Source organism: Erythrolamprus reginae, chromosome 3 (assembly GCF_031021105.1).
Source record: "Erythrolamprus reginae isolate rEryReg1 chromosome 3, rEryReg1.hap1, whole genome shotgun sequence".
Lineage (NCBI taxonomy): Eukaryota > Metazoa > Chordata > Lepidosauria > Squamata > Dipsadidae > Erythrolamprus > Erythrolamprus reginae.
This window is the reverse complement of record NC_091952.1, coordinates 48178769-48250857: the sequence shown is the minus strand read 5'-3', so window position 1 is coordinate 48250857 and position 72089 is coordinate 48178769. Positions and strand designations below refer to the sequence as shown.

At 38.8% G+C, this 72089-nt stretch overlaps 2 protein-coding genes and 1 long non-coding RNA gene across 4 annotated transcripts; 1 reads left to right on the top strand and 2 right to left on the bottom strand.

The window, feature by feature from the left end:
* Positions 1–12414: 12414 nt before the first annotated feature.
* PSMA5 (proteasome 20S subunit alpha 5) lies at positions 12415–30360 on the bottom strand. Its single transcript, XM_070745129.1, has 9 exons — positions 30151–30360; positions 27667–27733; positions 21628–21754; positions 20829–20896; positions 19294–19401; positions 19138–19196; positions 16984–17086; positions 16185–16271; positions 12415–12691 (listed from the first exon to the last, which is right to left on the bottom strand). Exons 1-9 carry the CDS (start codon positions 30177–30179, stop codon positions 12614–12616), a joined length of 726 nt encoding a protein of 241 aa, XP_070601230.1. The 5' UTR covers positions 30180–30360; the 3' UTR covers positions 12415–12613.
* Positions 30361–37698: 7338 nt separating this feature from the next.
* On the bottom strand, positions 37699–42663 carry LOC139165649 (uncharacterized). Its single transcript, XR_011558784.1, has 3 exons — positions 42561–42663; positions 40970–41172; positions 37699–38397 (listed from the first exon to the last, which is right to left on the bottom strand). It is a non-coding gene; the product is annotated as an uncharacterized lncRNA (long non-coding RNA).
* A 134-nt stretch (positions 42664–42797) lies between these two features.
* SYPL2 (synaptophysin like 2) lies at positions 42798–59695 on the top strand. Of its 2 annotated transcripts, XM_070748860.1 has the most exons (6): positions 42798–43009; positions 43234–43305; positions 48320–48444; positions 53600–53804; positions 57802–57993; positions 59049–59695. In XM_070748860.1, the coding sequence occupies exons 1-6, from the start codon at positions 42953–42955 to the stop codon at positions 59175–59177; spliced, it is 780 nt and encodes a 259-aa protein (XP_070604961.1). In that variant the 5' UTR covers positions 42798–42952; the 3' UTR covers positions 59178–59695. The 2 variants fall into 2 exon arrangements, with proteins under 2 accessions (XP_070604961.1, XP_070604962.1); XM_070748861.1 differs by lacking the exon at positions 43234–43305.
* Positions 59696–72089: the final 12394 nt, after the last annotated feature.

Genomic DNA, 72089 nt, shown 5'->3' with positions numbered 1-72089 from the left:
TTAGTATGCTATACCAATGACCGATTAATTAATTGGCTATCTGCATTCCCCGTTGCCTTGAAGGCACACCCAGTAGATCAGAAATAATAACACTAGCAACAAGTCAAGTTGGTATTTATATTTTTCAAAAAAAAGTGATATTTTTTTCATCCAGAGAAGGAGATATGATTCATTATGGTCTGCTGTTAGAATTTGCATACAGTACAACATTTAGTACTACACCATCAGTGATGGGCTACCAACATTTTTTACTACCACACTGTGGGCATGGCTTATGCATTTTGTTTCAACATCTTTCAGTGCAAATTGGGTGCTCTGGGGAGGAGCTCCAAATTTTGCTACCGGAACTCCATTGCTGACCGTTCCTGTAGGAGCCCACCATTGTACACCATATAAAAGCGTATCAAAATATAAGTAGCCTTTCAAAAAGGAGATAGGATTCATTATGGTCTGCTGTTAGAATTTGTATACAGTACAACCCTTAGTACTACACCATATAAAAATGTACTGTGTCAAAAATATAAGTAACCTTTGGAAAAGATCCAAGTCAGGCAGGACAGATTAAAAAAAGAGTTTGATAATGTCACCCTCCTAATGATTAATGCGAAATTGCATATTACGTAATGAGCTACAAAAGCCAGTATCTGCCCTGTAGCACAATAGGATTGCTAAATTCTGACATACACATGCTTATTATCGAAACCTAGTTAAGCAATTCTTCTCCAGTGGGGAAATCTAAAAATTTTCCCTACCGGTTCTGTGGGTGTGGCTTGGTGGGCATGTGATCAGATGGGCGTGGCTAGCTTGTAAAATGTGGTGAAACTCACTTAACAATGCTCTTGCTTAGCAACCAAAAATTTGGACTCAATTTTTGGTCGTAAGTTTTCTTTCTTTCTTTTTGTATCTGCCTCCCTTTTTTCTTTTTCTTTTTTTTAAATAGTTTATTGAGTATACAGTAAATAATTAAAAAAAGAGGGAGGGGAAGGAAGATGGGGGAAGGGGGAAAGGGAAGGGATACACAATAAGGGGAAATCTTGTATCATACATAATATGATATACGGTATATCCACAGATTATAACAGTAATTATATATATTTGTACACAGTGATGGGCTCCTATGGGAACGGTCCAAATATCTTCAAGTTGTCAAGGTTGGGAAACACTGGTCTAAAGGAGTGGTGGGTGTATATGGTAAGAAATAGTAAATCAAATGTAGCATTGTGATGGTAAGCTTTAGTATTTCTATAACATTGCAGATGATTAGATATTTCAAAATAAATAAATTATGTTGCAAGAGTCCATATTTAGATTCCGGTTATTTGAATTGGTATTTGGTCATATTCAGTTGTTATTGTTTGTTTTCAGTTGAATTCAATTCTTTTTCTTGTCTCTGTCTCTCTTTCTTTCCATTCTCTCTCTCTATCTTCCTTTCCTTCCTCTTTCTTTTTCTTTGTTTCTCTCTTTCTCTCAGTGGCAGGAAAAGGAAGAAAGTGTTCTGGGAGGGAGGGCCAGCAGCAGCAAGTCCCCTATCATGGGCTGATGCGGGGAACAGGATTTGAGGTGGAGGCCGCAGCCCTGCCATTCTTTATGGAGCTGCAGCTACTGCTCTGGGGCCAAGAGTGGCAGCAGTGGTCTGGGATGGCAAGCAGATGCCCCATGGCTGTTGCATATGCTGCATCTCCACCGAAGGCCACCTGTCCACCCAGTGGCCAGACCAGGCTGGATGCCGGCCTTGGAAGGCAAGCGGGCATGGGGAACCATTGGGAAGGCTTCTAGGTCCCTTCTGCAGCCGGTCCCAACATGCTTGCCTGCCTTCCATGCAGCCTCGTCTGCCTTCACATGCTGGCTATGGGGACATTGGGAAGGCCGCATGGAAGGCAGGCAAACCACTACTGGCCAGTTGCCTATTAAGAAGCGGAGCATGCAAGCAAGTAAAGTTTCATCTGTGCCTGAGCAGGATCTAGATTGCATGCAAAACCTTTTCCCACACCCTCCAAGTCTGAAAAAAATTGACTTCCGCTAAACTTGTCCCTGGTGCCAGAAAAGTTAGGGACCACTGATCTGGGTTGTTGGGTATTCCTGCTAGCTTGATGTGATCTGAAAATTTTATGAGTTTCCCTAAACTATAATCTAAATAGTTTATGAAGATATTGAAGAGTACTGGGCCTATCGTTTTTTATTAACATTCTGAAGAAAAAGAGAAAATTGCATTCTGTATCAATGCAATTTTGTGCAAAAATTATGTGTGCAAATGATATGTGCAAAACTTCGAGGCAGCCCCAATGTTAGTGTATTTTTGCAGACCAATCTTGAGGATCCTGGTGAATTAGCAAGATAGACAAAAATGGAAATAAGGACAGCCCACAAAACATAAGTGGCCAAGTTGTTTAATTATAACAGAGGACCATGATTATATAGCCAGTTTAGTGTATTATAAATGAATTTATGAGTATGATTATTTGTATGATGAACAATGCTTTGACATGCACATGCATGAAAAGGGGAACAGGAAACTAAACTGGCATATAGAGAAATTGCAACATGAAACTTGGCAGGGAAGCATGGGGGAAAAAAGACAATGTCATGCAACTAGAACCACAAGTTGTAGCAATCAGATATACCGTAGGAATCAGGCAGAGGGAAAAGCAACGTATTCAAAGAGGGTTAAGAGTGAGAAAGTTTTTTTCTAATAAATAATAATAAAGAAAAACACAACTTATAGAAGAGAATATTGTAGCTCAGGTTTGACCTGTGAGGTCCTTGCTGCTCTTTGAGCTTGGTTGTTTTGTTGCAAATGTCTGCAACTTAGTGTCCTCTAAATAGTTTGGGCTTCAACTTCCATAACTCCTATCCACTGTAGAGTTTCACTTGGGCCATTAACTGCTGTTCTGTTCGGGTCGTATGTGACCCGAAGCCAAGTTTGAGTCCCTGTAAAAAATTTTCCCTGCATATCTGAAACTTGAAATTTCATGACTATTCATCATTTCAGGGGTTCTCTCTATGAGAATTTTTTTGGGGGGGTGGGGGGCTTAGTTTTTGCTGGGCAAAAAAAGTTACAAATCTTATGTTCCTGGGTCACCCTGACCCGGACCGAAAACTCTTCATTTGCAGTGCTTATGTTTGGTCTTTTTGAAAGCTTTTTTCACTTGGAAAGTAGTCTGAACATTTCTGCACACAATGATATGAAAATTGAAATGAAAAAAGTAAATCTTATTGGTTTATTTTGCGGATATAATGCACGCCCCCCCCGTTTTTGTGAAATTTTTTTCAATTTATGGATAGTTTTGCTTGCAAAATGCATTCTATTTTACTAAAGTTGGTGTGGGATTGGTAGCTTGAACATTTCTGAATATAAGAAAAATATAAAGGAACTGAAAAAAATGATTCTTATTGGTTTTTTAACATCAGAAATAAGGCCTCCCCCCCCCCATGGCTGCTTGCAACCATTTTCACTTTTTATTTTTTTATGCTCTAAATCCGAAATATTCTTTAAAATCTTAGGCATTCATTTACTCAATTTAACAATGCTGATCATCAAAAAATATTTTTGAGGTGGTGGCTAATTGTTTTCTGGGCAAAAAAAAATCATAACTTTGAATCTGTTTCTGTTCGTATGTGACCGGACCAAAAATATTTTTTTTAGGTACTTGAATTTGATCTTTTTGAAAACTTTTTCAACTGGAAAACTAGTTTGAACATTTATGAACATAATGATATGAAAATTGAACTGGAAAAATTGAGACTTATATTTTTATTTTGATCGAAAAGCCCCTCCCCCCATCCTTTTTTAATTTCGTGTCAATTTCTATTTTTTAAGGCTACAAATCCCTAAGGAATTTTCCCCCAAAAGGTTTGATATACTAAATTGAACATTTCTGAATATAAGAAAAATATAAATGAACTGAAAAAAATGGTTCTTATTGGTTTATTTTTGCCACAAAAGGGCCACCCCCCCTCGGCCTTGCTGTGTGCCATTATTGTCACTGTTTATACATATTTGTCTAGAAATATTTGGAATATCCTTTTGAAAATCAACCACATTGTAGCCAGAGAACTAATTTTATGAAACAAATCCATTTTACTAAAAAAAAGTATGTAAGTTTGAAATTAACAGCATAATTTTTATATAAATTGAAATAATTGAGGCATACTTTATGTGCAAAATAAACCAATATGCATCAATTTTTCCAGTTCAATTTTCATATCATTATGTTCAGAAATGTTCAAGCTACCAATCCCACACCAACTTTAGTAAAATAGAATGTATTTTGCTAGCAAAACTATCCATAAAGTGAAGACTATTTAAAAAAAACGGGGGGGGGGGCGTGCATTTCATCAACAAAATAAACCAATATGCATCAATTTTTCCAGTTCAATTTTCATATCATTATGTTCAGAAATGTTCAAGCTACCAATCCCATACCAACTTTAGTAAAATAGAATGCATTTTGCAAGCAAAACTATCCATAAATTGAAAAAAATTTCACAAAAACAGGGGGGGCGTGCATTATATCCGCAAAATAAACCAATAAGATTTACTTTTTTCATTTCAATTTTCATATCATTGTGTGCAGAAATGTTCAGACTACTTTCCAAGTGAAAAAAGCTTTCAAAAAGACCAAACATAAGCACTGCAAATGAAGAGTTTTCGGTCCGGGTCAGGGTGACCCGGGAACATAAGATTTGTTAATTTTCTTAAACAGAACAGCAGGGTTAAGCCAAATGAACTGCAAGCCGTCAGATACCTACAAAACCAGCTTTGCAAATGGTGAACCTACAAATATTCAGATTTGTAGAAGTCGATGAACCTTAAGCATTTTTCCCAGTTGGCATTCTGTAGAGGTGTTGGGATTATTATTTGATTATGTTGGGTGGGCATTTTGAAAGATGCAGTATGAAATTCCAACATACCTAGTGGTCACTGAATCACAGAATGGTGCACTAGGCACATTAACTCATATTCTTGTATCACAAATTGTATATTTGTTTTAACACAAAACTAATTAACCAGGATAATTTGATATAACAAACCTTGCTCATGCATTTCATATATGCAGCAATATTGGCTACTAATTTGTAATTAATTGTAAACAAAAATTTTAATTCTTCCATGCCATGTTCTAGCTGAACATTGGCTAAAGCAGTAATCATCTACTAGGTTGAATTTGAAATTATTTGTATAAAACAGAAATCAGCAGAAAAAGCACCCCACCTTTGAATTATGAAATGTGCATGTCCAAATAGAAATAAGAGGCATTAATTTGTTTTTAAATAAACAGTTTTTAAATTTCTACAGGTGATAAAATATTGAAAAGATTGACAGATAATTATATATTTGAACTACATTCATTTATTTTGGCCTTAGCATATTATGTTATGCTAACTTTATAAACCTTCTTTATTGATTAAATCGTGATCTGTTTATATTTATGTGCAAAGCCAGAAAATTGTTCAAAGAACAAAGTTAAATGGCTACATGCAATGTAAAACCCTAACTATTAATTCAGCATCTACTTTGACGACCAATGTTCAGCTCATTAAATAAATTATGAAAAAGAAGCCCCATATCCTTTTTTTTTTAAAAAATCTCTATTTTATTAGAACATATTAGCAAAATATGAATACAGCAGATAGAAGAAGTAATATACTATTACTGAAGAATAAATGAAATAGCTAAGTAATCAGTAATTGGGTTAGAAAAACAATAATTTCATTGAATCACGAAGCATTTTGATAGGATACATCATTTGATCCACATGAAGTATCTTCTTGAAATGGTGAACAGGTGTAAGAAGACAAGAAGTACCGTAGCATCGCACAAAATGTATTTGAAACAAAGAAGATTGAGTCCTAAAGCTAAGATAATAGAGATATTTAATTTCTCATGTCTCGTGGACTAAGACTGAAGATCTTACTTTTTGGGTGGCATCCAAACAAAGTTATGTGCTACTTCTTCATAGATTAAACTATAGAAGAACCTTTAGAGAAATCATGAGACAGTCACACTGTAGCTGGTACTAACAACTGTGCTTCAAGCAAAGTATAAAAAAGCCTTTGTCTTAAGTGACAGGATGATTCTTTTTGTGCAAACCAAAAAGGATGGGGTTACTAAAAAAAAAAGGAAACATTTTGTGTTCTAGAAGAACCAATCTCTTCCTTTAATGCATTTTCCAAACACACAGTCCCATTGTAGAATGGAGAGAGTAGGTCCCTTTTTATCCAGTAATACAGTAATACACAGCAAACGAGATTGCTATGCTGGATTTTGTATCACAATATCACAAGTCAAACACTTTCCAAGCGTCTAGGACTGTGTGATGGATTTTCGTATGATGCGCGCAGATCCAAGTACGGTGGACTTTTGGAACTGACAGATCGTGATTTTGTCAATATTTATAGTTTTCAAATGCTGGCTTAGGTCTTTTGGCACTATTATTACTATTATTGTTGTTGTCCTAGTAGTTGCAATAAGGTCTCCTTCCATGTGGTCTGTGCTTCAGGTATATCTATTTTCAGTTTGTGAATAGCTGCCCTTAAATTCCGTATTTTTCGGGGTATAAGACACATCTTTTTCCTCCCTAAAAGAGGCTGAACATTTGGGTGCATCTTATATTCTGAATGTAGCTTTTTCAAAGCTTTTCCCCAGCCCTAACTAGGTGCTAATGATATTCCCAGAGCTGAACAGTTTGCAAGCTTTTTCACTGTTACTCTTTCCGAATAATGTTTTTCCATTCCAAGTCTTTGCAGGCTTTTTTTCATTGTTACTTGCTCTGACTAAGGTTTTTTAAAGCCCTAATCAGGGGATAAAATAATGTGCTGAAGCTGACCAGACTAAGGACACTAACCAGATGAATACCTAGAAGGTAGATCCCCCACCCTATTTTCCATCCCCAGAAATAAGGTGTGTCTTATGCTCCAATTTGTCTTTTACTCTGAAAAAATACAGTAATTCCCAGGCCTCTTGAATGGACACCAAACACAGTACCTAGAAGATTTCAGTATTTCTAGATGAGGGCATACAGCATAACCACAATACAGTACTTGTTTACCAACAGGCCACCAGGTGGTAGCAAGCAGCAATTGATTTACCCCTTAGGCTTTCAAATGGCTGGGAGGGGAAAAAATAAACAAATCAGATTTGGGGTCTTTTGGGAATACTTATCCTGCCTAAAGATTTGTGTTTCATGCTGCAACTTCCAGTTTTCTTGGTCTGTTTGGTTTTTAAGAAGTCAAAGCATTAAATTAGAATTAAATTGAAAGGCAGGCCAGTGAAAATTAACCCAACTTTTGATATTGACCATCTGCTGATAACTATCCACTTCAGAAAAAAGTACAGCATCTTCCTCTCCTTTCCCATTGCCTTTTTTATTTAAGGAGAAAGTGGGACAATAATCTAGGTGGCATGCAACCACTAATAGAAAGAATATCATTGGAACATTATAAATATTAATACAAAGCAATATTAATCTGCTTAATATATAATTATATATCTCTTCTTAAAAATCCTTATTCAATACCAAAGTAGCAGCCACTCAAATTCAGTGGACAAATAAAGATTGCTGTCATTTATTAGCATGCTTACTGGACACCTCAGTCTTGAAGCTCTCTAGTAATTGATTCGGCCAGTGAGTTCTGTTTTCAATAAAAGTATCTTTTATGTCCAACCAGAATCTTATATAACCTTGACACATTCCACACTGGATAATTTCCACATCAGAGAACACAATATTAATTGCTCCTTCTGTTTAGTATATAAGGTAGCTAGATTTATACAGTTATAAGCTTTTAGTAGCTGTTGCCACTTTGTGAGTTCACACCTTTTTAAGAAAGGCAAATGTTCAGTTTGTATTGGCAAAATATGGCAAGAAGGTCATTTTCTGGTTTATTATTTCATTCCTGTGTTTCACTGCAAAATAAAAGGTTTGTCCTGTACAGTGTAGGCATGCACACCAGGTCAAAACTTCCCTTAAGTTAAACTTGAATTTTACTGGGCATTTGTTTAAGGAGTTGCCAATATATGCTATGTCTCCTTGTATGCTCTGAATCCCTTTTTCATCTTCTGAATCTAGATCATTATCCTAAAAACTAAACTGGACTTCTAGCAATGGATATGATAAATGAAACCCCATGATTCCTTACTGTCTCCTTGACTTACACAGTTCATAGTATGCTCCTATGCTGAGTTCTTACCTTTCTTGGTCTTATACCCTGCATTTAAAGTGAAGAAATGAGTTCAGAGATTTTGTTCCCAAAAAATATGAAACACAAAGTCTCCTTGAAGAAGTTTAAGCAATCTATAGACATAATCATGTTTCTTCTCTAAATAATCTAGGAACATAAAAAATGACCATTAAGGGAGACTCAATTTTAAAAAAAAGTCAGGTATAATATGTGTCAAAATAAGAGCCATATGATCTTTGTGTGCCTACCAGGTAAATACAACAACAGAGTCAGTCTTCTACAGGTCCCATCAACTAGACAATGTCATTTGGCAGGACCTAGGGGAAGAGCCTGCTCTGTGGGGGCCCCAGCCCTCTGAAATCAGCTCCCCCCAGAGATTCGTACTGCCCTCGCCCTCCTCACCTTTTGACTCATTTATGTCATCAGGCTTGGGCCGAATAGATCTTAGCCCCTGGCCAACTATGATTTTTGTATGATTTTTGGACAAAGTGGTTGATTTTTAATACAATCAGAGATTTTAGACAGCTATGTAATTTTAATTTAATTGGATTAATTTTGTTGTAAATTACTGCTTTTTATATGTTGTGAGCCACTCCGAGTGTTCAAAATCCAATAAACAAACAAACTGAAATAATAAAGACATTTCTGTGCATATTTGATTCTGTGCCATCAGAGGTCAGCTCTTTAAGTCAGCACATAAATATTCTCCAGAATGATCTTCTCCATGCCTGTATTTTAAATCTTCCAACAGTGTACCCTTTGCCACTGTAATTTAATTCATCTATTTAGCCCATCAACCTCTTCTTATCTTTCCTTCCACCCTTTCCAGAGTTAGAGCCTTCTCAAAAGAACTAAATATTTGCACAATGTGTATGAAGTAGGATACTTTAAATCTGGTTATTTGTACCTCAAGTAAAAATTTGAGGATTTTTGTTCAATGGTCCATTGTTTTTCCTTAGCTGACTATTATATTCTCAAGTGTCTTTCTCCAACACAAAGATGAAAAATGTCAATACCCGTTCTATTCCCCTCTACCCAGACCCCGGGGTTTGACCTCCCATTCAGAGCCAAAGGGACTCATCCATCAATACATACACCAAATAAACCCTGCCCAGATACTGACACTTTTATTTAACATCTAGTGATTAAACCCGGGGAAACACATCTGATGCTCACCATTCTCTCCATCACTCCTCCTATCCGCTCTTTAATCTCACACACTTCCCCCTCCCCAATTTTCAACCAGGAGGAAGAAAGCAAGTCAATATTCTCTTTCCTGTGAGAATGGTGGTGAGGGTGGTGAACCAACGCAGCCTCACTGTGTCTATGGTGTCCAAATCAGACTCTTCCCACAACCTCCAACCAGTCCAGATCTCTCCTCTCATAGTGACAACATCCACAATGTAATCTCCACCCAACCCCGCTCCCAGGTAAATCATTTGAAATCTGCTCTGGTCTACCAATTTACAGGGCTAGTTTCAATCCAGTTTGAAAGGAAAATGCAGGGGGCTTCAAATAGCATTTAGATTTATATACCATTTCACAGTGCTTTACAGCTCTAAGCAGTTTAGAGTCGGCATATTGCCCCCAACAATCTGGGTCCTCATTTTACCGACCTTGAAAGAAGGGATGGCTGAGTCAACCTTGAGCCTACTGAGATTCGATCTGCCAAACTGCTAGCAGCAACTACATGTCGCTGGCCAATGCAACATGTAGTTAGCCAGGATGCAGCTATAGGACTCTTCAAAGACCTTCTTGTAAGACTACCAACTTATTCTCGCTCTCATTGTTGTAACTCATTGGGTATCCAGGTTCTTCATTACACCGACTCCCGCTGCCTGGAAAACAAAGCCACTGCTATCTCATTATGCAGACCTGACTGGTTTCTACTCCATCCCAGAAAGATGAGAACGGAGCTGTTCCTGTGTCTCCACTACTTCTGTAATGGGTGTGATCTGTTGCACCTTGATTCCATCTTGCCCTGCCAAGCAGCTGAGTCGAGCACAACTGATTGGCAATGCTGCCAGATTCTGTTGCTTGTGACCTGCGGTGTCTTTGCAGTTTTAAGTACAGCCCTGGTTGGAAACATAGTGCAAATCCACTACTACACTGTATCTTCTGTCCGTTTGCCTGAAGAGATGCAAATGGAGCTTTCTGCTGCTGCTGTTCATGCCACTGCCTCCTCCCCCATTTTTTCTGCTGGCCTGCACTTTGCCCCAAGTCACTTCTGGAAGCCAACCATTTCAAAACTCCATCTAATCTCTATACATTATCTGTAATATACCAAAGCCCTCCAAAACATCATGCCCCATACCACACATCCCCCTTGGCATCATAACAAACACACACACACATATAGAAATTATTAAGAAATTCAATCTTTTTTTCCTTATTTTTACATATTCTTTTCCTTTAGATTTTATTTTGGAGTTTCACCTTTGTTGTAAATAAGGATTTACAAATCATTACATATCAAGGAAGTAATCAGAACCTATTCATTTGCTTAAATGCACTGCCTGAGTTATCTCATGTTCCACATGAGGGAGCTAGGTAATTTAAAAGGCTAAAAATGGGAGCTCCAGGAATGACTTTTGAAGGCCACATGTCTGGGAGTTTGGTTACTCTCATGCCATCCAGAAAAGGAAGAAAGTTTAGCCTACTGGTAATATTAGAAAGACACCAGATACCAGCAGTAAGGGAAGTAATATACAGTAATTATAACTGTATGTACAGTGGTTTAAGCTGCACTGAATTTTGGGAGGGAACCTTTCAGTTTGAAAAGTCTATAAACTCATGAAATATCATTAAGATCCCTTTTCTCTTGTACTGTATAATGATTTACTGATCTACTCAACTGCTGCTTTAATCCCAATAACTGTATTTCTGTTCAGCCTTCATCAGCAACCAGCAATGTGCACTCTGTGACTAGGATCAAAGTGCATTTTGTACTTAAAAAGAGAGTACTTTTTACTCTTTTACTACCTAGGTAGGCTTTACAAGGTACCAAAGCCTACCAGTTGGAGCTTTAAGATGTTCATTTTATCCATATTACTATATGAAATATTGAAGGAAAACAGATGGGAGATAAAAGTACAAAAAGTGCAAATGTAGGATTGTTTGTTTATCGCATTTTGGATAGAAATGTATAATTATGTGTGTTTTGATATTATGGTATATGTATGGCTGTTTATCTAAAGATGGTGAAAAATTTTTAAAAAAAATCTTTTTAAAAAAAGATGTTCATTAAAACACCCAATTAAAACATCAGATAGTTCTAAACTTACCACAATTGAGTCCAAAATTTTTTATTGCTGAGACATTTTGTTAAGTGACTTTTGCTACATTTTACCTTTCTTGCCACAGTTGTTCAGTGAGTCACTGTAAGTTAGTAACGGAGTTATTAAAAGAATCTGTCTCTTTCCCATTGATTCTGCTTGTCAGGTTACAAAAGATGAGACAATGCAACCATCATCAATATGAGGCAATGGCCAAGCGCCTGATTTTTGATCATGTGACCACGGGGCGCTGCCTTGGTCTTAAGTGTGAAAAAATGATCATGGCATCACTTTCCCCCCCTGCTGTTGTGACATTGTTAACTTCAAATGGTTACTAAATAAACTGTTGTAAGTTGAGGACTAGCTGAACCAAATAATAAAGGGCTGACAATATGTGTGTGTGGAAGAGAGATGCAATTACAGGTGGTCATCGACGTATGACCAACATTTCTTTTACTAAGTGAAAAATTGAGTTTTGTCTCATTTTATGACATTTCTTGCCACAGTTAAGGTGATTAACTTAACAACTGTTAAGAGAATAATGTGAGTAACCGTTAACGTGAGTAACCCAGTTGTTAAATGAATCTGGCTTTCCCACTGACATTATCAGAAGGTCGCAAAAGAAGATCATGTGAGCTTGGGACACAGCTATGTTCATAAGTATGAACCAATTGCCAAGCTTCTGAATTTTGATCACATGATCTTGGGGATGCTACAAAGGCTGTAACTGTGAAAAACAGTCATAGTCACTTTTTTCAGTGCTGTTGAAATTTTGAACGGTCACTAAATGAACTGTTGTAAGCTGAGGACTACCTGCATTCCCATTCTCTTGTATGCATCCCTGAGAAAGCCAAATTTGATGTAAGAGGAAGAAAACATTGGAAAATGCATCTAACCTAACACTACTGATTTTAAGCATACCTCCCACTGCAGAACTTTTATTAAAGAATTAGTGACGTAAGAATAACAAAATGATTTATTCTAGTTTCCTCTTGTTGAAGATCTTTATGTACAGAAACTGTAAAAAAATCTTTGCGCCTTTAAGAGCAGGCATACGTGCTGCTGAAATAAAGTTACGGGCACTGGAAAACAACTGAAGATTCATTCAGTTTGCTGTGGTCAGGGAATGAGGCAGTTGGGAGAGGTTCCTCCTCTCATCAAATATCTTTGATGACATCTTCAAGTTCTTCTTTTGTGTACATGTGGAACTTCTTGCCAGGCTGCACTGTTGCAAGCTGCAAGGACAGCAAAGGCAAGTTATAAATACTTATTCACATTAGAAAGTAGCAGTCCTTGACATACGGATGATTGATTACTGCACATGAAACAGATACTAATATTCAAAGGTCTGAACAATTTTGGCTTGTAGATCTTTCCACCCTAATTCATTTCTAAAAAAAAGTCATTTCTAGCATGCTCTACTTCTTCAAAGAAAGAAGAAATTACAAAAACTCTTTGCTTAAATTTAGTTTCATTAGGGCGAACAAATATTTTTTACCCTACAGTTTATCCTACAGTTCTACAGAGGAATTATTGAATCTGTCACCTCAACCCTTATAACTGTCTGGTTTGGTTCTGCAACTCAAAAAGACAGACACAGACTTCAGAGGATAATCAGAACTGCACAAAAAGCAATTGCTACCATCCTGCCTTCAATTGAGGACCTACAGGTAAAACTCAAAAAAATCGAGTATCATGCAAAAGTTCATTTATTTCAATGATGCAACTTAAAAGGTGAAACATAATATATGAGACTCATTACATGCAAGGCAAAATAGTTAAGTTGTGATTTGTCATAATTGTGATGATTATGGCCTACACCTCATGGAAATCCCAAATCCTCCATCTCAGAAAATTAGAATATTACATGAGATCAATAAAACAAGAATTATACATAGACCAATATCGGACCTCTGAAAAGTATAAGCATGCATATGTACTCGGTACTTGATTTGGGCCCCTTTTGCAGCAACTACTGCCTCAATGCAGCGTGTCATGGAACCTATCAGACTGTGGCACTGCTGAGATGTTATGGAAGACCAGGATGCTTCAATAGCAGCCTTTAGCTCTTCTCATTGTTCTGTATCTCATCTTTCTCTTGGCAATGCCCCAAATATTATCTATGGTGTTCAGATCAGGCGAGTTTGCTGGCCAATCAAGCACAATAATCTCTCGGTCATTGAACCAGGTTTTGGTGCTCTTGGCAGGTACCAAGTCCTGCTAGGAAATTGAAGTCAGCATCCCCATAAAGCTCATCTGAGGAAGGAAGCATGAAGTTCTCCAAAATCTCCTGGTAGACAGCTGTGTTGAACCTGGACTTAATGAAGCACAGTGGACCAACATCAGCAGATGACATGGTTCCCCAAATCAACTCAGACTGTGGAAACTTCACACTGGACTTCAAGCATCTTGAAGTGTGTGCCTCTCCATTCTTCCTCCATACTCTGGCTCCTTGATTTCTAAATGAAATGCATTTCCATATTCTGTGTGTAATGGGTCTCTCTCATATATTACGTTTCACCTTTTATTTGCATTACTGAAATAAATAAACTTTTGTACGCTATTCTAATTTTCTGAGTTTCATCTATATATACTACGTGAATCAAAGAGAGCTGTGGAAATATTTATTGAACCCTCACGTCCTGGACATAAATTCTTTCAACTCCTACCCTCAAAACAACACTAGAACACTGTACACCAAGACAACTAGATACAACAAGTTTCCCCCCGAATGTCATAACTGCTAAACAAATAATTCCTTCAACCCTATCAAACTATTTCCTAAGTCTGCACTACTATTAATCTTCTCATCGTTCCTATCACCAATCTCCTCCCACAAATGACTGTATGACTGTAACTTTGTTGCTTGTATCCTTATTGACTGATTCATAATATGATTTGTTGCTTGTATCATTTATATTGACTGGTTCGTAATATGATTTGATTGCTTATTCCTTGTGTGTCCAATCACATTTGGCCAATAAAATCCTATTCTATTCTCTCCTACCCTATCCACACTGCCCCATCAAAACTTGAGTCTGGTACATACAACTTCCCCTTTGCTCCATAAAACACAAAGGACAAGTAGAGCTGTACAGTATATTCGTTGCAAAAGCTCTTGCTGCCCCAAGCAAGCTGATTTGTGGTAAGTCTATGCCTAAAGCCAAATATGCATGTTTTATATATGGTCCATATATAGAATAAGCTTGTTTTGGAAAGTAAGCAAAATATAATTTATCTGGGCAGAATTGAGTGGTTGTGTAAGAGTGGGAACTAAAGGGTCTCCTTCATTAGCAGATGAGATAAGTCAAGGGAGGGAATATTGGGAAGCACCAAGCTAGTGAAATAAATTGCACTGTGAGATGATTCTTTATGGCTGAGACCATCTTGGTATGGAACAGGCCCTGACACTATAAAAGTGCACTGACTAAGAAAAGGTAAAAGAGGGAGGGAAGAAAATATGCTGGGAAAATTGGGGAGTGTGTGTGTTGTTTTCATTTATCTTTTGTAAAAATACCATGCAGCAATGTCAGCATTACTGACTGAGGGAAGGTAAAGAATGGAAGACAGGGAAAGTGCTAGACCAGGCACTGGGTGTCAGGTTGATGAGAATGTTGATGCATTGGTAATCTAAAGTTTAAAGATCATTATGGCAAGAAACAATCCAATATACAAATTGCGGGTGGAGGGCAGGAAGCGGAAGTGGTAAAAGGTATAGTATTGAGAAGATTTGGGTGCCTATCAAGAATCCACCAGTAAGAACCCCTATAGCCCCAATATTTCATCTGCTGTGTTATGCCACACATTTCTGTTTTGCAGAGGGGCCACTATGTTAAGCTTGTGTTAAACAGGGTAATCACAGCATTTTAGTTCTAACTTTAGTGATTTCCTGACACCCTTATGCAGTTCACTTAACAATTTTTGCTGGTCTTAAGGCTACCCTCAGTGGCTGCATTCAATGTTGCTTGCATTCAATTTCCTAAAAAACCATTGCAATAAAACTACTTGGCAGCTTTATTGAAGTGGTTTTCCAATATATCCTTTGGGAAGGTTCTTGCCAATTTAAACGTCAACCCTTTCGTACTGATCTACTATCCAGGTTTGAATAAGATCTGATATGCTTTTTAAAAAGATCACGTAAAGTCACTAGATTCTTCCACAGCCTTGTTCCAAATCTTCCATATATTCTAGTTCCTGAGTTTTTCACCTTGGCCATGTTTGGATAACCTCAACCTTAATTCATCAAAAACAATTATGTGGCATTTCTGATACTAAAGCAATACACCTGTCAATTCCAGCTGTTGGAGAACAGAAAGTTTTCTGTTTTTAAGTTAGGCAGCTGTCCACATTCCTATCTAATTGTCTGGTTAGTAGAACATTGAATTAGATGGAAATTGAGTCACCAGTGTTAGTTTTTAAGATTTTAAGTGCTTGATTTATTCACTTCACATTATTTTTCCTACTATGGCAGTAAAGAATCTTTCCCATTGTCATGCAGATGTTAAGATGTGTTACTATTTCAGTACAAAGATCTCAACACTCTAATCTCAGGAATATCAACAAGGAAGCAGGAGAGCCAAATGTGAAACTTAACTCCTACAATTCTACCCCAAAATAATTGGGACATAAGATACAATCCATAGCAAATCTAAGCTACTTCGATATCTATGCTGAAATTCAGGTAAGATGGACATTTATGGAAAACCTTTAATAAATGGATTAACATACCTCAATGTTAGTTGCATTCAGCTTTTCTTCCATAACTTGTTTTAGAATTATAAGGGACGACTTAATTGCCTCTTTCAGTGTCATTGACTGTAAAGAAAAATAATTAAACTTAAGGCTGATGCGATAGGCACCAAGTGACTAGTTATCACATTAATTGAATCATTCTCTTAAATTAAACAAATGCTTAAATATATATAATGACATGTCTAAAACTGACTGGATAGTGTTCTTACTACACATGCTATCTAAACTGAATTTACATACAGTAAATCTCAATTGTTTGATGGAAAATTATTCAGCCAGATGCAGTTCACCATTGTGAAAATATTTTTAGGGTTGAGAACTGCAGGTTTCAGTCATTGACATATCATTAACATGTTATATTTATTTAAAGACAATACAAGCTCTTGTTTACGCATGGGGTTAAATTACTAATTTGACTTGTTAGTCAAGAAAGCAGATTTATTTTAAAATATCTCAAAATCTCTTTTTATATTTCTATAAAAGGTTCTACTCCTGTGAACTTCTCAGATCCCAAACCACCTAGAGCACTATAAATATATTGAAAAAATATTCAAAACACCACGTGTAATGACACTTTTTAAATTGCTTGAAATACATTGATGAGAAACAAAGATAACCCAGGTGATTCTATGGTATTAAAGTTACAGCTAGTTTAAAAGAGAACCAACCAACAGGATTTTGTGGCTACAATAAAGCTCACAGTTAATTCCTTCATCTCACTGCTTTCATCAAAGAGCTGCAAAAAAGAGTAAGGCCAAATAAAATGGGCTTTCACCTTATGATAAACCTCCTGCAGTGAGCTTTGTGCACCTTCTGAAGCTGATCCAATTGCTCTTGCATCACACTGTACAAAAGTCCCAGAAGGATCCATATGAAATCTACATGCATAATTAAAAGATAGAAAAATGAACAAACTAAGTGCCATGCAAATCACTTATAAAATCTGCAGTTTTATTCTGTGAGTTATATTTGACTAGGAACAGATTGTGTAGGTACACATGTGCACATCATAATCAAATGCTTACATCCATCAAATTTGGGAGACTAGTAGGGATAGCCACAGTTTTACTACATAGCTTAGAACTAGAAAGTATTGCATGGTGAATAGGATTTGCCTGGCTTGGCTTTATTTTAAAGGAGAACCTGTCAAGAAGGCATCATATACACATCCTGATGAGAAGAAACGCCTTCAATATCACCCCACCCCCCCAAAAGGACACTTCTGATTCAAATAAACTTTAGGATGGCTTTTTTGTTCTTTTAATAACCACAAAAGAATCACCTGCATTAAATTCTCCTCTCTCTTTCTAGCTCTCTCTCCCTCTACCCCTCTCACTCATAATCAAATCAAATCAATTTCTACTTATTTGTTTCCTAAAAAATGTAACATTGAAGTCAGTTTTGTCCTTTCATTTATTAAAATGGCTAAGATTGTGCTGCAGAAATTAGTTTTACACTTGATTAAGCACATAATATGACTAAGCAAGTAACATTGCCCTTTCCTTCTTCTTCTAGAAGGGTCCTGTGAATTGAATCTCTTTGCTATATTTGTGGTTTTCAGATTTTTGAACCTTTCTTTAGGATTTAAGTTCCTATAGCTCATGCAATTGCTTGTACACCCATAATTCTACAAACTATGATTTTATCAGAGCTATCTATTGAAAAACAGGTTGATTGGTCCACAAGTACATTAAACTACAGTAAATAAATAAATATTAAGGCACAGAAGGCAGTAATATAATTGTGTGAACCAAAATCTCTATAGGCATAACTGAGTTCTCATTATAAGAATACAATGGTAAAAAAAAATGGAGATGGTTCAGAATTGAAATAAATTACCTTATTGTCTTGCAGCAATTTAATAAATCTCAGCAACTGATAAAATATTTTACAAACTATAACAGTTCATGTTCTTTAAAATACATCTTTACAGTACCATTTCTCATATGGTTGTTTCAATAAAGAACATTTTGTTGTTAAATAGTTAGTGTCAAATATCATTTCCTCTTATCATGAAACTGTATTCAATTACTGAAGAACAAATTGAAAATAAGAGAGAAAAAAAGACAGCCTAAAGATGAAAGAAATCTGAGTTTATTAAAATGCAAAGTACACGATTTAAAGTGTGCTGTCCGTCAAATGTATTTGTTTCTATAAGTAAACTTTGCTGGTTAATGACTACAAATATTTAAAAAATCTGCAGACATAAAAGTTTAATGTTATTTTGCAATGCAGGATTATTATTTTCTCTACCTGCTTAAGGGAATGGCAATAGTGGAAGCTTTCCCTTCCTCATTCTCAAGCCTTTCTTGCATTCTTAACTGAGTGCTTCCACTATGAATTTTAGGGATAACTTTCTCCTTTAAAATGTGCTTGGAACTTTGAAGGGCTTCTGGTTACAAGGACTAGATCAGTGGTTTGTAATGTGGGGCCCATGCACCACAGGGGGACAATTTGATTTTTAATGGGGGCAATTGGAACCTTGTTTAAACCAAGTTAATGGCCTTTTAGGCTTCCTGTGCATGTGGAAGATCAGACTAAAAAGCGGAAGTTGCAGGATGAGGAGGCATGTAATCATTTAGCAGACTCAGTCCTGATTGGATAATAGACAGAGTTAACCCATAAATGGATGCTGTCTCCACTAGCCAGAGATTAACAGAATTGGAAGGGACCTTGTAGGTCACCTAGTGTAACCCCCCCTGTTCAAACAGAAGATTCTATGCTATTTCTGACAGATGGCTCTCCAGTTTCTTCTTGAAAGCTTCCAGTGATGAAACACTTAAAACTTCTGGCGGCAAACTGTTCCACTGGTTGAATGTTATCACTGTCAGGTTGATTATGTAGAACTCTATCTTCTAACTCAGCAATGATAAGTAGCCTGGATTTAAATACATAAATAATGAGAATGAAGAAACAAAACCCAACTTACAGTTGAGGTCCTTTTTCGTCGACGCCTCCAAAGAGTAATGCCACACCAAATGGCCTTGACTAGAATGAAACCATAAAAGGATTATGCATCAATGATCTAGTAACTGAAGAGTACAATTGTCAACAATGGACATTTAACAATAATTGACATACATACCATTGCGCCTGGATCAGCATCTTCTTCTCCAAACTGTAACGCTAAGTTGGACACAGCTTGTGTCACACTTTCCACAGTCATGGTTTCATTGTATGTAAACCAGTGATTCTGAGATGATAGAAAGAGACATCTAAATCTCTTTTCATAAAAGATACATTTCTTCAATATATATACAATCTGCATCCAAATAAACTTCAGCCAAAATTAGAACCGTAAGAAGAAACGCTCAAAAGATTATTTAACATGCAAATTGCAACATAGTATAAAGAACGTTCAATATGAGGTAAGATTTAATAATAATAATAATAATAATAATAATAATAATAATAATAATAATAATAATAATAATAATTTATTAGATTTGTATACCACCCTTCTCTGAAGACTCGTTTGTGTTTAATTTGTTATTCCTTTTAGAATAGATATGTGCTATGAATAACACTGTCCATATTTCCTATTCAAGCTTAGTTAAAATTCTTTTAAATGCTTCCAACCACATGGGAAGCATTCTACCATGAGCAGTTCCTATGCAGACTATAATTTATTACACGAAAGGAACTAATCTCACAGAATCAATATTCCATAGTTGAGTAGCTTATATATTTTGCCATCTGTGTAGCTTATTGAGTAGCTTATATATTTTGCCACTCAGAGAAAAATGATTTATATGCTGTTAATTGTGATCTGAAGGAGCTCATTGATCCAAGAATGTTAACTTGCAAAGATTATGGAAATCATTCATTGAAACACATTTCCAATTTAATAACATACCCATAGAAAGCACAATCCTGACAATTATAAAGTTAAAGACTGATTTACCTGTTCACTAAAAATATTTATTTTATTTATTTTGTTAGATTTATAAGCCACCCATCTCCTGACGGAATCAGGGCGGTGTACATGAATAAAACAATATATTGCAATTAAAATCCCAGTACAAACATTCATCCTATTCTGGCCGGAACAGAATACTATGGCTCAACGGCCCCACACCTGCCGGCAAAGCCATGTTTTTAAGGCCTTCCGGAAGGCTAAGAGGATGAGGGTGGTGTGAATCTCTGAAGATAGTTGGTCGAGGGGACTTGGAGAAGGCCAACTCTGTGAGCTCTAATTGGCCACTGAGAAGCATGAGGCAGAACACAAATGTATCTATTTCCTAAGTTATACATTTTCTTTCTCTTTATTGGATAGAGAATTTAAAAAGAGCAATAAGACTATTAAAATGTCAAACTCAGTTCAAAGAGAGCAATCCTAAAGCCATGATAGTAGAGCAATATTCTGATATCAGTTTCTTCTAATATTCATGTAATTGTAAATAATTAGTGACCCTAAAAATCCAGTATAGAATCTTATTTTCCACCCTTTCATATCCATCTTGAATTTTGCATATTCTTTTCATGTAAAATTTAATTTGTAATTCTTTTCTGCAGTTCTGCTGCCACGTTTAAGTTTGAATGGATAACTAATTTTCTTTTTTTTAAAAAAAAGTAGGAGGGAAAAAGCAAGATGCACAAAGATCAGTATGTGAGTTTTACCTGTGTCTCAACTCTTGCTTTGTCAATTAATGTCTTTGCATCAGCTATCAAGCCACTCATTGCACAACCTGAAAAAGGGAGATACAAATTAAAAAGTACCAGCCTCAACACTTTCCTGTGAGACATCAAAAATTGACTCAAGAACATTGAAATAAATAATGTGTTTTTAATCATCCATGACACTTTTAAAAAACTGTAGAAGTTGAAAGTCAAATGTGTCATAAACAAAGTCCATGCATTTACATGTGAAAGAAAGCAGGTCAAATGATATAAGGTACTGATACCTTAAAATGTTTTTCAGTTATACTTATTTGTTAGTTAACTTTGTTAGACAATACCATTGTTCGCAGCTATATTAAAATAGTTAACATTGATATTAAACACAGAGAAAGGTAGATATAAATGAACTCTAGCTTAGTTTTCATCAGAGGTGTGTATATGATTATATTAAAAAAGATGGCCTCATATAGAGGACAGGCTAACATTAGAGGTCAATCAATGAGCTTTCAACAGAGGAATTGGCTGGGGATCAAGAGCGCTCTCCAATTTCTATATTTGGAGACAAACTTTTATTAGAGAGGTCATATAGTAGCAAGTTGCTTTTGATTTCTACATCTGATTCTATATTGTGCTGATTCTGAACACAGAAACCAGTAGTAAATATTAATTTCACATCCAAGGAAGTTTACACATAAGCTCATAATTTAGGAATTAGAAGACCACCAAAGCAAGGATTTTAATCCTATCCATATTGCAATTACACTGCAGAATTTTCTTAAGAATTAGCTTTCATTCTTACCTATATGAGAATCAATTTCTACAATTTTCTCAATACTGCTTGGCTCCATAAGTGGTGAAGTAATCCTCTTCTCCACAGCCAGGCAAACTCCTTCCGATGTCTGGATTCCAATTGCTGTGGACCCAAGCTAACAAAAATAATAATAAACCATTTTTAACCTTTTAAAAGAACTGTTAATTTGCTTTATACAATCTAAGAAATGCTCAGCCCATATGATAATCAGATGCAGAATTTCAGAAGAGTATTAAACAATAGGATGTAAGCTGGATGCAATCAAAACCCAGAATGTAAACATGAAATGGAAAATTCAGAGCATATTTTCACTTAAACAGATATGTCATATCTGAATGTGCTGTATTTTGATTCTAGACCTTCATAGAAGTTCATAAGTCTTTTTCTACAAGGATACATGTTGGGCAATAACAGATATGTCGTGGCAAATAATGGCAAAACCCTCCCAACTCCCCCACCATTCAATAAGGAGGAAGGGCAGCTTTGGAGAAGAAATTTTTTAATCAATGGTCAACGGTTTGGCCTTGAACTGCAGGTGTCCTAATAATTGGACCATCATTGATTAATCTTATCATGGACTAAGGATGAGGGAGAAGAACTTTTTACCATTCATTCACTGTTACTCATCTTAAGTCAATATGTAACATTTGATAAACTGCACTAACTACACCAATCAATCTAGGGCAGTGATGGCAAACCTTTTTTTCCTCGGGTGCCGAAAGAATGTGCGCGCATGTTGTTGCACATGCACGAGTGTCCACACACATAATTCAATGCCTGGGGAGGGAGAAAACACCCCCCACCCCCCCTCGGAGGTCTTCTGGAGGCCAGAAATGGCCTGTTTCCCAACTTCTGGTGGGAGGGTAAAAACGCCTTCCGCCATCCCCCGGACGCTCTCTGGAAGCCAAAAATGTCCTTCTAGAGCCTCTGTGCAAGCCAAAAATCAGCTGGCCGGCACACACATGCATGTTGGAGCTGAGCTAAGACAATGGCTCACATGCCAACAGAGATGGCTCTTCGTGCCACCTGTGGCACCCGTGTCATAGGTTTGCCATCACTGATCTAGGGGGTCTACGACAGCTCAGTGCAGCCAGCTTGGAATGTCCACCTCACCAAGTCACAATATAACTTCACACAGCCAACTCGCGGCAGGGACAATTTGCCATGGAGGCGGGAGGGAGATCCATGTGAGCAGGCAGACAGGCGGGTAGAAGAGTGGTTTCCCATTGGAGAGACAGCCGCGTGGGCAGGAGAGCAAGTGAGCGGGCAGAGTTCAGAACAGTGTCAGCAACTGGCATATCCAATTTTCACATATACTGCTATCACCATGCTGAGCTCTGGACCGTTCAGAGTTCGTCCTGTTCAGCAATGGTGGTGGTGGAGTTCAGGCCGTTTGGTGGTGTGCTGGGTGGATAGCATTTGGATGTGTCCCATTTTCACACACCCCACCACTGCCATGTCGAGCTCCAGGAGTTTGCTGCAGCAATGTCAGGGGATGTGAAAATGGAATGCCCTAACCACCACTGCTTCCCCAATGCACTGCTGCCAACATCTTGGGCCTCTTCAGCTTGGAGTTTGGCAGCAGTAGTGTCAGCAGTTTCAGCAGTGGTGAGAGTGTGTTGAAATGGGATGCCCCAGCCGCTGTTGCCACTCTGCACACCTGCTCACTCGCCCAACCACTGAACTCTCCTCCCTCCAGCCATCTAAGGCGAGTTGTCCCCGCACTGAGTTGACTGTGTGGAGTTGTATTGCTGGGCCTGTGTGGCAGTGAGTTGGCAGAGGAGACTTAGTGATAAATCAGCTATACCAAACTGGCCACACTGAGTTGTCCCACTCCATGATTTGGTATATTAATTCTTTTTGAAATAGGTACAATAAATCCTGTCAAGCCCTTACATGATTAGGTCAGCTCCCATCCCATTTAAGAAATAACCAAGATTATTTTGTACAAAATGTATTTTGACATTTTCCCATAGCAGTGTAATTTGCTTGCAGATATTTGCAACGGTTATTTTTTTTTATACTAAATTCAATTATCTTCAAACAATAAGGATCTGGCTTTGCTCTGAAAAAGGCCCTATGGCACAGATAGAAACATAGAAGACTGACGGCAGAAAAAGACCCCATGGTCCATCTAGTCTGCCCTTTTACTATTTCCTGTATTTTATCTTACAATGGATATATGTTTATCCCAGGCATGTTTAAATTCGGTTACTGTGGATTTACCAACCACGTCTGCTGGAAGTTTGTTCCAAGGATCTACTACTCTTTCAGTAAAATAATACTTTCTCATGTTGCCTTTGATCTTTCCCCCAACTAACTTCAGATTGTGTCCCCTTGTTCTTGTGTTCACTTTCCTATTAAAAACACTTCCCTCCTGAACCCTATTTAACCCTCTAACATATTTAAATGTTTCGATCATGTCCCCCCTTTTCCTTCTGTCCTCCAGACTATACAGATTGAGTTCATTAAGTCTTTCCTGATACGTTTTATACTTAAGACTATTTTAAAATAAACATATTTTAAAATATTTATGAATAGCATGCATTAATTTACATCACTCTGAAACAACAAATAAGATGCTCATAATACCAGTCAAGCATGTTTGCCATTAATTTTTCAGAGAGACATGCAGCTCTACCAAGGAACTACTTACATATCTATATTAATGAAACTTGTAGGCACCGATGAGTCAATGCTTAGTATACTGAGCTACATACAAACAGCATATTTACTCCCCCCACCTTTTAAGAGATTTTATTTATTTATTTATTTATTTATTTAATTTAATTTATTTATTTATTAGATTTGTATGCCGCCCCTCTCCGCAGACTCGGGGCAGCTCACAACAGTAATAACAACAGTATACAATGTAACAAATCTAATATTAAAAGAAAGTATCTAAAAACCTGTCATTTAAAAATCATACAACACAAGCACACCGTACATAAACTAGATAAGCCCAGGGGAGATGTCTCAATTCCCCCATGCCTGGCGATATAGGTGGGTCTTGAGCAACTTATGAAAGGCAAAGAGGGTGGTGGGCAGTTTTGATCTCTGGGGAGAGTTGATTCCAGAGGGCTGGGGCCGCCACAGAGAAGGCTCTTCACCTGGGGCCCGCCAAACGACATTGTTTAGTCCAGTGATTTTCAACCTTTTTTGAGCTGCGGCACATTTTTTACATAAACAAAATAATGGGGCATCTTGAGTGGGGGGGATAAAAAAAGTTTGGACAAAAAAATCCTCTCTCTCTCCCTTTCACTCTATTTCTCTCCCTCTTTCTCTCTCTTCCTTCCTCCCTCTCTTCATCCCTCTTTCTCTTCCTTCCTCTCTTTTTTTGCTCTCTTTCTATCTCTCCCTCTTTCCCTGCCTCTCTTTCTCTCTCTCTCTTGCTTTCTTTCTCTCTCTTGCTGAGCTTCGCGGCACACCTGACCATGTCTCGCGGCACACTAGTGTGCCGCGGCACACTGGTTGAAAAACACTGGTTTAGTCAACGGGACCCGGAGAAGGACAACTCTGTGGGACCTTATCGGCCGCTGGGATTCGAGATATGTAAGGGACTATAATTCTAACAGACTAGCCAACTCAAAACATTGTGCATGATCAGGTTCTACTCAAACCCATGTTTTCTGGCAATAAAAACAGATCAGGACATGATAACTTTCCTGCTAATCCACAGACATTTTTCAAGTGGTTTAAAAGAGCCCCACACTTCAATTTACTATATTTGGCCCATTAAAACGGGAGAAGCTTTTGGGGACGTCTAATGGAATGCTTATAGATTAAGTCTACTAATTGTTCATGTGCCACTATGAAGGTTCAGAATAAGAAAAGCTGAATTTAATTCTATTCAGTGCAAAATAATAGTACTGTCACCATGCCAAAAATAATAACCACAGGTAGTCCATTGTCATTGTAGTCGACTTACAACCACAATTGGAATCAGAATTTTTACTGTTAGATAAAACAGTTGTTAAGTGAGCCAGACCTGATTTTATGACTTTTTTCCATAGCTGTTAAGTGAATCAATATTTATTAAGTAAATCTGGCTTCCCCTACTGTCTCTGCTTGTCAGAAGCCACCTGGGAAGATCACAAATGATTATTGTGTGATCCCAGGATGTTGCAACTGTTCTAAATACATGCCAGTTATCAAGTGCTCAAATTTTTATAACGTGACATGGAGATGCTATAACAGAACAATCAGCAAGCAAAGAAAACTATGTAATAGACTGAAATTATATTTCCTCTGGCCATCAGGAACCCTTGCAGGAATGTCAAAGCTATAGTTACTATTATCCCATCTTTAAAATGTTTCTTCTGAATTATGATGCTCGGGTTATGTATAAAGCAATCCCTCTTAATATTTCCTCTTACAATCATAAGCTGCATTGTTTGATCTAAAGTCACACAGTGAACTTCTGTGGTTAAATAACAACATAAACCTATATCACAGTAATCCTAGCCTGCACTGTAATCACTACAACAATAGTGGTTCTGCAATAACTTGATGTTCCTGTTGCTGTATGACAAGACGGAATGGATGTGGGTTTTGCCTCCAAGGACAATTCCATCAGTCCCTCCATTACCCTGGGGAGTTATTGACCCCCTCGGAGAGGGTCCGCAACTTGGGCGTCCTCCTCGATCCACAGCTAACATTAGAGCACCATCTTTCAGGTTCGCCTGGTGCACCATTTGCGACCCTATTTGGACAGGGAGTCATTTCTCACAATCGCTCATGCCCTCATCACCTCGAGGTTCAACTACTGCAACGCTCTCTACATGGGGCTACCTTTAAAGAGTGTTCAGAAACTTCAGATCGTGCAGAATGAGGCTGAGAGAGCTATCATGGGGCTTCCTAGATTGGCCCATGTCTCGTCAACACTATCAGCCTGCACTGGCTGCCAATTAGTTTCCGGTCACAATTCAAAGTGTTGGTAATAACCTATAAAGCCCCACATGGCATCAGACTAGAATACCTTCAGAATCATCTTCTGCCGCACGAATCCCAGCGACCGATAAGGTTCCAGAGTTGGCCTTCTCCGGGTCCTGTCGACTAAACAATGTCGTCTGGCGGGCCCCAGGGAAAGAGCCTTCTCTGTGGCAGCCCCGGCCCTCTGGAATCAACTCCCCCCAGAGATCAGAACTTTCCCCACCCTCCTTGCCTTTCGTAAGCTATTGAAGACCCACCTATGTCGTTAGGCATGGAGAAATTAAAATACCCCTGGGCTTATATTGTTTATGTATGGTATGATTGTGTTGCATGGTTTTAATAATGGGTTTTTAGATGTCTTTTAATATATTGGATTTGTCACCTTGTTTTTGTTGTGAGCCGCTCCGAATCTCCGGAGAAGGGTGGCATACAAGTCTAATAAATAATAATAATAATAATAATAATAATAATAATAATAATAATAATAATAATAATACTAAATTGCTTAATAGAATCGTGCTACATAATCAAAATGATAATGAATTTTCTCTTTCCTTCAGTAACCATGCCATGTTCAGATATAAAGAAGAAGTAGCTTATACTTACGAAGCTGAATTCAAAATATTGTGTACAAAATGCTACACAATTGATTGCTGAGCATTTTCCAACGACACCCATCACATTCTCCCAGTTATTTACATAGACATTTTACAGAAATTGAATGCAACTGGGTAAGTTAAAGAATATAACATGCAACACACTGCCAATCTTAACCAATTACCATGACTGTAAAAGCTATCACAGCATTGCTTCAAAGAAAGTATAGAAGAATTTTATTTATTTATATATTTTTATATTTATATTTATATTTATATTTATATTTATTATTATTATTATTATTATTATTATTATTATTATTATTATTATTATTATATTTGCATGCCATCCTTCTCCAAAGACTCGGGGTGGCATTGGACAGCATTGCTCAAACACTATTCTCAATCTTCATTCACTGTTCTGTGATTCCCCCATTGTAGTCCATCCAGTTCTACGAAATTGCTCAAGATACTTTTTACACAATAATTTCAAATGTACCTTGATAGCTTCAATGGCATATTCCACTTGGAATAATCTTCCTTCTGGTGAAAAAGTGTTCACGCCTCTGCAAAGGAAAGAATCAAGAGTCACAATGAACATATACTAGAATTTAGATTTTTGAATCAGACTTAAGCAATACAGTTTGATTTCAAATAATGACAGAAAGACAAAGTATTTTTTTTAGCTGAACTAGACTAGTTGCAAATATTCAACAAGGGTGTTTTCAGAGAGAGAAATTCAGGAAAACACAGCAGCTTCCAAAAGGGGCAAATATATATTATGTATATATAGTGAGCTGCACTGGCCCCCAATCAGTCTCGGGGCGCAATTCAAGGTGTTGGTCATGACTTTTAAAGCCCTATATGGCTTAGGGCCAGACTATGCCACTCCGAGTCCTCAGAGAGGGGCGGCATACAAATCTAATTAATAATAATAATAATAATAATAATAATAATAATAATAATAATAATCATCATCATCATCATCATCATAATCTTTGGGACCACTTTCTACGGCATAGCTCCCAGCGACCGATAAAAGCCCACAGGGTTGGTCTTCTCCAGGTCCCGTCAGCTAAACAGTGTCTCCGTGATGGCTCCAGCTCTCTGGAACCAGGTGCCTCCTGAGATCCATACTACTCCCACCCTACTGGAAAGCTGTAAAGACCTGGCTTTTCCGGCAGGCCTTGGGCCATTGATTAGAGCAGTGTTTCCCAACCTTGGCCACTTGAAGATATTTGGACTTCAACTCCCAGAATTCCCCAGCCAATTCTGGAAGTTGAACTCCAGATATCTTCAAGTAGCCAGGTTTAGGAAACACTGGATTAGAGGATACACCTTCAAGATCCAGCCATAAAAGATGCATATGGTTTTATTGTGGATTTTAAATTGTTTTTAAATTTTTCTTTTTAGATGTTCTGAATGCTGTACACTGTATATCCTGTTCTCTTTGGTTGTGAGCCGCCCAGAGTACTTAGGGAGTTGAAATGAATGAATGAATGTATAACAGATATTAAATCTTCATATGTTAAATATATTAAATTTTCTAGCAAAAGAATCCCCACCAATATAGGATAAAAAACCTCACTTTTCCCAAGTAGGCAGCACTCTATTCAGCAGTTTAGTTTTAAACTCTAAACTTCAGAAATGTATCACTTCCCCAAAAATGTGAAGATATCTCAATTTTAACAATTTTTTAATTCAACAAATCTCTTAAAACAAAACACTGAGAGTAGAGATTGGGAGTTTATGATATTGCAAAATGTGAGGGGGGAAATGTATGAAATGATTTATAAAAGTCACCACCAAATTAAACCTTTTTCTTCTCCATAAATATCACAACACATTGCCAAAAATACTTGGCAAAGTTTATTTGGCTACGGTGTATTGGTTTGTACAAGTAACATTCTAAAAATATATCTGTGCATAGTAAATTTTCTTCTACCATGTGCTTTAATCCAACAATGAAAGTACTGTACTTGTTGCCAGTCAGCTGGTCCAATGCCTGATAAGCATAACCGAAAGCAAAAGTTTGAGGATTATGACTAAGGAAATAATTTCACAACACAGAAATTAGGCCCAGCCTGCTGGGAAGAAGAAATACACGGATAAATTTTACCTCTAAGCAAAAATATTCAAAAGGATCAGGATAGTGTGATTTCTGATTAACCAATTTGAAACATGTTACAATCCCCTTCTATTTTTCTTTGTACAAAATAAGGAGCAGGCAGTTAAGGCAAATCGAAAATCTTTTTTTAAAAGCACCCTACAAACTGAACTTTTAAGTATTCAGAATTAATGTACATTTTTGAAGCATTGTTTCAAACACACCTAAAAAATCTCTTCAGCACCACCAGAGTGCTTACATTTTTGCAGTTCGGTTTTACACTCAAAGATGCTTTTTCCCGCCGACAAAAAAAGCCCACACTTTTTTGCGGGACACTCAAGTCCTGGGAAAACTCCGATTTCTAATGTGAAGGAGCCGCTTGACAAAAAGTTTAAGCCTTTTTTTTCTCCCCCACGCAGGCGGGAGAGGGGGTCGACTAGATGACCCACGAGGTCCCTTCCAAGTCTGATGCATAAATAAATAAATAAAAAAAACTGCTCTCTATTCCAGTGTTTCCCAACCTTGGCAACTTGAAGATATTTGGACTTCAACTCCCAGAATTCCCCAGCCAGGAATTCTGGGAGTTGAAGTCCAAATATCTTCAAGTTGCCAGGGTTGGGAAACACTGCTCTATTCCCAGGCATGGAGGAAGGGAGGCACGAGGTCCGACCGAAGCGCTTCCTTTCCAAAGAAAAGAAGCCAAAAAAGCACCCAAGGCCGCCACTCTTTTAAAGGCAGCCTCAAGGAGAGGCCGGCAACAACTCCTTCCGAAAAGCCTTCGGGACGACTCGTTGGGAAAGCCAGGCCGCTGCTGCAGTGACTCAGCCCCGGCCAAAGCAGGCCGCGCTTCCGCCCGTTCTGTGGCTGCTTACTTACCTGTCGTACTCGGAGCGAGTGAGAAACATGCTGGCAACGGCAGCAGGGGGGGAAAAAAGATGCGCGCGGCGGACGTGAAGCTTTCGCCTTCCGAGCCTCGACTTTACTCCGGAGACGGGCTATGGCCCTGTCAGCACCAGCACCCGGTTTTCAGCCACCGCTCCACACCGCGCATGCGTTGAATCTCGACGGCGTACGCCTCGACGGCGTGCTTAGCAGCCAATAGAGCTCCGGAGCGGGAGCTTACAATGCCATCGTGCAATTGGCCCTTGGAAGGTTCGTACCAAGTCGGGATTGGCTAACGGTTGCCATGGTTTACGGAAAGGCGGGGAATATCAATCCCGCCCTTCAGATTTGAGAATCTACTGAAACGGGGTAGGTAGGCAAAGTTGGCTCTTCTATGACTTATGGACTTCAACTCCCAGAATTCCTCAGCCAATCATGCTAGCTCAGGAATTATGGGAGTTGAAGTCCACATGTCATAGAAAAGCCAATTTTGCTTATCCCTGTACAGTATTAAAAGAGATGACGAAAAGGGGGGGGGGGGCATATGATGTGGTCGTTTTGTTTCTCCGGGTGTCCATCATAGCGCTTTTCCCATCCTCTTGTCTCTGTGTTATGACGCAATACTCCATTATTTTGGCAAATAAACAATTTCAGTGTTAAAACATTAACAGTTATTAGGGGCAAACGTATATTGAACTTAAAACGTGCGGTGATTTTTGCCTAAAATTGTCCATAAGCGGTAGCGATACTAAAGTATGAAACCTGGACCAGCTCATGATTTTTGTTGTTTAGGTACCAGTCCTATAATATCTGCTCTCGCCTCGTATCACGCTGTTACCATTTCACCCTGTTTCGAGATTCATTATTCAAGTGAGATCTTGGGGCAAAGGACAATAATCCGCTTATCAGGAGAACTATGAAAATACCCAACATCATTTATAGCAGAGGTCTTCAAACTTGGCAAGCAGTGTTCCCTCTAATTTTTTGGGTGGGTGGGTGGAAAAGTATAGTGTCTGAGCGGCAGTCCCTTTGGGACTGGGCGGCACAGAAATAAATAAATAAATACATACATACATACATACATACATACATACATACATACATACATACATACATACCCTGTTTTGCCTCAGAGAATTTCAAAATAAAATACTGTACTGTGTGTCTATAACAGTGAGCTCATAATTAGGGCAACTCTATCAATATCAAAATGCCACTTAAATAGTTGAGCTAGTTTCAAATTAGCTTTTGATTTTCTTTCTCTCTTCCTTACTCCCATTCTTTTTCTTTCTCTTTTCCTTCCTCTCTTTTTTCTATCTGTTTCTCTCTCTTCCTCTCTTCCTCTCTCCTTCCCTCTCACTCTTTCCCTCTCGGCTTCTGGGCAGGTTTGGAAAACTCTGAGTTGATGATGATTTTTAAGTGAGCGATTGCTCACTGCTCAGCTTAGAGGAACTATGTTGGCAAGTTTAAGATTTGTGGACTTCAACTCCCAGAATTCTCCAGCCAGAATTCTGGGAGTTGAAGTCCACAAGTCTTAAACTTGCCAAGTTTGAGGACCCCTGATTTATAGAATGGGATGGGATGGGGAATAGAATAGAATAGAATAGAATAGAATAGTGTGAAGAAATTGTTTTTGGTGCATATGCTCTGTGTGTATAAAAGAAAAGATAGGTGGGGGGAAAGACCAGCACGTTCAAAGTATTAATGAGCTATTCCCTGGGACTAAAGCAGCCTATATATTGTGGTTAAAGGGCAATGCCGTGTTTCATTCCTTTCAAAACAAAGATATGGTTTGTGAGGTTTCAATTCATGTTATATGAAGGCACCATTGCGATTTATTCAACCGTAGTTAAACAATGGCTTACATCAAGATAATGAGGCAAGCTGTACTTGGTGTTCTGGTGTGTCAAAGCAATTGAGTGAAGAAGGAACTGGGTGGGTGCTGTAAAGCACAAAGAACTACAGTACTTGTAATCCTTTATGGCCATATTGGGATTGACAGTTTGGCCAATAAGTGAAGCTTTTTGTTAAGTGAAATCATGACTGCTCTTTTGATCTGATTTCATCTTTCCTTTGCTTTACAGATCAATGCGATTGCAAACAGTTGCTAAACAAAGAAGTTGTTAATAAAGACGACCTGTGCAGAAGCTACCTCCAAAATAAAAGTCTGAAAGATGACATTGCAATGAGAATAAACAGTTGTCACCAGTGAAAGGCGGCAATTTTTTTTACTACCTTGCTGTGGGCATGGCTTATTTTGTGGGTATGGCTTGCCGGCCATGTGACCAGGTGGGAGTGGCTTGATGATCATGTGATGGTGTGGCTTAAAGGTCATGTAACTGGTTTAAAGGTGGCCAACTTGAAGTCACTCATGTCAAGGGTTTGGGTTAGGGTGCCTGGCCTCTCCTCGCCTTAAAGAGATACAATTTCCCTTTCTATTTACTATTACTGAACATCCAAAATATACTATTTAAATCTATGGCTATGTGCCATATGTGTACATACATATTACACACAGTTACACAAAAATATACATTATCTACTATATGAACTGTATGTGCATGTACACACACATACACACACAGCTTTTCTAAAATTATACACATTCGACTTCATTTACTTTGATAGAAAAAACATCCAAAGCCCAGAAGGGGGAAAAAAAAGAAAAAATTTCAAAATATTTCTACCGGTTCTATGTACCTGACCGTACCCATAGGAGCCCATCACTGGTTGTTGTCACCCCAAAATATTACTGACGAAATTTTGCATCTTTCCATATATTTCAGCTGTACCTGTGTCAAAATTCACCAAACTGACTACACAGCGGTGAAGCTCTTGTTGTCAATCAGATAAGCCCTTTCCTAAATCTCACTACTTACTTTCCAAAATGCCATGCACCAAACACTCCTCTTATATTCTTAGAAGTATTATATTATTATATTATTTTACTTAAAGAGTAGTAGATGCTTGGAACAAACTTCCAGGTTGGTAAATCCACAGTAACTGAATTTAAACATATATCCATCCTAAGATAAAATACAGGAAATAGTATAAGGGCAGACTAGATGGACCATGAGGTCCTGCCATCAATCTTCTATGTTTCTATATTTTTATGAGTGAACTAGAAGCATTTCAACTCTGGTCCAGTGGTGATAAAAGGCCAAGGATTAGAGACTAGATTCACATAGTCAGTAATAATGGGTAGTTGACAAGCCACCCCTGGAAGAATTTATGTTAGTTATGAAGTAAAAAGAAAACTATTCTGGTTTAGCAAATTATACAAATCTGTTTTGTGTAGGTGTATTTCCAGGATATCATCAATATTATACACATGGGGACTGTACCTGTAGGAGGATTTTTCCAGAGAAATATTTATTTATTAGATTTGTATGCCGTCCCTCTCCGTAGCGCTACCTTTTGAAAGGAATGTGAAACTATTGTACCTTTCCTTCTTTAATAGAGGAGGAGAAGCAGAGGAAGTGATGGAAAAAACAAGCAGTTCATAAGTGGAAAATAACACGATCAAGTTGTTCTCTACAACAGCGTTTCCCAACCGATGTGCCGCAGCACACTAGTGTGCCGTGAGACACGGTTAGGTGTGCCGCAAAGCTCCCCGCCCGATCTGCCCCATCTCCTCCGCCGTCCCCTGCCTTGGGGCGCGACTTCTCTCATGGCGGCGGCGGCTGTGGCTTCAACTCCTCGGAACGAAAGCGCTCCCAGCCAGGGGGCTGCGAGAGGGGCGGGGCGCGCTTTCCCGAAACGGACGGAGAAAGCCCTCTCTTGCAGCCCCCTGGCTGGGAGCGCTTTCGCTGCAAGAGAGGGCTTTCTCCGTCCGTTTCGGGAAAGCACGCCCCGCCCCTCTCTCGCGCGCGCCGCTCCCCCTTTTCTCTCAGCCCTCCCTGGCTTTGCTTCTCAATCCCTCCCTCCTTCCGTCTTTCCTTCCCCTCAGCCATTCTGTCTGAGGGTCTCCCGCTCTTCCCTTCCCCGCCTCCCAGGCTTTGCCTTCGCCACCCCCTTTTTTTGTTGGCAAGGAGTTCGCACTCGGCTCAAGGCCGCTTTCCCTGGCTGCGCTCGGAACCGACAGGGCGCTGCTCTCTCTCTCTCCCGTGAGGCGGGGAAAAAAAGAAAGCAAAAAACCCCTTCTTGTAGCGGGCCCGCGCGCGCTTTCTTCCCCACGCTCGTCCCTTCAGCAGTGAGGGAGGGAAGTCAGAGGGCGAGGGAGCGAGCGAACGCTCTTGTCCTCGGTGCCCTCTGCAGCCTTCCTTCCTTCTTCTTTGCCGCCGCTGAGGGACGGAGAGAAAGATAGAAAGGAAAGAGGGAGGGAGAGATAGAAAGGAAAGAGGGAGGGAGAGATAGAAAGGAAAGAGGGAGACAGAGAGAGAGAGAAAGAGAGACATAGCAAGAGAGAGAGAAAAAGAAAGAAAGAGATAGCGAGAGAGAGAAAGAGATAGCAAGAGAGACAGAGTGAGAGACAGAGAAAGAGATAGAGAGCGAGAAAGAAAGAGAGATAGCAAGAGAGACAGAGAAAGAGAGATAGCAAGAGAGAGAAAGAGACAGAGAGAAAGAAAGAAAGAGATAGCAAGAGAGACAGAAAGAAAGAGAGAGAGAAAGAGATAGCAAGAGAGACAGAGAGAGACAGAGAAAGAGAGAAAGAGATAGAGAGAGAGAAAGAAAGAGACATAGCAAGAGAGACAGAAAGAGAGAGAGAGAAAGAGAGAATGAAAGAGAGATAGCAAGAGAGGCAGAGAGAGAGCAAGGGAGAGAGAAAGACATAGAGGGAGGGAAGGAGGGAGAGAGAAAGAGAGCAAAAAAGAGAAGAAGAAAGAAAGAAAGAGGGATGGAGAGAGAGAAAGAAGGGAAGGAAGGGAGAGAAAGAGGGAGGGAGAAATAGAGTGAAATGGAGGAAGATATATTTTTTTCTCTCCAAACTTTTCTTTAGCCCCCCCGCGTCCCCCGCCCCCTGTTCAGTGTTCCCCAGGATTTTGAAAATATGAATAATGTGCCGCGGCTCAAAGAAGGTTGGGAAACACTGCTCTACAACTCTGTGTTTGATACAAAGTGACTGTACAGTAAATAGTCCAGTGATTTTCAACCTTTTTTGAGCCGCGGCACATTTTTTACATGTAGTACAAAACCATTGGGCACATTGAGTGGGGGTGGGATGGGGGGTGGCTAAAAAAAGTTTGGACAAAAAATTCTCTCTCTCTTCCTCCCTTTTGCTGTATTTCTCTCTCCCTCCTTCTCTCTCTCCCTTCCTCTTTTTTTTCTCTCTCTCTCCATCCCTTTCTTTCTCTCTTCTTTCTTTCCTCTTTTTTGCTCTCTTTCTCCCTCCCTCCCTCCCTCCCTCTATGTCTTTCTCTCTCCCACCTACCCTTCCTCTCTCTCTCTTGCTTTCTTTTTTCTCTCTTTCTCTCTTGCTTTCTTTCTCTCTTTCTCTCTTTTTCTTTCTCTCTCTCTCTTGCTTGCTTTCTCTCTCTCTTGCTCTTTCTTTCTTTCTCTCTCTTTCTCTCTTGTTTTTTCTCTCTCTCTGAGCTTTGCGACACACCTGACCATGTCTCGCGGCACACTGGTTGAAAAACACTGAAATAGTCTCAGATGGGACCTGTCATTGGAATGAAATAATTTCACCTGCCGTCAAGCTACAATTTGGAAACAATTTCTTTGAAGCCTACTAATATGGATATTTGTGAAGAATCAAAAACTTACATTCAGCATGACTTACTATCAAGGAAGTTACATAACCATAATCATAGACCTCTTCCGTGAACATTTTGGAACTGTGCTGGCCAAAGAACAGTATGTTTTTTACTAATCTCTTTTCTACTATTTTGAAATCCAAACAACAACTTCAAGTTCAGGTTCATAATGTTCTCAGATCTTTCTTGTAGTACAGACATGTTTGTGTTATTTGTATAGTCCCTGCAAGAGGCACATTGAACTATTTGATCAATGTTTTGCCTAGGTTATTTTGTACAAGAACTACATTGAGGCCATTTTGCAAAACTTAAAACAAACTATTTTTATGCAGGCATTAATTTCATGGCTCTGGTTCCCTAAATATAGGAGGAATGCTGAGCCAGCCATAAGTAGAGTGGGTCTAGGGGACTCTGTTCTATCACATAAGGAAATATATTGGAAGTGTAAAGCTCAAGGCTTAAATAGTGATTTAAAATAAGTCAATTCATAAGTGAGTTTCAGGTTACATCACACAGATGTCTATAATAAAATCTTATGCTGCTGATTGCATCTACCAAACACTTAATTTTCTGCATTACGAAAAAGCCAAACAGTTTTCAGAAAGTCCCATGCAATATTTCCTTATTTTTTCTTGGAAAATAAGATTTCCCTGGAAAATATGTAACATTTAAGCAGTATCATCTTTTTTGAGATATATAGTAATTATCCAAGAAATTGTAGTACAGTACACACATTTTGGCTTTAAATGCCCAGGATTGTTTAGCATAGATCAGGGCTGTCAAACTCCCGGTCTGTGGGATGGATGAACCACAAGTTGGCCATGCCCAGTTTAGCGAATATTAGGAGTTCCAAATTGTCACATGACAACAATGTGATGTGACTTTGACACCCCTGGAATAGACAGATTCAATCTTACTCACATTTCCTTACTTTTCAAAGTTGCTCTTCCCTCAAATAACCCTCCAAAAAAATATACCAACAAGGAATAAAAGGTTGGATTTTGCTTTTAGTTATTAGTATGCTTAATATCCAAACAAGCATCTTTTAATCATCATTATCTGTTCACCTGCACAGCAAATGGGCTATAATTCACATGATTTCCATCCAGTATACAGATCAGCCATTCTAGCTAGCAGATAATACAAGTTCTAGTCAAATGCATAGAAGTCACTAGGAGAGAGAAGAATGCAACCATTCAAGCAATTGTTCTTGTGCCTCAGATGGTTATATGAACAGGAGTACTGTACAATGAGGAAAAAAAGAAATTCTTAACTAAGCTTTTTCAAATAAAAGCATCTTTGTGCAAGTCTCACATATATTTTCATTAGAAAAATAAACATTATGACAGTGTACACTTGAATATTCAAATCACAATTTTCTCATTAACATCTATGAATTTGCTGTATTTAAGAATCTACACCAAGAAAGCAAATTTTAATTGTATTTCATATTATTGCATTAATGATATTTCAAACATGATTTAGAAAATAAAAAGCCCCCACCACATGTTGGAGGGCAGGAGAGACCATCAACATCGCACAACACCTTTTGCATTTTATTAATTAGAGTTTGTTGCATGCGAGGACTTCTGGGGCGGCGCTGTGCCGAAGCATGGCTGCAAAGTGAACCGCTGCTTCCAGGCATGAGTTTTTCCGATTCTGGCTGCGTTAACAACCCATTGCTGACCCCGTAGGGGGGTGTAACGGAGAGGGGTTCAACCACGCACCGTGGGTGGAGGCGCAGACCCCTGCGAGTGTGGGTTTATCAACCCTGGACCGAACAGAAAAGAGGCTAGCGATATTTATTTATTTATTTATTTATTTATTTATTCATTCATTCATTCATTCATTCGATTTTTATGCCGCCCTTCTCCTTAGACTCAAGGTGGCTTACAACATGTTAGCAATAGCACTTTTTAACAGAGCCAGCATATTACCCCCACAATCCAGGTCCTCATTTTACCCACCTTGGAAGGATGGAAGGCTGAGTCAACCTTGAGCCGGTAATGACATTTGAACCGCTGACCTACAGATCTACAGTCAGCTTCAGTGGCCTGCAATACAGCACTCTACCTGCTGCGCCACCCTGGCTCTATATGAGCTTGCCCAGAGACATGGCCCAGGGACATTTTGGAACTAGTTGATGTTGAGGATGAAGAAGAGTGGGATGTTGGTGACAACCCTATATGTGTCAAGTGACAACCAAGCCCATCGATTTCCATCTTGCAAAGGACCTTAAAATTCGCTCCAGTTTTGGATGCTTCAACGAAGCATGGAAAACCCAGAATTTTACGTTCAACGAAAACCCTCAGCTGAAATACGGTATAGTGCAGAAAAAGAGTGGGCCGTGCGGGGTCCTGGCAGCCATTCAAGCCCACGTCCTCCAACATCTTATCTTCGGTGACAGTAGGCATAACAACATGGTTGAGTGCCTTCAAGGTAACGACCCAGTGCCTCATTCTAGCGCTTGCTGGTATTTTATGGCGTGCAGGTGGCAATGAGAAAGTGGTGTTGACTTTGACCACAGGAACACAGCAGTTCATGCCTGTGGGAAAATATAAGACACATGAAGGAGGAAAAAAGAGAAAAATATAATTTTTTTGTTTAAAAAAGCATTTCTAGAATATTTTAATATTTTGAATAAAAAACCCACTGTATATCAAAACCAGCTCCATGTTTAATGGAAAATTGCTAATAAATTTTGATTAATGTCTGAAATACCAACCTATATTCATCTATTACTAAACAAGGCCCATTGAGTCAGGATAAGTATGTTTATCCTGCAATGGTTAAAACTGCAAATGAATATTCAGAAAAACCTATAGAGTAGGGGTGTCAAACTTGATTTCATTGAGGGCCGCACCAGGGTTGTGTTTGACTTTGGGGGGGCTAGAGTGGGCATGGCCAGGATAGGCATGGCCAGCTCGACGTCACTCATATCAGAGGCACCTATGGTGACCCAAACGCTCTGCCCGTGAAAACGGGCTCCAGAGCTCCGTTTTTGCCTGCAATGGCTTCCTGCAACCCTCTACCAGAGAAAACGGAGTTTCAGAGGGCCACATGCAACCCTCCTGAGCTCCATTTTCACAGACAGAGGCACTGCAGGACAGTCCTTTGCTGTTACCAGGATGGCCCCATGGGCCAGATCTAAACAACCTGCAGGCTGGATCCAGCCCTCAGGCCTTGATTTGACACCCCTGCTATAGAGCAGTGTTTCCCAACCTTGGCAACTTGAAGATATTTGGACTTCAACTCCCAGAATTCCCCAGCCAGCAAATGCTGGCTGGGAAATTCTGGGAGTTGAAGTCCAAATATCTTGAAGTTGCCAAGGTTGGGAAACACTGCTATAGAGCATGTGTCCAACTTTTTGGCTTGTCTGGGCGAATTGTCTTGGGCCACACATTAAATATATAATGAATCTAAACCACATAATGTTCAAAGTTTATGATTTCGCGGGGCTGCATTATTAACTGTCCACTGCCTACATCTGGTCCAGCCATGGTAGGACACACCTGCTATAGAGAATTAATATCTGCAATGAGACAAACTTGAGTACTGTCCCGTTTCAGTGTAGTGTGGTGTTTATAAGGTGTTATCTTGCTAACAGGTTGGCAATTCTCCTAGTTGGAGAATTATTTTATGTAATTTTTCAAAGCGTCTAATTTAAAGAGTAAATAACTGGCACAGGACACTTTTAACATATTGCATGAGTAAATGCTATGAGCTAAAAATAAGCTTCCAGACATAATTCAACTGTCTAGTTTTAATGTTTAAATCCTGAATGGACAAGGTCCAGAACTTTTTGAGCTCCGAATTTATCTTGTTTATTGAGACAGGATTATCCTTTGAATATTAATTTCCTGTGGGCTAACTTTAACAAAGGCATTCCTAATGGAAATCTTCTCCTTGACAGAAGATTATAATTTGGAGCCACTGCTGACCTTTAGGAAATTGTTTTGTTTTGAGGAACAGTTTTTAAATCTTTGTTAAGTGTTGGATTTCATTACATTATGAAGATAATTGCCCAAAGGACTGAAGTGCTGTCTTATGCTCAAGAGCCAATTGAAAAACTATATACTGTATTTTTCAGAGTATAAGATGCACTGGAATATAAGACACATCTTAGGTTTTGGGAAGGAAAATAGGAGAAAAAAAATCTGCCTACTAAGTATTCATCTGGCTAGCATCCTTAGTCTGGTCAGCTTCAGCACATTATTTTATCCCCTGGTCAGGGCTTTTTAAAAACCCCTTATTTGGAGCAAGTAGCAATGAAAAAAAGCCTGCAAAGACTTTTTTGGCTGGAAAAAAACTTCAGAGAGAAGCAATGAAAAAGGCTGCAAGCCTATAACAGCTGAGAAGATTGTTAGTGCCACATTAGGGCTGGGGAAAAAACTTCAAAAAAGCTACATTCAGAGTATAAGACACACCCAAATTTTCAGCGTCTTTTAGAGCAGGGAAGGTGCATTTTATACTCCAATAAATATGGTAGATTAGGTAGAAACATCACTATCAGGCAAAACATAAATTATTACGGAGCCCACAGAATATCTCTGATATGCCCGAAAAACATTCTGCTGTCAGTAAAAGGGTCACAAAGTGAAGGAACTGTGGTTAGAAGAGGAGTGGGGATAACAAAGGGAATGGATGGCATTGGACCAGAATACCTCCGGGACTGCCTTCTGCCGTACGAATCCAAGCGGCCAATCAGGTCCCACAGAGTTGGCCTTCTCTGAGTCCCGTCGACTAAACAATGCTGTCTGGCGGGACCCAGGGGAAGAGCCTTCTCTGTGGCGGCCCCGGCCCTCTGAAATCAACTCCCCCCCGAAGATTTGAATTGCCCCCACTCTTCCCGCCTTCCGCAAGATGTTGAAGACCTATCAATGTCACCAGGCATGGGGGGAATAACTATCTTGTCCCCCCAGCACCACTTTTTTCTGAATGTAATATATGAGAATGGTATGATTGTGTAGTAATAATCATTTTTTAATATTTATGGGGTTTAAATTGCTTTTAACTTATATTGGATTTGTACTTTGTATATTGTATTGCTGTTGTTGTGAGCCGCCCTGAGTCTTCGGAGAGGGGCGGCATACAAATCTAATAAAACTTAAACTTACCTTAACTTAAGAAGCATGCTCATCCTATATCCTGTATTCTTCTAAAGCACCATCTACATTATTACTAATTATATGCAAGTAAGGCTGATCCCTGTATGTTCCTGAGAAGTAGAAAAGATTCCAAGGAGTTGTTGTTATTGTTTATAGATGACGTTGCGATTATAACTAGGCCTGTTGAAGCTGTAAAGAGAATAGTGCAGGATCTGGAAAAGAAATTTAGGATCAGGAATCTTGGGGAAATTAGCCACTATTTAGGCATTGACATTGAGAAAACCAAGAATGGTTTTAAATTAACACAAGCTGGGAAAATTAACAGTCTTTTGAAAAAGAATAACATGGAAAACTGTAAGGTTGCCAAGACTCCAATGGAGAGTAGCTTTGTGCACGGCAATTCAGAAGGGAAGGCTGTTGATAGGGAACTGTATCGTTCTCTGGTTGGTAGCTTGTCTTACTTAGGACTTTGGTCACGACCTGATATCACTTTTAGTGTTAATCAGTTGGCGCGGTATAGCAAGGAGCCAACAGAATATCACTGGAAGGCTGTTAAGAGGATTTTACGGTATTTAAAAGGGACTATGCATCATAGTTTGTACTTAGAGCCAGATGATAGTTTGAAACTAGTGGCTTATGCGGATGCTAGTTTTCCTCGGACAGTGTGACCAGAAAGTTTACTACGGGTTTATAGTTTATTAGATTTGTATGCCACCCCTCTCCGAAGACATTCACAGACAGCAGATTATACCTTGCCTAAGGAATATATAAAGAGAATACGGTATCTTTAAGAAACAGACAGTGGGCATCCCCCTCCCCAGAAGCATTAATTTTCCAGCCTTAGCTAAACAAATACTTTCCCTACTGGCATTTAGCTTCTCAAAACATTTCTTATCATTGACTAAAAAATGTGTTGACCCACTATCAACAACCCACAAATCACTCTTAACATTCCTGGTTTGTTTTACATTCCTCCTATTTTATACTGCTCAAAAAAATAAAGGGAACATTTAAACAACACAATATAACTCCAGGTAAATCAAACTTCTGTGAAATCAAACTATCCACTTAGGAAGCAACACTGATTGACAATCAATTTCACCTGCTGTTGTGCACATTCAACTTTGTACAGAACAAAGTATTCAATGAGAATATTTCATTCATTCAGATCTAGGATGTCTTCTTTGAGTGTTCCCTTTATTTTTTTTGAGCAGTGTATACGCAAGAAAAAGCATCCTCCTATCAACCAATTTGTGCTTGCGAAGTTCGTACTTTTAATTTTTTCAAACAGCCTCGAAATGAAAGCATCTGTTTTATGTTGTGTGTGTATTTATATTTTAAAAAATCAATAAAAATACTGTATTAAATTTTTAAAAAGCAGCCTCGAAATGCGCCAAACGTTATATTTTAAAGCCGGCATCCCTTCAAACTTAATAGGTATTTTACTTGCGCGAAAAGAAAGAAAACAACGCCCTTTGCCGCCTCCGCCGCCAGCCTCCCCTCGCCGTCCTTACTGCATTGGCCAACCTCTGCGCCCCCCATTCCCCTCCAGCACTAAAATGCTTGAGACCGACGTTCCCTTCGCGAGTCCCTTACTTACATCCTTCAGCCGCCGCCGCCGCAGAGCGAGCGAGGCGCGCGTCTTGCCTTCCACCCGGAGAGCGCAAAGCCGGCGGGAGCACCTGGCTCGTCCGCCCCTTCGAAAGAAGACGGAGCCGGCGACGAGGAGAAGTCCCGCCCCTCAGCGGGGCTTTAGGAGCCTCAGGGAGGCGAAGCGCGCGCAGGGGAGGTGAGCCCCGCCCACTGTCGCCTTCACGCGCCTCCCACTTCTTTTTTTTTTCGCCCAAGAGTTTGACAGGAGTTCCGACGGGGCTCTTTTTTTTCCGCCGCTCGCGCCGCCGACACCAGCCGGGGCTTCTCCTCGCCCCCCACCCGCCCCGTCTCCAAGACAGGCAAGGAAGCCCAGCTCGACTCGCTTCTTCTCCTCGGAGCATGTCGGAATCCAGAGCCCACAGCACGGCGGCGGACAAGGAGCCTGCCAACCTGGTGGTAAGGGCTCCTCTCTCTCTTTTTCTTTGCTGGCAGAAGTTTCTTCCCGCCTCTTCTTGTTTTTTCTTTCTTTCTGTCTCTTTGACTGTCCCTCATTTTTTTTCTCCCTCTTTCCCTCCCCTCCCCCGGATTTCCCTCCTGGCTGACCTGAAACCCCTGCCCTTGTTTCCCTCTTCCCCCCACCCTCCCCATGTCCCCTACTCTTTTTTTGCTTCCCTTGCCAGGCCCAGCTGTTTGGGGGGCTGCGTTGGGGCCGCCTGGAGGAGCCCCTGGGATTCATGAAGGTGCTGGAGTGGGTAAGTTTGCTCGTTCTCGGGGTGTGCAACTTTTCCGCTTTTATTTTATTTTATTTATTTTATTTATTTTATTTATTTTATTTATTTTATTTATTTTATTTATTTTATTTATTTTATTTATTTTATTTATTTTATTTATTTTATTTATTTTATTTATTTTATTTATTATTTTATTTTATTTATTTAATTATTTTGTTTTGTTTTATTTATTTATTTGTCAAACCTGTATAGAATAGTGATAGTTTGGATTTATTGATTATTATTTATTAATTAATTAATCTATAGTATAGAATAAAATAAAATAAAATAGAATAGAATAGAATTTGAGTCTCCAAAGAGGGGTGGCATATAAATTTAATTAATAAATAATGTAATTAATAAATAAATTCTTTATTGGCCAAGTGTGATTGGACACACAAGGAATTTGTCTTTGGTGCATATGCTCTCCATGCACATAAAAGAAAAAAATACATTTGTCAAGAACCATGAGGTACAACACTTAATGATTGTCATAGGGGTCAAATAAGCAATAATTTATATTGCCGCCCAACTCCTCAAGGACTCTGTTAAACATCACACAAGTAGAAAGGAATGATAAGTAAGGATAAGCAAAAAGTAATGACACCCCCCACCACCACTTCTTTCACACACAACCTGGTCCCCAGTCTGGAAGGAAAGGATGACAGGGGGCTCAAAATTGTTGCCTTGGTGAAGTTTCGTCAAGGGAAGGGGACACACGAGGCAGGGAAATTGGACCTGGGTTATGTGCATGGAGCCGGTGTAGTTAAAGTGGGGGGGGGGGAGTGCCTTCTCGGGCAGTCCTTCTATGTGCAAAGGAGTCTGGCTTTATGGACTTGGGGTATGTATGGGAACAGTGGCGAGCGGCGCTCACATTTCACTCGGGCGGGCTTAACCTTTTTGGAGCTCTGATTCTGCACATACCACGCCTTAACTTGTCCCTGAGCTCACAGATTCTCTCTCTTCTCAGCCTTCCCAAGAGGAGATTAGAAAGTGGATTTATTTAGTCCGCAGCAGAGACCCAGAGCCAGGAGACTCCACTCCCAAGGCTGTATTTTGCTGTGTCTCTCTTTCACGGGAGAGAAGCATTTCAATTTCCATTTGATCGCTAGGAACATTTTCAGATTTCTACCCCATTTTAATGCAAAAGTTAAGGGGAAAACTGAATAAGCCTTTAAAAGATGCAAATTGACTTTCTACTTAGAAAAAAGAAAAACCCACTTCCTTTTTTATAAAACAAAGCCCTGTTTGATATTATAAACATCCAAATATGGCACTGTTTTTGAGAACCATTCTGTACCGCCATTTGTTCTATCTTTAGACAATAGTGGTATTATTTAAACGTGAAGAATACGTTTTGTCAAAACCATATAGTTAATGATTCCAATCTGTATAATTGCATAAAGCGTACTCCATACAGGTTCAAACTCTGAAAAGAATCAGGGAGGAAATGAGTGATAAGGAGAGAGAAAACCCCCCCGAGCTAACAGCATTCTATCTAGGTGTGCAGCACATTTGGATGAGTTTAAACGTCTGTGAAAACACATCTCAAGCACTTTAAAGATAATGCAAGTGGGTCCCCGATAAATGGCAAGAACTAACTTATCTTTGCATGATGCATGGCTTGAGGACAGCAATATTTGCATTGCTATATGAAGGTTTTAGTCATGGCAATTTTGTGCATTGAGTGACTGGTTAAAGCATTGGATCATGAGCATAATGTAGTTCTAAAGTCTAATGACGAATGGCACGTTGCCTTCCATTATTCTTCTTAGATATGCAATATCTAAGGCAGTGTTTCCCAACCTTGGCAACTTGAAGATATTTGGACTTCAACTCCCAGAATTCCCCAGCCAGCATTTGCTGGCTGGGGAATTCTGGGAGTTGAAGTCCAAATATCTTCAAGTTGCCAAGGTTGGGAAACACTGATCTAAGATATACAATATGCATTTAGCTGTCTGGATCTTCTTTCATTGTTTCAAATGTTTGCATAGGGCTCTTTTACAATCTGCAATCTTTTTTATTATGCTGTGTTGCTGCCTGACAAGTTCTCTAGATTCACTAAGCATTTTCAGATCTCTTTACATTTCCACATTGTGATAAGACATTATATCAATCATCTCAAGAAGTTTCCATTTGAGAACATAGGCTAAAATTAGCATACGTTTAAAAAAGCAAGAAAGTTCTAATGGCAAAGCTCTCCTTAGTAAAAGTCATAGTGACTGTATCTTGAAAGGATTATTTTGTCCTACCAGATTTGTTCATTTTATTCAATGATAATGTCTTAGCTTAGGGAAGTTTTAATTACTGAAGAGCCAAACCAGGTTTTTCATCTTTTCTTGAGTACATATTTTTGGTGATATGTGGCTGTGCATACTGCTTACAGGGGTACGGATAGTATTTTCTGAATACATCATTTCCTTTTCTATGTAGAAGCATTTTCTCAATTATATGTTTCACATCTAGCAAAATATTTGAGAATCATGCTACTTCTCTTTTTTTCTATATAGATAGAAAACATAGAGTTGGCTCTTAGAATTCTTAGAAGTCAGCACTTAAACAGTTGCTTTGGGATAAGTCAGTACAGCTGAGAGTTTGAGCCTGATTTTCCCCCTTGGTGCAGAAGTAGTGTGGAGTGCTGTCATTAGCTGTTATGTGAAATCTGGAATTGCAGATGGTAATTACAGATTTCATGGAGTACTGGAGCTCAGGAAAGCAAAGTCAGTATTGGCTGCCGGTAAAGCTTTATTAAATCAAGACACAGGTAGTTCTCCACTTAGCTTCTTTCTGAGCTTTTTATATTATTTTATAATTTTGTTGCAATTGTTACTTTTAGTTGATGATAAACATCATGACAAAGCCTTTCTTTTACTCCTTTCTCTTACTATTTTTCTTGTATCACTCACATTTCCCAACACTTATATAGATACAACTAATTCCGAAGTTCTTCAGACATAATGGTATTTAAGCAGCACATCTGCTAGCTTTCATCGGTTTTCCTAGCTGAGCTTTCTTTTTTTTAGATTAGATTAGATTTCTACTAGTGTTGGAAGGGACCTTGTAGGTCATCTAGTCCAACCACCCGCTCAAGCAGGAGCCCCTGCATCAGAGCCAAATAGTTGTCCAATCTCCTCTGGAAAGTCTCAAGTGTTGGAGCTCTCATAACCTCCGCAGGCAAGCTGTTCCATCAGAAAGTTCTTCCTTATTTCCAGGTTGAATCTCTCCTTGGTCAGTTTCCATCTGTTATTCCTTGTCTGGCCTTATGGTGTCTTGGAGAACAAGTGTGCACTCATGTGCTGGCCAGCTAATTTTTGACCTTCTTTTCAGTTGTTTTCGCTTTCCTCAGGCTTCAGGAAAGCCTCCTGAAGCCTGGGGATGGCGAAAAACAGCCCAATGGGCCAACATGAAGACCTCTTTGCTGTCAGAGGTCTTCAGGAACTTCTTTGGCAGCCAGGCCTCACACACCTAGGCCCATTTCTTCTGCAGCTGGCAAGGCTTTCTTGAAGGCCTCTGCAGATGATAACAGAGCTCCAGATCGATCCGGAGCTCTGTTATTGGCTAGAGAGGCCTTCAGGAAAGCTTTTCCAGCTGCAGAAGAAATGCGCCGAGGTGTGCAAGGCCTGGTTGCAACTATCTGGAGGTAGGTAATAGGGCAGCTCCACTTCCGTTTCATTTCCGAACTTCCGGTTGGCCTGTTGGGCCATTTTTTGCTGTCTCCAGCTTCAGGAGGCTTTCCTGAACCCAGGGTGGAGTGAAAAACAGCCCAATGGACCTACTGGAAGTCTGGAGCCTTCAGTTAAGCCTGTGCGCATGCGTAGGGGAGGGCAGAGCAAGGGGGTTGTGTGCTTGCGCAGGGGGCAGCCTGGGAGTTGTGTGCATGCATGTGGAGACAGCATTGCATTATGGGTGTGGACCCATGTGTGCTTGCTATGATGCGTGCAAGCACCCTTTTGGCACCCGAGGCAAAAAAGGTTTTTTATCACTGAACTAGGCAATACTGATATGATCTATACCAGTGTTTCCCAACCTTGGCAACTTGAAGATATCTGGACTTCAACTTCCAGAATGCCCCAGCCAGCTAGTGCTGAAATTTAATTTTGGTCTTTTCCAATACAAGCATCACAGGTATATAGTGTGGTACAGTGTGGTATCAAACTCGCAGCCTGTGGGCTGGATGGGTCAGGTGATGGCCACCCCCATTCCTTGTTTAGCAAAGGAGAAAAAAGTAACAATATGTCATGTAATGACCCGAGTTTGACACCACTGCTGGGCTTTGCCTATTACAAAAGTCAGGTGTCTCTCTGCATGGAATTGTGTGTTAAGTATGAATAACTCTATCAGCTTCAAGTACATTCTTATACTGTGGGTATCACTTTTTTTGAGTAGGGATTGATTTTATGTAGCTCCAGGCAATTTATATTGAAATAAAATATTTTTGATGTTGTTTGTCCCATAATTAGGGGCAGACTTTAATCAAACCATTTAGCTTTCTATTGAAGCTGATGGAATTATTTCACTTTCACTTTTTCTGAAAGATACTTTTTAAAAAAGCTATTAGTTATATCTAAGGATTGCTTACTATCCTGCAAAAAAGCAAGACATCTTGCTTTTTTTTTCTAATTTGATGCTTCTTCTCTTATAGAAGTTGAGTATAAACCTAGATATTTTTTGTAGTGTTGGCTTCCCACAGCTATTTCTTTTCTTTTTTTCAATATTTTTTTAATCTATCCCAGAAAACATGCTGCTTTAAAAATATTGATCAGATGTATGTGTTGCTTGCAAATTATGTCTTCAGTGGTTGATGTGCATTGATGATTGATGTGGTTTTATTAAAACATTTTTAAATAAACCTTTAGAGTTGTGTGCAATTTCTGCGGACTTGGGATTGTTCACAGGAGTTGGTAAAGCTAAATATGTTGTCTTGTTTAGACAAGGTTTTTTCCCTATTGATTGTTAACAGGTTTAATTCTGAACGCTTCTCCCCTTTTTTCTTCAGCTCTTTGCCATCTTTGCCTTTGGAGCCTGTGGTTCTTTTAGTGCAGAAACAGGAGCGACTGTGAAATGCACGAAGCCTCCGAAAGAGACAACTGCTATTACTGTGCAGTTTGGATATCCTTTCAGGTAATTAAAAAGGTGACTGAATACTGATATAGAAGATATAATGTGAAAGTGATTAAATTATATTTCTTGGAGTTCTTTTTATGAAGATATCCTTACACCTTTTACAGTGACAAGTAATTCTTTAATTACAGTACTTGTCACCTTTTACAGTGACAAGTAATTCTTTAAGTAGAATTGCTCAATATTGCAGAGTAATAATAATAATAACAACAACAACAACAACAATAATAATAATAATAATTATTATTATTATTATTTATTAGATTTGTATGCCGCCCCTCTCCAAAGATTCGGGGCGGCTTCCAACAACAATAAAACAATACAGATACAAATCCAATAATTAAAACTGTAACTAAAACCCATTATCTTAAAAACAATCGATACTACACAATCATAACCAATCATAACTTAATGGTCAGAGAAGGGGATACATTAGTTACCCCATGCCTGGTGACATAGATAGGTCTTCAAGCTCTTGCAAAAGGTGAGGAGGGTGGGAGCAGTTCAAATCTCCGGAGGGAGTTGATTCTAGAGGGCCGGGACTGCCACAGAGAAGGCTCTTCCCCTAGGCCCTGCCAGATGACATTGTCTGGTCGACGGGACCTGGAGAAGGCCAACTCTGTGGGTCTGGGACCTAAGGAGTATTTTTCAAACCATTCCTCTGGAATTGTCTTAAATCTCTTAACTACTGATTCAAAATAAATTGAATTAAGCAGTGAATGAATTGTATCACTATTACCACAATGGCTGGACACTGCTCTACATGGTGTTACATTAAGAAATCTCACTTTTGCATGTTAGCTTGGATGTGCTAAAAAGAAATTCCCCCTTTTAAATGTCTTGTCTCCAATTTCTAAGATTACTTTTGAGAATTCTTTTAGTTTTCAAAGTGATATGTCGTGCAGCATAGTGTATTACTACTTGGAAACCAAGGCTAACTGTGCCTTGATTGCACAGAGCAAATTTTATAGAGCTCAGAATCCCTTTTCTTTTTTTCCAGTTGTTTGGAGATTTGGACACTGTTTGTGAAGGAAAATATTATTCATCCAAGAAATCAGTGTATTGCATGCCACAGTGGAAACCACTTCTGATCCCCTCTTCAGACACAGTTGTCAGCCAAGTGGCTATTGAATCTTTGATGGCTGAAAAAAAAGATTCAATGACTTATATACAGAGGTGTGCTGCTGCCGGAACGCCTAATTGCGCTTGGCCCTGCGGGGCCCTGCAGCTCTGGAACATGAGTGCGGGATCGAGTGCAATTACACTTCCTGCACCGCATGCAGGGAAGCAAAAAAACTCACCGAAAAGCACCCATACGTGCATTCCTCTGCATGATTAATTGCGCTCGATCCAGCACTCTCATTCCAGAACAGCAGAGCCAAGTGCAATTAGGCATTCCGGCAGCAGCCCACCTCTGTTTATATAGTATAAATAAGTTTACATCCCATATATTGGAATATTCCCACATGTGAAAATTCTTGTTACATAACATAAGTGAATTAGAAAATACATTGACCTACAGGAAGCGAAGATGCTGTGATTCCCAGAAAGGTTTGTAGGTGAAGAAATTAACCCAACCAAAGTATTATTTCCTGGGCCATTATATCTGAAAGTGTGCCATCTATTATTTTGTTTGGGGATATCTCTGTTCAGTTCATACAGCTAGAAATGAACCCTCCCTTCTCCCAAGACATCAGAATCTCCAATAGGAGTTTGTCCTGACTAGAGACCTATTAAGACAAGTGTTACCACCAACTTATACCACTGCATCTGTTTAAAAAGAGCTCATGTCTGAAATATCTTGGTTAGAGGCAACCAGAGGAGGTGAGAATTCTATTTCCAGCTGGGTACCTTGCTTCCAAAGGACATTATCACCAAGAATGGCAGGTGGAAAGCCCAGCTGCCTTGCACTTGTATTTCAGCATGTTGTTTAGGAGTAGTTTCATTCCTTTCCGCCACACCTACACTGTGGCTTCAAATATGTTAATTTGTATTTCAAATGATAGGAGGAGGAGAACTGGATAAAAATAATAACGCCTAAAACTTTGAGGCCATCACTTCCCGAGAACAATTTTCATCGAGGAGTTTAAGCAGATGTCTATTGAATTTATGCCCTTTATGCATATGGCTGTACTCTGTGGATTAACACCAGCAAATCAGAGTGTAGCGAAGTTGTACCATCTGAATGAAATTAAGATAACGATTATGGCACAGCAGTCCTGAATTGTTATTTCCCTTTCTCCTTTCCCCTCACTTCCAGATGAATGTTGCTATAGCAGGTTACTAGCTGTGTAGGAAACTGCTGTATAGCTAGAAATACAATAAAGCATTTTGAGAACTCTGATTGCTTTGAGAGGAAAAGGAATATTTTCTTCCTTACAGACTTAAAAGCAGCAGCTGACCTGATACAGCTGTCATTTATTGAGGGGCATATAAACCAGTAAAAAAAAAATCACCAACATAAAACCTATCAGGAAAAACCTAATGAACTCAATCTGTATAAGGGGGGACATGATCAAAACATTTAAATATGTTAAAGGGTTAAATAAGGTTCAGGAGGGAAGTGTTTTTAATAGGAAATTGAACACAAGAACAAGGGGACACAATCTGAAGTTAGTTGGGGGGAAAATCAAAAGCAACATGATGAAATATTGTTTTACTGAAAGAGTAGTAGATCCTTGGAACAAACTTCCAGCAGACGTGATTGGTAAATCCACAGTAACTGAATTTAAACATGCCTGGGATAAACATAATATAATAGTAATAATAATAGTCTGCGGAGAGGGGCGGCATATGAATCCAATAAATAAGTAAGTAAGTAAGTAAGTAAGTAAGTAAGTAAGTAAGTAAGTAAGTAAGTAAGTAAGTAAGTAAGTAAGTAAGTAAGTAAGTAAGTAAATATCCATCCTAAGATAAAATACAGGAAATAGTATAAGGGCAGACTAGATGAACCAGGAGGTCTTTTTCTGCCGTCAGTCTTCTATGTTTCTATGTTTCTTTATCTTGATCTAAGATTTGGTGGCGTTGTGATCAGTGCCACTGTAAAAAACAAGAAGCAGCATTGGAGTAAGCACTTCTTTTTGGTATGCCAGATCAGATAACAGGTTATATTTTTCTGGAGCACAAATCAGCCCTACAAAAACTTTTTACATTACATGTAGATGCTTCCATAAGGCTTTTGGATAAACAGAAACAAGATCTAGGTTGGAATGAAATCAGTGCATGAAAGATCTAACATGGTTATATCTGTGTGCATCTTTCCTTCCTTGCCAACATCTGATAGCTATAAATAGAGGCATGCCTGTGAAGTATTTTAAAATGTCTTTGACGAGAAGGGGAACAAATTGGAAGGGTTGTCGTGGTACTGGCAGTGACAGTTCAAAACAAAATTCGGTATTTTAATGAATAGTACATGGGTTGAAAAATAGTTTAGGTGGAATAGATTCCTCACTCCCATTCTTTTAGGTCCTTTTGTCTCTTGAATTCAGAATTATGTTAGGCATGGCTTGTTTGTTTGTTTGTTTATTTTTATACCGCCCAACCCCCTAAGAACTCTGGGCAGCTTACAACAGGATATAAAATACATTTAAAAATACCATAAAAGATTAAGAAAAAAAACAGTTAAAAATCACATACATTCATATCCTTTTTGCCAAGGATATAAACCCCTTTTCTCATAGATGTATCTTCATTGCAAGAAATTCTGTATGTGCACTGTCAATTGTTAAACTATAATTACAATAAACCCATAAATTATGGTTTGCAACAGGGAAATCTCAAATAAATTCTTCTCCTTTATATTTTTCCCAAGATGCGTGTTCAATATGAGTCATGCTAAAAATAATATAGAAATAGAAAAATTGAAAAATTTAAAGTATCATCTCTTTAATTCATTAATTCTGATAATTGTTTTCAAAGAAGTCTTAGCTACTTTTCAATTCTCATTTACTAAAATGGGTGATAGGTTTTTAGACAATTTGCCAAAGGAATTTATTAGTGTTGTTATTGGCAAGAAATTTTGATTTATCATAAAGTCTTAGATTTTAATTTTATTTATTTATTTTGTTAAATATGTATTGGTAGTATATAAAGATATAACAATGTTTATATACATGATACTAGTAAAAGAGAAACATTAGGGGAGGGGATGGTAGGCACACTGGTGCACTTATGCACGCCCCTTACTGATCTCTTAGGAATCAGGAGAGGTCAACAGTGGGTAATCTAAGGGTAAAGTTTTGGGGGGTTAGGTGATGACACTACAGAGTCAGGTAGTGAGTTCCATGCATTAACTATTCAGTTACTAAAGTCGTATTTCCTGTAGTTGAGTTTGGAGCTGTTTACTTTAAGTTTGTATCTGTTGTGTGCTCGTGTGTTGTTGTGGTTGAAGCTGAAGTAGTCATTAATAGGACATTGTAGCAGATGATTTTATGGGCTATGCTTAGGTGGTGTTTAAGGAGACTTTGTTCTAAGCTTTCTAAACTTAGGATTGTAAGTCTAGTTGGGTAGGGTATTCTGTTGTGTGTGTAGGATTGGAGGGCTCTTCTAGTAAAGTATCTCTGGACATTTGATGTACACTAAATAGAGTTGAGGTGGCGCAGCAGGTAGAGGGCAGTACTGCAGGCCACTAAAGCTGATTGTAGATCTGTAGGTCAGAGGTTCAAATCTCATCACCAGCTCAAGGTTGACTCAACCTTCCATCCTTCTGAGGACTCGGATTGTGGGGGCAATATGTTGGCTCTGTTAAGAAGTGCTATTGCTAACATTTTGTAAGCCGCCCTGAGACTTAGGAGAAGGGCGGTATGAACAATCTAATAAAAATAAACAGGACTGAATAGGACATGAGGCAGCCTCAGCCAAACTATTTCTCTCTCTCTCTCTCTCTCTCTCTCTCTCTCTCTCTCTCTCTCTCTCTCTGTGTAGACAACTGTTTTAAAAATTTTGCTGCTTGGGATTTTTAAAAAAATTTTGTCTCTAAGAAACATGTTTTAAACCTGCAAAATACATTTTAACAAAGGTGGGAACGAGGCAAATATATATTTCCCCCATTCAGCTCTCTAGATGTTAGAGATATCCTGTAGCCTAATTCTTCTGCACTAAGTACTCAAATTACATTTAAGCTTATTTCTCTTGCTTTCATTTTCAATTTGGCCAGGTTGTATAAAATCCCATTTGATATGCCAGATTGTATCGAAGGATCAACTTCTAAAAGAGGGCTGCATCTCATGGGAGACTTCTCTGCACCCGCTGAATTCTTCGTGACCTTGGGGGTTTTTACTTTTCTGTATACTATGGCAGCTCTTGCAGTATACCTACGATTTCACTCCCTGTATAAAGAGAATAAGAAGCTACCTTTTGCGGTAAGATCTCAAGTTTGATTTTTCAAGCTCTTTAGATTTCAAATTCTACAACACAGAATCAGTTCTATATAAATACAATGAATTTAAAACAAACTCCATTAAAACGTGATTGTTTCTGAATAAGAAATCTGAGAAAAAGGGGTAGAAAACTCCGCTATGTACGTTTACAGGCAGTCCTTGTTTAACCAGTTGTAGAGGCACAGTTGTATTTGGTGCGCAGAAGGTTTTCCTCTTGTTTGCTGTGATAGTTGGAGCATTCCGTCTTTATTTGATGGCATATATTTTTGTAGCAGTTTTTGAAGTTGGCTTACATAGCCTGTTTTGTTTTTTCACCAGAGGGATTTTGGGGGGGATTGTAACTTCCTTATTGATATGGGTAGTTTGTTTTTCTTGGTTATGGTGGTTAATAGTGGTACGTGTAATCTGATATTTCTTTTGACTTTGAGCAAGAAGATGTTATAGAGGTCATTGGCAATGTTACAGCCAGAGAATAGAGTTTGCCAGTCAAGAGTTGAGAGGTTGGCGTTCATAGCTGGCTTTTTTAAAGTTGTACTTGGGGGTCCCATTATTAAGGTGATTCTTTCAATGGTGTAGATTAAGGCTGAAGTCTATCATGCTGTGGTCACTGTTGGAAAAGGGTTCTTTTATTTGTAATCCATAAATTGCGCTTTTGCTGTTGCAGAATATGAGGCCGAAGCAGTTGTTGAATCTAGCATTGTTTGTTACTAGTTGGTCGAGTTCCAAATTGGTAACAGCATTGTATAGGGGTGTATGGATGGGTTCAATAGTGCATTTGTTTAGAGTCCAGTTAATGTGAGGTAGATTGAGGTCTCCAAGAAAAATAAGGGGGTATGGGCAGGAGGCTGCCCATATTAGCAGTGAGGTTAATTTGTTTGCATGTATAATGTTCGCATGTGTGATGGGGCTCTGTAACAGTAGGAAGCGAAGTATGGCATTTAAGGATAAATCACAGATGATGGTTTCAGGAAGGGTGAGATAATATGTAATTTGGATATTTTGTAGGTTTAGTGTCTTTTTGTAGAATATAGCTACTCCGTCTCCTCTGCAGGTTTCCCGGTTGGAGCAGAAGTCAAGGTAGTTTCTTGCTGTGATGATTGAGTCAGGGAGGGATGCATTTAGCCATGTTTTGTAGACAAAAATAATGTCAAAGGTATCAGTGTTTAATAGAAGGATAAATTCAGACATTTGTTAATTTCGTTTTTTCCATTGATTAGTTTGTATTTGAGATTAGTATTGGATTGGATTGAGGAAGTAAAGGGCGCACTTTCCTAATCTTGGTTGGTGGTGTGTGGGATTTGATTTGTTGTTGTGGGGTGGTGGGTTGGATGTGGTGGGATGGATTGTGGGTTTTGTTTTTGATGCATTCAGCATAGTAATCTATGTATAAGTCTGTTTCACCTAGATCTTGTTGTCTTTTGAGTTCCATGTGGAGTTCACAGGAGCAGATGTGTTGTAATAGAGATAGATCCAGTCTGGATCTAAGTTTGTTGTGATTGGCAAAAGACTTTATAGTGTAGATATATTGTCGTTTTTACATACGACTCTGCAGAATTGGGGGGCCATTGAGCCGCCTTTATTCTTGTGCTTAGGGCCCTCTCTGAAAACTTCAATGATATCTTCAGGTCTAATGGTTTGCATATAATGGTTGCTGATGCTGCGCCATACTTTTGTGATGTCAGACTCGTCATTTACTTCCAGTCCAAATGGAATTTCATTATGTCATTTTTGCTCGCGCTCGATAGCAGCTTTGTCTATAGTGGACATGTCAATGGTTGAGTTGGTAGGTCTTCCTGTTGGGGTAGTGTTGTTTAGGTGGTGGTGGGTATTTGGTTTGTTGGGTTTGTATTTTTCTGTGCTTGGATCAAATTAACATTGGCCTTGTTGCAAAACATCACATACACACCCATACACATGGTCACATAATTGCAATCTGGTTGTTTGGCAACCTGTTCCCATTTACATTCACAATTGCCAAGTGCTATGCAATAATGTGATCACCATTTGCAATCTTCAATGGAGAAGACAGCAGGAAAAGTTTCAAGCTGTTGCTGCCTGCCAAAACTGGTTCCCCCCCTTTGGGGGGGGGGGCTAGCTGAAAGGGCCTGATTTCATGGAGCTGAAATCCTTCCTGCCTGTTTGCAGGGAGCTGAAATCCTTCCTGCCTGCTTGCAAAGAGCTGAAATCCTTCATGCCTGCTTGCACAGAGCTGAAATCCTTCCTGCCTGCTTGCACGGAGCTGAAATCCTTCCTGCCTGCTTGCACGGAGCTGAAATCCTGCCTGCCTGCTTGCACGCAGCTGAAATCCTTCCTGCCTGCTTGCACGCAGCTGAAATCCTTCCTGCCTGCTTGCATGGAGCTGAAATCCTTCCTGCCTGTTTGCATGGAGCTGAAATCCTTCCTGCCTGCTTGAATGGAGCTGAAAACCTTCCTGCCTGCTTGCATGGAGCTGAAAACCTTTAGCAGGGAATTCTTTCACCAAGCCTTCAAAGTCAAAAGGGGAACAAAAATCCAAGCAGGATTTTCAGGTGCTGATTGGAGAGTAAGGCAAGGGATGTGGGTGCCTGAGGAAGAAAATCCTGCTTAGATTTCGGTAGGGAGGATCTTCAGCACCTGAATGGAGACACAATTGTGCAGAACCTACGATGGATCTCCCAAAGCCCTCCCCAGCCCCAAGGTACCCCATGCTCCTTACCTAGGACTTTGACCACATTAAGATTGCTTAATTACCACAGTTCGAAGTGCCAAAATTGTTGAATGAAGCAGTCATTTTATTTATTTGTTAAATTATTTGCCGCCTGTCACGCCATGGGGTTTACTCGAAGTGGCTTAGAACTACTAAAAAAAAAAGGGGGGGGGAGAAGTGTAGATAGAATAGAAGTAAAATAATTGAACAATGAAATAAACAATGGCAAAGGAACACAACAAGAATAAAACATGAATATGACAGCCAAAAATATGGGTGGAGGGAAATCAGAGAGCAAAGGGGGAGTGGGGATGTGGAATCTGCCATCAATCTAAGAGACCCTTCCAGTGTGGAACTTCTCCAGAGAAAACCAGGTCTTCATGTCATGTGATGACTTGCTTAACAACTGCTTCACACAGTGTCTGAGATTTCAGTCCCAATTGTGGTAGTTAAGTGAGGACTACTTGTATCCAGTTTGGAAGTCCTGCCCTCTTTGTTTTGCATTTTCCTTGAGCTTGGCTTACCAGCACAAGAAGAATCAACCTATGCAAAAGTATTATCACTTGAGCCATATGCATATTCAAATCAGTCAAAATCAAATCAGTCAAAGTCAAAGCCTGGACTTGCTTATCCATGATTTGTTGAATAAGCCACCATTGGTTTATAAACCAATAATAGTTGAGGCAGCAGCAAACAAACTATATTATGACTAGGTGCAGCATACTTACTATGGAATGGAGTGATCATTCTTAGCCTACAAATAGAACAGAATAGAATAGAATTAGAATAGAATAGAATAGAATTCAATTTATTGGCCAAGTATGATTAGACACACAAGCAATTTGTCTTTGACCCATTGCTCTCAGTGCACATAACAGAAAAGATGCATTTGTCAAGAATCATGAGATACAACACTTAATGATTGTCATACGGTACAAATAATAAATAAATCGGAAGGATACAGGCAACAAATTACAGTCATACAGTCATAAGTGGGAGGAGATAGGTGATAGGAATGGTGAGAAGACTAATAGTAATAGTGAATAGTTTGACAGTGGTGAGGGAATTATTTGTTTAGCAGAGTGATAGCATTTGGGAAAAAAGTGTTCTTGTGTCTAGTTGTCTTGGTGTGCAGTGCTCTATAGCGTCATTTTGAGGATAATTGTTGAAACAATTTTTGTCCAACATGCGAGGTCAGTAAGTATGTTCACAGCCCTCTTTTTGATTCATGCAGGTCATGGTCATACTAATCACGACTCTATCTCTCTTTCTCTCTTTCCCCCCTTCATTCAGGACTTCTGTGTGTCTGTCTCATTTACCTTCTTTTGGCTAGTGGCATTTTCAGCTTGGGGCAAAGGCCTATCAGACGTGAAAGGAGCTACACGGCCTTCCAGCCTTATTGCAGCCATGTCAGTATGTCAATTCAAAAATGCAGTATGCAATGCTGGGGCTACTCCTTCTATGGGTTTGGCCAACATCTCTGTGGTAAGAGTTGCCTGGAAATAATGTAATAATTGGGAGGGAGAGGGTGGGGACTTTAGCTGCACTAGGGTCAATATTCCATTCCATTTCTTTTACTAAATCAAAGCCATTCCGACAACTAATGGGGTAGTCTGTTAAGTCTTATTCTGAAATGATGCATTAAAAGAAGGTTGAGCAAACACCATCATTTTTATAAACAGAAACTACTGTTTAAGTTTGCTCAACAAGCTGCTGCTAATCACGAGAAAGGCAAATCATACTGATTAAAGAAGAATTAAGAACAGTGTAAGTGTACAAACATAAGAACGTATAGCTAAAAGATTACAGTTTTAAAACATGGTATTTTAACATTTAAAAGGAAATATTGAAAAACAGCAGTACGTTTAAGGTAAAAGTCAGGCAATAGGAATTATTTGTAGCATCTTAGCCACCAATACAAATACTGTATGCCTAATAAAAACAATAGTAAAATTTTTATTTGGAAAACGTAAGTTTTCCTTCGAAAGGATTTAAAATTTCGGGATTGGGCAGCATAGAAGTGGAATGAATGAATGAATAAAATACACTACAACCCTCCAAGTCAGGAGAAAAAGAGAGGACTTATTGTATAGAAGCAGACCTCAACCCCAAACTGGATGGGGTTTATATACTGAATACAACAATTATTATTGAAATTCACATATGAGGAGTATTACACTTCGTCTCACTACTATTTTCTACTTATATTATGGTACTACTGATTTAAATGTCCAGTGGATAAAGAGCACACAAACAGATAGAAAATCTAGTCAAGGCAGAATAATTTTGTAATGGACAGGCTGATTTCAAAATTATGTTCCTCTATGACTTTAGATCTCACAAATATAATATGAGAAAGTATTACTAGTGCACATGAACATGTGTAAACCAGCAGACGTTCGTTGTTTTTCTGTTCTTTAATCATTGGGAAAATCTGAACAAGAGGGCATTAAAAAGTACTGAACTGACTTTATATAAGTGCTCAGTGTTCACCCATAACTGATTTGCATTAACTATGCATTTCTCCTTTTCTTCCTCAGCTGTTTGGTTTTGTCAACTTTATACTCTGGGCTGGAAATTGCTGGTTTGTTTTTAAAGAAACCCCTTGGCATGCACAGACCACCAACAAGGAAAGTTCTGCTGAACAAGGAGCTGTTGATAAGCAATAAGGAAACGCCACCCCCATTGAAGCCTTCTTCCCCCACATCCTCACGAAATCAAGAACATGCAGTCGCCTTGCTCATCCCGTGCAGGAAATGTGTCTTCTCTGCCATTTTTGCTACTGCTCAGCAGTCATATTGGCTTCCCTTTGTGACTGAAATGGGATGCCTTTCTTCAGCTGCAACCATTGGTCCTCTTGTGGTCGTAGATATACAGACTGTTCATACTTACAACAAAACTCTTCGTTATTTGGATTTTTTTATAAGCATACGCTACTGTACATTTTCACATTAGTCACCTATCTTAGGATGTATGGCAATATGTCTTTACTGATGATTTTTATCTTTTTTTAAAAAATGAAGCCAGTAGAGTTGAATAAGAACCTAGAGAAAACGAAATAATTAAAAGCACAGAACTTGGGACATCTAAGTGCCTTAGAGAGAAAATATGTCTACTTTGTAGCTATAATACATGTAGAAACAGTAACTGGCCACTTGGCTGAGCAACAAAATAAAATGAAAACAAATATTTTTTTTAACCTTTAATACATCTGAAGGCAGGAAGGAGTGTTACATTTCTTATTTTGTATTACATACAAATTCTAAATATTTTTTTGCTTTCATTAAATATAATTGATTATCACTTAAGATACTGCTTGCACACAGGTGCCTTGTTCAGCCTTCATGGCTAATATGGGAAAGGTGTTTTCTTTTAAAGGAAAAAAATTGAAATAAGAGAAAGTCCTCATTGGTCATTTTGAGCCACAAAGGGTAATCCTTGCCAATGTGAGTTGGTTTTGCTATCCCTAGACTGCACATAAATATTGACTATCCAGGAATAGTTTTAGTGGAATACTTCTAATGTTCTAGAACTTTACATCTGTTTCAAAACTTCTTGAAATTTTGTTTTATTTTAAAACATTTCACAATATGAACCTCTTTGATTATGCAGACTAATTCAATTTACCTGAACTTAAGACAGCCCAAACTTGGCTGAGAAACATGCAGAGCACAGATTGATTTTTTAAAAAAATATAACTTGATATTGTTCAGGATCTTTGACATGAGCCACCCTAATCACCCAAGTTGCTGAGGGCATTCTTAAGGAAGTTTTTAGCACCTGCCTGGATGTCTCTTAAGATTGCCAGAAATTAAATGTAGTACAGTGGTACCTCTACTTAAGAACGCCTCTACTTAAGAACTTTTCTAGATAAGAACCGGGTGTTCAAGATTTTTTTTGCCTCTTCTTAAGAACCATTTTCTACTTAAGAACCTGAGCCTGGAAAAATTTCCAAGGAAATTTGAGAGCAGCATGAAGGCCTGGCCAGTTTCCTGCCATTTCCTCTTTAATCCTGGCCATCTCGAGCTTTTCTGGGCTGCCAGAGGAGCCTTTCGGGAGGTTTTGACAGTCCAGAGTGAATGAAGCATTTTCCTTTCTCTGGGCACTTGGAGAGGGAATAAACCTCTGCCAAAGCCCAGATAAAACGCTCCCTTCACTCTGGACAGCAACTGTCCTCCACCTCTTCTTCTTCTTCCTCCTCCTCCTCCTCCCACCCAAATTCTGAGCTTTTATTTCTTTCCTAATGGGTTTGCACGCATTATTTGCTTTTACATTGATTCCTATGGGAAAAATTGCTTCTACTTACAAACTTTTCTACTTAAGAACCTGGTCACGGAACGAATTAAGTTCTTAAGTAGAAGTACCACTGTACTGTATAATAAATCCACCTTTTCCTTCCTCCATCTTTTTCATTAGAAACAACTTGCTCTTGAGAATATCAGCTATTCTCAAACTATTCCCACCCCTCAATCCTTAAATCTCTGTTTCCATAGACCTAAACTTAAATGAGGGGAAAGGATAGCTTTTAGGAAGTGGGAGGGGGGATGCCAGAATATGAAAGGATGATTATTTTCTCTATTGAATTAAATCTATTATATCAGACCTTGCTTAGTCTTGGACTTTCTCTTATTTCCACATCTTCTTTTATCAGAAAAGGGAGAAGAAATCTTAATATTACTAATACTGGTGCTTTGATAGGTGTGGGACCTTCACATTAAGTAGGTGTCCTTTTTTATTTTTTGTAACCTTCATTTTCTTCCTAAATTTCTATTACTAGTACTTCTTCACCACAGTGACAGTTTTTAGGAAATCCTGTGGCATTTTGGCATTGAAACTGCGATGTGTAGTCTCCTACCTGCCCTGCAGTGCCTTAAAAAAAAAAAAAAGATGAAGAAAAAGATTATTATAAACCAAAAAGAATGACTATCTTTTTTAGACTGAGTTTTTCTGGTAACCCAGCTGAGTTTATTTAACCCAACTTCTGTGGGTTAAACTTGCCTCACAATTAGGAGGTTGTGAGTTCAATCCTAGGTATAGGAAGATGTAGGGTCTCCTGCTTGGGCAGGGGGTTGGACTAGATGACCTCTAAGGTCCCTTCCAACCGTGTTAATCTGTAATTGTTCTGTAATTTGATAGTCAATCATTATGTGTGCTTCTGGCAACAAATTAGTCCATACCTAGACTAATAGATTTTAGCTAATAGTGTGTTCACGTAATCATTCATTTCAAGGCGTTCTATATTTTTTTCTGAAACACTGAACCTACAAATGTAGTTAGACATGTGTGTCTTTCATCTTATTTATATTTTTGATTCTTTCTTCTAAATCTTACAGATTACTTGCTACCTTTGCAAAGATTTGCCCAAGGTCCTCAATGTTACCATTCAATACCAATTAAAGATCTGGCATTTGTGCAAATATTGAATAATTACTTTGTAAATTGATTCTGCAAACAGAAACAAATATCTGACACACGCTGTCCCTTTGGCAGTAAATATTATTTTAAAAAGTATATGATTGTTGCATGCCACTGGCCATGCAAATTCTGCAAGCCACTTTCTGACTTAAAATATGCTTGCTTCTATATTTGAAATAAATACAGTGGTGCTACATTTGGGCATTACTTCTATACCAAACACATAAGAGAGCTGTATAACAGCTGACCAGGCAGCAGGTGCAGATACACCCTTTACATTGAATCCAAAGCCATCCTAGATGACTGACTCACTGTCCTGAGGCTGTATCTTGGGCATGACGCAAGCTAGAAAGAATGAAGGGGCACTGCTTTTGCTGCCTTTGGGGTTTTGAAAGTTGAAGCATAGCATTTTTTACAAATTCATTGCAGCAAATGGTGGTTAATGATGTGTAACTAAGATGCTCATGGTGTCTATCTTCCCTGTCCTGGAAAAATAAACATTTCTGTTGAAAGTGGAGGAACCAATAGCTCATTATATTGAATTCTGGGCATCCATGCTTACCAATTCTGCTTACTTTCTCAGGCATTTTACTCTTCAAGTGACAGGAATATTGCATATTTTTACTCTCCTAGTGATTGTTAGTATTGTTCTAGTAAAATATTTTGAGAGTTCACTTTGAAGGACTATAGCCTTTATGTACACTTATCGTTTTGCTTTGATCTATGTCCAATCTAGCTCCTAAGTATAATTGCCTTAAACACTATGTTACTGAACTGTCAATTTTCCAGGGATTAATTGAATGTTTAAGAACTTTTGTATTTGGTGTAGTATATGACAAGCTTTACATATATTCACATACACCGATTTGTCAGTTCTGTGGTGCCTTCTAACTTTTAAACCTATAATATATGGTGGGCAAACAACAAAAAATTGTATTGTCAAAAATTTGCAAGTGATTTTCTAGCGAAACTATTGTCTGTGTTATATATTTTCTGTTAGGTTGTGGTTACATAATGGAAAGGATGAAAAAGATTCCCAATGTGATCTGTATTTGTTATGTGCATTTAGTGTGATTGCTTGAGATGCCTAACTGAATAGTAATTATTCCATGTAGAATACATGCATGCGCCATAAATAGACAAATACCTGTAAAGTATATAGTCAAAATTTTGGCATAATGTCAAAATATTCAGAACACAAGCACTTTTTAGGTTGCTCAGTCTCTGACTATCAATTTTCTAAATCATTTGTTTCATTTTTAACTATTCTTAATAGAACAATTTGTTTCTAATGTGGAACTAAAATATACCCTTTTTATGGCAACCGAGTCAAATATTTGCTGCTTTCTAAGAGATATTATTTAAAATATTAGAAAAGTGCTATCAAATTCTTATTGTATTCTTGTCTTCATATTAAGCATATTTCACCATGTCCAGAACTTTTGAGGAATTTAAAACATGGATGTCTGTTTTATCTGAAAGACATAGATGGATAAAAATGACAAATCTAGTCTAAATATATGGATGACCTTATGGCAACCATAATAATAAAAAACCACTGATTATAGACTAGCAGTTGATGCAGTCTGCCCTCTTGTCACTATTTTATAATGAAACCTTTTCTTGCTCTCTTTACCACTACTTGCTATATTCATCTAACCTAAAGCATATATAAGGCAATGAAAAAGGAACAGTATTGAGATATACAGTTCATGGGAGACTTTTCCATTCTGATCTTAAAACAATGTTTGTGAGGAAATAGAGAGAAAGAGGAGGCCATCTATGGAATTTCATGGGTGTTGGGGGGTTTGAATTTTCATTCTGCAAGATACCTCAATAATTTGTAACAAAATAAAATAACATAAAATATTGGAAAGCAAAAACTTGTATTGATTTTTTTAAAACATAAACATAAATCCCATTTCACCTAGTTGTAAATAGTGTGGAAAAGGGAAGATAGGGATGTGGTGAGTTGGAGATTAATAACCCCAAAACATATTCAGGTAATATTTTATAGCATAGCCCATAAAATCATCTGCTGCAACGTCCTTCCTGTCAATGACTACTTCAGCTTCAACCACAACAACACAACGAGCATAGAACAGATACAAACTTAAAGAAAACCACTCTAAACTTGATTGCAGGAAATATGACTTTAGTAACCGAGTAGTTGATGCATGGAACTCACTACCTTACTCTGTAGTATCATCACCTGACCCCCCCAAAATTTACCCTTAGACTATCCATTGTTGACCTCTCCCGATTCCTAAGACGTCAGTAAGGGGCATGAATAAGCGCTCCAGAGTGCCTTCCATCCCCTGTCCTAATGTTTCTCTCTTACTAGGATCATGTATATCTTTGTATACTACCAATATGTACTTGACAAAACAAATAAATAAAAAAGAAAAGAAATAAGTGAAGAAAAGTTCTATTTTGCATTTTTTTTAAAAAATATCCACTTGCTCTTCATTTATTTAAAATTGAAACATGCATAGATGTCGTTGAAGATGCCACTTTCCATTATTTGTAACAAGCCACGTACATACGGTCAAACATGCTACCGTACGATGCGTTAAATACTTCCTGCTGTTTTTATGGAAGTCTGAAATCCACTCACCCCGCCCTGGATTGATTCTGATTCGGTGAAGTCAAGATGTAGAGGAAACAACTGTTGGATCAACTGAGGACACAAAAGCCAATCCTGGCACTGTGATGAGAAAGGTGTTTTCATACTTACTGTATTAAGTCAGCGCTATTCCCATTTAAGAGCCAAAACTAAGATTGAATTGACGTCACAGTTCCACTCAGTTGCAGTCATAATTGAACTGGACCTTAAGTTTGGCCTCCCTGATCAAATGTCCACATTCAGTTTGATAAACTATATTGCTTCAAAATAGCTCACACAAAAGACAACTGGTCAGATAACTAAATTAGCTAATCATTATGAAGTGAAGATCTCTACGCGCACTATAATGGCATACTGCAAAGCCTACCAAATTAATGGCGGGGGGGAGAAAAATCCGTTTGGAACCCATATCGCATCTCAGACATCAACACCCTTGAAAATGTCCAAAGATACTTCACCAGAAGAGCCCTTCACTCCTCCACTCAAAATAGAATACCCTATGAGACTAGACTTTCAATCCTGGGCCTAGAAAGCCTAGAACTAAGACGCCTTAAACAAGATCTAAGTATTGCCCACAAGATAATACACTGCAATGTCCTGCCTGTTGGCGACTACTTCAGCTTCAACCACAACAACACAAGAGCTCGCAACAGATTTAAACTTAATATTAACCGCTCCAAACTTGACTGTAAAAAACATGACTTCAGTAACTGAGTTGTCGAAGCGTGGAACTCATTACCGGACTCCATAGTGTCATCCCCAAACCCCCAACACTTTACCCTTAGATTATCTACGGTTGACCTATCCAGATTCCTAAGAGGTCAGTAAGGGGTGAATAGAAGTGCACTAGATTGCCTTCCATCCCATGTCCTATTGCTCTCCTATATCTCCTATACCTTTCTTCTATTCCTATATCTCTTCTTCTATTCTTTCATTGATATGCTCTATTACTATATCTTCTTTTCTATTCTTTCATAGATATATTTTACTATGAGTATCTCCTCTATAACCTTCATCATGTATTTTACTATGTGTGTGTATATATATATATACCCACTAAAACCCTCATTGTATATTGGACTAAATAAATAAATAAATAAATAAATAAATAAATAAATAAATAAATAAATATAAAATAAAAATAAATTACAAGTTCTCCACAATAGCAATTATTGTATTTCAAATCAACTTGGTCCAATTAGAATTGCTCAATGCCTCTGTGTATTTGCATTTCATCATTTCATCCTAATATCTTTGCTCATGAAAAGCAACTATGTTGATCAAATTTTGAAGTGTTCTCTTTAGTAAAAGGAAAGTTTAGAATTTAGAAATATACATAGCAGTTTCAGAACATACCAAATACAATAAAACAGCCTCGGTGGTGCAGTACTGCAAACTACTTCTGCTGATCACCAGTTGCTAGCAGTTTGGCAGATCGAATCTCAGTAGGCTCAAGGTTGACTCAGCCTTCCATCCTTCCAAGGTCGGTAAAATGAGGACCCAGATTGTTGGGGTCAATGTGCTGACTCTCTGTAAACTGGTTAGACAAGGCTGTAAAACAATGTGATGCTGTATATAAGTCTAAATACTATTGCTATATGACCATGTAATCTTACATTAATTATAACTCAAAGCACAATACAGAGTTGTACAGTGGATCTTTTGTTTTCACCAAATTTTAGGTTACTAGAACCTTATTAAGTTCTAGTACTTTATAGTATAAAGTGAACTTTACAAAGATATACACAAAATACTGATCACATTCACGTTTCTCAATTTTTGTTTTGTTTTGGCAGATCTCATGCTTTGATAGAGGATAAACTAAATAGTTAAATATTAAAATATTTAATAGTTAGATATGGTATTTAAAATATTGGGAGTGTATTCACACCACATCTGGAGAGTCCTGGGTTGGGGAAGACAAGCAAAGGATTCACTATCTTAGCTGAGTCACATTCGGTCACAGTAAGCAGGCGGGGGAAGAGGCGAGCCATACTCAAGGACAGTGCATTGATCACCCATAATATTCCTTGTTCCGTGTATTTCAAGCACTTGGGCACAAGAGGGCCCTCTAATGCAGGGATGTCCTCTGATTTCTACCTTGAAAAGAGCTAAATCCTAGATTCTCTTATCACCAGAAACAAGGGATTATTAGAACTGCACCCTTACCGCCCCCCCCCAATTAGCCCTAAACAATTTATTCTGAATGCAGTTTTGGTTGTAATTTGTGAAACTTCTTTAATGTTGCAAAAAGGGAGGAAAGGTGTATTTTTGTAGAATGGATATGCAAAACTATTGTTTTTCAAAGGCAGATAACAAGCTGGATTTTTGAAAAAGTATTTGAAAGCTATAATTTTTTTTAAAAACCTGTTCGAAACTACATTTCCAGTTTGCGGTCCTAATTATCCATACATATATGCCTATTGTCCAGCTAGAGAACTCCTTATTTGTCCTGAATTTTTAAAATAACTAACTGGGTTTATATGATGTTATTTGTAATATTTATTAAATAAATGTGGAGTCATGACAACTAGCAAAATGAAATAATAATAAGTGTGTGTGTGTGTGTGTGTGTGTGTGTGTGTGTCTTGGCATATTTGGGTCTTTCCCCGTAAACATACACACATACTACACACACACATATGATTTATGTGCCACCCCTTTATCTCTCTATATATACACTGCTCAAAAAAATAAAGGGAACCCTCAAAGAACACATCCTAGATCTGAATGAATGAAATACTGTATTCTCATTGAATACTTTGTTCTGTACAAAGTTGAATGTGCACAACAGCATGTGAAATTGATTGTCAGTGTTGCTTCCTAAGTCGACAGTTTGATTCCACAGAAGTTTGATTTACTTGGAGTTATATTGTGTTGTTTAAGTGTTCCCTTTATTTATCTATTTTGAGCAGTGCATATAGTAGCAGGCCAAAAGAAGCAGGCAAGCACTTCCAGGGATGCTATTCCAGAAAACGTATCCATCATTTAGCAGCAGTAGATCAGAAAGCTCCAAGAGGTCAATCCTAGTTCCTGGGTCAGTTTATATGGCAAGTGGGAAAGTTTATTTTGAAACAACTTGGATCCCAGTTTAAACTCAACCCCTACTATCCATGTAGTTTATTAGCCACGGCATGCGAATACTTGAGCATTGCTTTTCCCCCTAGATTTTTATAAAAGCTTTCCAATATTCAGTGGTACCTCTACCTACAAACCTCTACTTACGAACTTTTCTAGATAAGAACCAGGTGTTCAATATTTTTTTGCCTCTTCTCAAGAACCGTTTTCCACTTTTAAACCCCAGGCTCCGAAACTGTAATCAGAAAAGGTGGAGAGAAGCCTCAGTGGGGCCTCTCTAGGAATCTCCTGGGAGGAAACAGGGCTGGAAAAGGCAGGGAGAAGCCTCCGTGGGGTCTCTCTAGGAATCTTCTGGGAGGAAACAGGGCTGGAAAAGGCAGGGAGAAGCCTCCGTGGGGTCTCTCTAGGAATCTTCTGGGAGGAAACACGGCCGGAAAAGGCAGAGAGAAGCCTCCGTGGGCCTCTCTAGGAATCTTCTGGGAGGAAACAGGGCTGGAAAAGGTGGGGAGAAGCCTCCAAGGGGCCTCTCTAGGAATCTCCTGGGAGGAAACAGGGCCTCCACCCTCTCTGTGGTTTCCCCAATCGCACACATTATTTGCTTTTACATTGATTCCTATGGGAAAAATTGCTTCTTCTTATAAACGTTTCTACTTAAGAACCTGGTCACGGAACGAATTAAGTTCGTAAGTAGAGGTGCCACTGTACTTTATAGCCCTAGGATTTCCTGAGTGATCTATTATGCAAACAGCAACAATACTCAGCCAAGTTTGATCCCCTCCCAAGGCCATTGGAGTTGGCCTTTAAAGATCAAGCCTATTTATTTTAATTTAACCTTATAACAAATGGGTAACTTCTCACTGTAAGAAGTGTGAAGTTAAAAAGAAGAAAAATGTCTCGGGTCATGCTTGGTTTCTGTGATTACATGATTACATGTCCATGTCATTTTCTTGGGAACGGTACAAAAGAATTTGCCATAATCTTCTGGGATGTTTTCCCCATTTAGCCTACAGCCCTCGCATTCCAGGTGTTTTGACACTCAGACAGCAATAGGGTCCAACCTACTTGACTTTTGAGTCCTGGAGGCTTGCAAAGTACTGCCACCTACTGAGATAAAGTCCCAGTCACACTGGGTAATATATGCCAACTCGCAGGCTCCAGTTAAAGCCTAGCACTTGAATTCTACACAGAGGTTGCCAGAGTTTTTTCCAAAGAAAATTTATTTCAGAGTGTAGATGTAAATAGTCTAATCAGGAACTTTGTTGGCTACCCTCCAATGTGCTGGGGAGCCTGCTGGGGTCCCTGGGCATTACATAAATACAGAACATATCTAGATATTTCACATCCTGACATAAACTGTTTCTCTCCTCAGGATGCTGCTATAAGGCAGTGTTTCCCAACCTTGGCAACTTGAAGATATTTGGACTTCAACTCCCAGAATTCCCCAGCCAGCGAATGCTGGCTGGGGAATTCTGGGAGTTGAAGTCCAGATATCTTCAAGTTGCCAAGGTTGGGAAACACTGGTATAGGGCACTGCATGCCAAAACAGCTAGACATAGACTCAGTTCTTTCCCCGCATGCCATCACTCTGCTGAACACCTAATCCTCACAGTATTGTCTTATTTCTAAGTACAGTGGCACCTCTACCTAAGAAGACCTCCACTTATGAACTTTTCTAGATAAGAACCGAAACCTTGAAACCTTAGAACTACGACGCCTCAAACACGATCTAAGTATTGCCCACAAGATTATATGCTGCAACGCCCTGCCTGTTAATATTTCAGCTTCAACCGCAACAACACAAGAGCACACAACAGATTCAAGCTTAATATTAACCGCGCCAAACTTGACTGTAAAAAATATGACTTTAGCAATTGAGTTGTCGAAGCGTGGAACTCACTACCGGACTCCGTAGTATCATCCCCTAACCCCCAACACTTTACCCTTAGACTATCTACGGTTGACCTCACCAGGTTCCTAAGAGGTCAGTAAGGGGCGTACATAAGTGCACCAGAGTGCCTACCGTCCCCTGTCCTATAGTCTCTCTTATATCTCATATATCTTCTCTTCTATCTCTTCTATCCATCATCTATCTATTATATCTTTTTTATCTCTTATATTTTCTGCTATTCTTTCTAGTTATATTTTACTCCTATACTGTATTTCTCTTCTATACTCTTTTTGATACATTCTACTCGTATATATCCTCTATAACCTTCATTGTGTATTATTGTGTATTGGAGAAAAAACAAACAAATAAAATAATAAATAAATAAATAAAGCCTTCTTCATCAAGCAATGCTGCTATTTCAGGCTGCAGTTTCATAACAGTACAAAATCGCCTAGGAGAAACGCATCAGAAACGTCTTGGTGGTTAATATGTCTTCCAACAATTGCAATAAAGGCTGTGCAGGGTGGCTTTCAGAAAGGGAGATTTCTTCTGAGCAAAGGTAGAAACAAACCCTGTTATTAAAACTCACCACAAGCAGAGTGACATCCTGAAGGAGAAATATTGCTGCTTGGAGACTTTAGCAACAGCTCTTAAAGGGAGAAAAATATTCATTAGGAAAAGAGCAAAGTGATGGATGAATTTACTGTACAGGCTGGACAGGAGGATGCTGGCTGGCACACAGGATATTGATCCACAAATGGAGGGAGGGCATTTGTATAGCAACAGAAAAGCTTCTAGAGATTCAAGGGCTTCCTAGCCTGCAATTCTTCACAAGCCCAAGGGAGCCTTCTGTCACTGTGACAGAATATGCAGACCAGCTGAGCTCTAGCGCTCTCAAGAATAGACCAGTTGGGCTGTTTCTCAGAACAGCAGACTCTTCCACACACAGGATGAAGGAAAACCATGATTCTGGCACTTGCAAGCCTTACTTAGCAGACATTCAGGCTGCAATCCCACGTAATTGAGACGAAAATAAGTTGCATTTAAATGCCCAACTCTTTCCTACTTCAAAGCAAACGTATTAGGGTTGGAAGTGCTAATGAGGGCCTTGATCTGAGGTCATCTTCATTGCTTCTCAGTCCTCCCAACCTCTCTCCAGTTCTTGCAACCTAGTTGGTTGTCCTATTTTCAGAAGAGAAGGATTTAGGGGTAGTGATTTCTGACAGTCTCAAAATGGGTGATCAGTGTGGTCAGGCAGTAGGGAAAGCAAGTAGGATGCTTGGCTGCACAGCTAGAGGTATAACAAGCAGGAAGAGGGAGATTGTGATCTCGCTGTATAGAGCGCTGATGAGACCCCATTTGGAATACTGTGTTGAGTTCTGGGGACCCCACCTACAAAAGGATATTGATAAAATTGAACGGGTCCAAAGGTGGGCTACAAAAATGGTGGAAGGTCTTAAGCATAAAACTTATCAGGAAAGATTTAATGAACTCAATCTGTATAGTCTGGAGGACAGAAGGGAAAGGGGGCACATGATTGAAACATTTAAATATGTTAAAGGGTTAAATAAGGTTCAGGAGGAAAGTGTTTTTAATAGGAAAGTGAATACTATGGGGCACAATCTGAGATTAGTTGGGGGAAAGATCAGAAGCAACGTGAGAAAATATTATTTTGCTGAAAGAGTAGTAGATGATTGGAACAAATTTCCAGCAGACGTGGTTGATAAATCCACAGTAACTGAATTTAACCATATATCCATCCTAAGATAAAATACAAGAAATACAGACTAGATGGACCATGAAGCCTTTTTCTGCCATCAATCTTCTATGTTTTTTTGTTTCTATTTTGATTTAGCTTGCTAGGTGCAGTGAGTGACTTGCTGCACTGGAAACATTGAAAAATTACTGTACATACATCCTGTAGATACCTGCAGTCTCCAAGCATAAAGAAATACATGGACTTCTTATATAAATAAGCCTTTCTTGCAGCTTAGTTTATGCTTGCTTGTTCAACGTCCTATTATATTATTCATTATCCTTATTGTAAGATGAATGGGCATAGAACTATCGCTTTGGAAAGCTATATTCAAGAATATGTTCTAGATACCATTGAAAGTAACTTTCTCATAGTGGCAGGAAGGAAGCAATTGTTTTTAAAAAGGAGAGGGTCAAGTAATAATTCTATTGTTATCTTCAAAATTCAATTCATTCCTCAAGTTGTCTCCATGTACTATAGCAGTTCTCTTTTGGGTAGGAGGTTTTCACATATTTATTTTGTTTCAAGACATTGCTTATTTGCACAAACCTGAAGTGCTTCTATATTTGAACAACTACTTTAGTGCAAAAACTTTCATTTGTAGGACTATCTAGAAATCTGTTCTTAATATTACTATGTAATATAGCCAAAATTATGAATACTGTATATTTTGTTACATGAAATTAGGATTGGCCAGTTTAGTGCATAAAATGTTATGTTTAAATAGAATGTCTTTTTTTTTTCTTTACATATAACAATTTTATCTACTCCTCTGTCAAATTCCCCACCCTTATTTGGGGGAGGGGGAGGCTTCAAAT

Bases quoted from the DNA above. Each gene is read 5' to 3' on its own strand.
- PSMA5 (XM_070745129.1), bottom strand. From the start codon at position 30,179: ATGTTTCTCACTCGCTCCGAGTACGACAG. The intron at 16,272-16,983 runs GTGAAAGCCCAT...TTTTCTTTACAG, and splicing joins TGCAGGAGGTTTATCATAAG to TCAATGACACTGAAAGAGGC. The intron at 12,692-16,184 runs GTATGTTAATCC...CTGTCCTTGCAG, and splicing joins TGAATGCAACTAACATTGAG to CTTGCAACAGTGCAGCCTGG.
- SYPL2 (XM_070748860.1), top strand. From the start codon at position 42,953: ATGTCGGAATCCAGAGCCCACAGCACGGCGGCGGACAAGGAGCCTGCC. The intron at 43,306-48,319 runs GTAAGTTTGCTC...TTTTTTCTTCAG, and splicing joins TCATGAAGGTGCTGGAGTGG to CTCTTTGCCATCTTTGCCTT. The intron at 57,994-59,048 runs GTAAGAGTTGCC...TTTCTTCCTCAG, and splicing joins GTTTGGCCAACATCTCTGTG to CTGTTTGGTTTTGTCAACTT.